At 45.3% G+C, this 72,089-nt stretch overlaps 1 protein-coding gene across 2 annotated transcripts; it reads right to left on the bottom strand.

Moving 5' to 3' along the window:
• Positions 1-18,452: 18,452 nt before the first annotated feature.
• Positions 18,453-71,119, bottom strand: LOC143767660 (uncharacterized). Of its 2 annotated transcripts, none has more exons than XM_077256123.1 (7): positions 70,948-71,119; positions 27,160-27,308; positions 26,851-27,030; positions 26,646-26,769; positions 26,465-26,562; positions 24,608-24,698; positions 18,453-20,894 (listed from the first exon to the last, which is right to left on the bottom strand). In XM_077256123.1, exons 2-7 carry the CDS (start codon positions 27,235-27,237, stop codon positions 19,351-19,353), a joined length of 2,115 nt encoding a protein of 704 aa, XP_077112238.1. In that variant the 5' UTR covers positions 27,238-27,308; positions 70,948-71,119; the 3' UTR covers positions 18,453-19,350. The 2 variants fall into 2 exon arrangements, with proteins under 2 accessions (XP_077112238.1, XP_077112237.1); XM_077256122.1 differs by having other exon boundaries at positions 18,453-20,897; positions 70,948-70,978.
• Between the last annotated feature and the right edge of the window lie 970 nt (positions 71,120-72,089).

Genomic DNA, 72,089 nt, shown 5'->3' with positions numbered 1-72,089 from the left:
GAGGGAGGCACCTAAGCCAAAGGCTCTGCCCGGAACCAGCTGACGGTACTGGAACCAGGATGGGGAGCAGAAGGTAAAAGAGCAAAAGACACTGCCGAGAACCAGCTGACGGTACTGGAACCCGGATGGGTAGCCGAAGGTCCAAGAGCCAATGGAACTACCGAGGACCAGCTGACGTTACTGGAACCCGGTTACTAAGCAGGAGGTACCCGTGCCTGAAAGCACTACCAAGGACCACCTGACGTTGGTGGAACTCGGATACCCAGAAGGAGGCACCTAAGCCAAAGGGTCTGCCCGGAACCAGCTGACGGTACTGGAACCAGGATGGGGAGCAGAAGGTACAAGAGCAAAAGACACTGCCGAGAACCAGCTGATGGTACTGGAACCCGGATGGGTAGCCGAAGGTCCAAGAGCCAATGGAACTACCGAGGACCAGCTGACGTTACTGGAACCCGGTTACTAAGCAGGAGGTACCCGTGCCTGAAAGCACTACCAAGGACCACCTGACGTTGGTGGAACTCGGATACCCAGAAGGAGGCACCTAAGCCAAAGGCTCTGCCCGGAACCAGCTGACGGTGCTGGAACCAGGACGGGGACCTATTCAAGCTTGTCTTCCTAGAGCCCCAACTAGCAGTGTTGGAGCAAAGGGTCAGCAGGAGGAGCAGGGGGAGCAGAGTGTAGGCCGAAGCCTGCACTGGCGGCAGCTTTGGGTCTGTTTTGTCTGCGTGGCTGTTGCAGGACACATTGCCGGCTACACAGCAGGGGAACAGCTGGCGGTGCTGAACCCCACTGACACATTGGCGAGGTGTTTGGCTCTGTGCAGCTAGCACATCCGGGCCCCGACTGGCGGTGTTGGAGCCCGGGCTCTGCGGGTGGAGCAGAGTGTAGGCCGAAGCCTAATTGAACCAATTTCAAAGGTAACCTTTAACCCCCCCTCAGGGGTTAAAAACAACAAGAGCCACAGCTTGGGCAGCAGTAATTCTGCACAAGTGTAAGGTTGCTCTTTTAATTTTGCTCCTTGCACACGCAGAAAGAAACACGTATAACATTTAGGCCCTTAAGCAGTCAAACTGTTTTGGAGGCGTGAGTTCCCTTCGTAATGAGACGCAGCACAGCTGTCAAAAATCCCACCTTGGTGCTGGGCGCAGCCTCCTGAGCGTCGTTATTTGCTGCACAGGAGTCTGCGCTGTCGTGTTATCCCTTGCGCTGTTAGCGCTGCCCATCTTCTGACATCATTTAATGTCGGCCGTTGCGGTTTGCGATGCCCATGAATCCCAGCCCCGCAGTGTCTTTACATAGTTAAAACACTGCAGGGCTGGGATTCATGGCCTGGCGCAGTACATATGTTCGCCTCTCACACTCGGGTCCTTACACCCGCTTCAGACTGTGCGGCGTCAGCTGATCCCTTATCGCATGCCACGGCCATGAAGCCGCACAGTCTGAAGAAGGCGGAAGGAGATGAGGGACAGGCGAACATATGCACTGCTCATGCCCATCAATCACACCCTCGCAGTCCAAATAAATAAGACACCGAGGGGCGTTGTGTGGGTCAGGGCGGCCGCAGAGGCGCAGGCAGCCAAACAATGATGCCAGAAGACGGGCAGCGCTACCAAGGGGGTTGCAGCGTGTCATTACAAAGGAAAGTCACACCTCCGGGACGGTTAAATGGTCACAGAGGACACATTTTAGACGTGTTGTTCAGTTCCACATGTGCGAGGAGAATAAGTTTCTGAGCCACCTTGCACACATGCAGCATTACTGCCGTACAAGGTGGCTGTAAAACATAGAAACGCCTGGGGGAGGGGGGACAGGTTCCCTTCAATTTCAGTTCTTGTGTCTGCGTGGCTGTTGCAGGACACGTTGCCGGCTACACAGCAAGGGAACAGCTGGCGGTGCTGAACCCCACTGACACATTGGCGAGGTGTTTTTCTCTGTGCAGCTAGCACATCTGGGCCCCAACTGGCGGTGTTAGAGCCCAGGGTCAGCAGGAGGAGGAGAGGGAGCAGAGTGTAGGCCGAAGCCTGCACTGGCGGCAGCTTTGGGTCTGTTGTGTCTGCGTGGCTGTTGCAGGACACGTTGCCGGCTACACAGCAGGGGAACAGCTGGCGGTGCTGAACCCCACTGACACATTGGCGAGGTGTTTGGCTCTGTGCAGCTAGCACATCTGGGCCCCAACTGGCGGTGTTAGAGCCCAGGGTCAGCAGGAGGAGCAGGGGGAGCGGAGTGTAGGCCGAAGCCTAATTGAACCAATTTCAAAGGTAACCTTTAACCCCCCTCAGGTGTTACAAACTAGAAGAGCCACAGCTTATGCAGCAGTACTGCTGCACAAGTCAAAGGTTGCTCTTTTAATTTTGCTCCTTGCACACGCTGAATGAAACACGTATAACATTTAGCCCTTTATACAGTCAAACTGTGTTGGAGGAGAGAGTTCCCCTCGTAATGAGACGCAGCACAGATGTCAAGAATCCCACCTCGGTGCTGGGTGCGGCCTCCTGAGCGTCGTTATTTGCTGCACAGGAGTCTGCGCTGTCGTGTTATCCCTTGGCCTTGCGCTGTTAGCGCTGCCCATCTTCTGACATCATTTAATGTCAGCCGTTGCGGTTTGCGATGCCCATGAATCCCAGCCCCGCAGTGTCTTTACATAGTTAAAACACTGCAGGGCTGGGATTCATGGCCTGGCGCAGTACATATGTTCGCCTCTCACACTCGGTTCCTTACACCCGCTTCAGACTGTGCGGCGTCAGCTGATCCCTTATCGCATGCCACGGCCATGAAGCCGCACAGTCTGAAGAAGGCGGAAGGAGATGAGGGACAGGCGAACATATGCACTGCTCATGCCCATCAATCACACCCTCGCAGTCCAAATAAATAAGACACCGAGGGGCGTTGTGTGGGTCAGGGCGGCCGCAGAGGCGCAGGCAGCCAAACAATGATGCCAGAAGACGGGCAGCGCTACCAAGGGGGTTGCAGCGTGTCATTACAAAGGAAAGTCACACCTCCGGGACGGTTAAATGGTCACAGAGGACACATTTTAGACGTGTTGTTCAGTTCCACATGTGCGAGGAGAATAAGTTTCTGAGCCACCTTGCACACATGCAGCATTACTGCCGTACAAGGTGGCTGTAAAACATAGAAACGCCTGGGGGAGGGGGGACAGGTTCCCTTCAATTTCAGTTCTTGTGTCTGCGTGGCTGTTGCAGGACAAGTTGCCGGCTACACAGCAGGGGAACAGCTGGCGGTGCTGAACCCCACTGACACATTGGCGAGGTGTTTGGCTCTGTGCAGCTAGCACATCTGGGCCCCAACTGGCGGTGTTAGAGCCCAGGGTCAGCAGGAGGAGGAGAGGGAGCAGAGTGTAGGCAGAAGCCTGCACTGGCGGCAGCTTTGGGTCTGTTGTGTCTGCGTGGCTGTTGCAGGACACGTTGCCGGCTACACAGCAGGGGAACAGCTGGCGGTGCTGAACCCCACTGACACATTGGCGAGGTGTTTGGCTCTGTGCAGCTAGCACATCCGGGCCCCAACTGGCGGTGTTAGAGCCCAGGGTCAGCAGGAGGAGCAGAGTGTAGGCCGAAGCCTGCACTGGAGCAAGTTGAAAGGGAACATTTAACCCCCCCCCAGGCGTTTGTAGCTGAAAGAGCCATCTTGTACAGCACTAATGCTGGAAAAGGTAAACTTAGCTCTTTTAATTATGGTCCTTGCACATGCTGAACCTAACACTTTTGAAATGTGTCCCCTCACACGGTTAAACCGTCCGGTCGGTGGAACTTTCCTTTGTCATGTGACGCAGCACAGCCGTCATTCTTACCCCCTTGGCGCCGTGCGCCTCCTCCTCAGCGTTGTTTGAATCTGTCCCAGAGTCTGCGCTGTTATGTTATCCCTTGGCCAGGCACACTTAGCGCTGCCCGTCTTCTGACATCATTTGGTGTCAGGCTGGCTGCGCCTGTGCGGCCGCGCTGGGCAAGATCCCGCCTCGCTGTGTCATCTAATGTAATCACTCTGCGGACCTGTGATCCATGGGCATGAGCAGTGCATATCCTCGCCTCTCACTCCCCTCCCTACGGCTTCTTCAGACTGTGCGGCGTCACGGCCGTGGCATGCTATTAGGGATCAGCTGACGGCGCACAGTCTGAAGAAGGCATAGGGAGAAGAGTGAGAGGCGGAGGTTAAGATATGCACTGCTCATGTCCATGGATCACAGGTCCGCAGTGGGATTAAATCAGAAGACACTATGAGGCGGGATCTCGCCCAGCGCGGCCGCACAGGCGCAGCCAGCCTGACACCAAATGATGTCAGAAGACGGGCAGCGCTAAGTGTGCCTGGCCAAGGGATAACATAACAGCGCAGACTCCGGGACAGATTCAAACAACGCTGAGGAGGAGGCGCACGGCGCCAAGGGGGTAAGAATGACGGCTGTGCTGCGTCACATGACAAAGGAAAGTTCCACCGACCGGACGGTTTAACCGTGTGAGGGGACACATTTCAAAAGTGTTAGGTTCAGCATGTGCAAGGAGCACCACGAAAAGAGGCACTTTTTCCCTTTGCATCATTACTGCTGCACAAGGTGGCTCCTTCAGTAACAAACGCCTGGGGGGGGGGGGGACAGGTTCCCTTACATTTAACTTGTTGTGCCTGCGTGGCGTTCGCAGGACACGTTGCCGTATACACAGCAGGGGAGCAGCAGGCATTACTGAACCCCACTAACACATTGGCGAGGTGTTTGGCTCTGTGCGGACAGCACTTCTGGACGGCAACTAGCGGTGTTGGAGCCCAGGGACAGGAGGAGGAGGAGGTGGAGGAGATAGGAGGGATTGCCACACACACAGCAGGGGAACAGCTGGCGGTGCTGAACCCCACTAACACATTGGCGAGGTGTTTGGCTCTGTGCGGACAGCACTTCTGGACAGCAACTAGCGGTGTTGGAGCCCAGCGACAGGAGGAGGAGGAGGTGGAGGAGATAGGAGGGATTGCCACACACACAGCTGGGGAACAGCTGACGTTACTGAACCCCAATAACAGAGGAGCGACTGTTGACTGTGCGTACAGCACTACCAGGCAACAACTAGCGGTGTTGGAGCCCAGGGTCAGGAGGAGGAGGAGGTGGAGGAGATAGGAGGGATTGCCACACACACAGCAGGGGAACAGCTGACATTACTGAACCCCAATAACAGAGGAGCGACGGTTGGGACTGTGCGGACAGCACTTCTGGACAGCAACTAGCGGTGTTGGAGCCCAGGGACAGGAGGAGGAGGAGGTGGAGGAGATAGGAGGGATTGCCACACACACAGCTGGGGAACAGCTGACGTTACTGAACCCCAATAACAGAGTAGCGACTGTTGACTGTGCGTACAGCACTACCAGGCAACAACTAGCGGTGTTGGAGCCCAGGGACGGGAGGAGGAGGAGGTGGAGGAGATAGGAGGGATTGCCACACACACAGCAGGGGAACAGCTGACGTTACTGAACCCCAATAACAGAGGAGCGACTGTTGACTGTGCGTACAGCACTACCAGGCAACAACTAGCGGTGTTGGAGCCCAGGGACAGGAGGAGGAGGAGGTGGAGGAGATAGGAGGGATTGCCACACACACAGCAGGGGAACAGCTGGCGGTGCTGAACCCCACTAACACATTGGCGAGGTGTTTGGCTCTGTGCGGACAGCACTTCTGGACAGCAACTAGCGGTGTTGGAGCCCAGGGACAGGAGGAGGAGGAGGTGGAGGAGATAGGAGGGATTGCCACACACACAGCTGGGGAACAGCTGACGTTACTGAACCCCAATAACAGAGGAGCGACTGTTGACTGTGCGTACAGCACTACCAGGCAACAACTAGCGGTGTTGGAGCCCAGGGACAGGAGGAGGAGGAGGTGGAGGAGATAGGAGGGATTGCCACACACACAGCTGGGGAACAGCTGACGTTACTGAACCCCAATAACAGAGGAGCGACTGTTGACTGTGCGTACAGCACTTCTGGACAGCAACTAGCGGTGTTGGAGCCCAGGGACAGGAGGAGGAGGAGGTGGAGGAGATAGGAGGGATTGCCACACACACAGCAGGGGAACAGCTGGCGGTGCTGAACCCCACTAACACATTGGCGAGGTGTTTGGCTCTGTGCGGACAGCACTTCTGGACAGCAACTAGTGGTGTTGGAGCCCAGGGACAGGAGGAGGAGGTGGTGGAGGAGATAGGAGGGATTGCCACACACACAGCTGGGGAACAGCTGACGTTACTGAACCCCAATAACAGAGGAGCGACTGTTGACTGTGCGTACAGCACTACCAGGCAACAACTAGCGGTGTTGGAGCCCAGGGACAGCAGGAGAAGCAGAGGAACACAATGTAGGCCGAAGCCTGATTGGAGAAAGTCGAAAGGGAACCTTTAACCCCCCCCCAAGGCGTTTGTAGCTGAAAGAGCCAGCTTGTGCAGCACAAAAGATGCAAAAGGAAAAGGTGGCTCTTTTCATTATGCTCCTTGCAAACACAGAACTAAACACTTATAAAATGTGTCCCCTGAAACCGTGAGACCGTCCCGGAGGTGGGACTTTCCTTCGTAATATGACGCAGCACAGCTGTCATTCCTACCCCCTCGGCGCCGTGCCCCGGCTCCTCAGCGTTGTTTGATTCCGTCCCGGAGCCTGCGCTGTTATGTTATCCCTTGGCCAGGCACACTTAGCGCTGCCCATCTTCTGACATCATTTGGTGTCAGGCTGGCTGCGCCTGTGCGGCTGCACTGGCCGAGAGCCCGCCTCGCAGTGTCGTCTAATGTAATCCCACCGCGGGCCTGGGATCCGTGGCCATGCGCAGTGCATATCCTCGCCTCTCACTCCCCTCCCTACGGCTTCTTCAGACTGTGCGGCGTCACGGCCGTGGCATGCTATTAGTGATCAGCTGACGGCGCACAGTCTGAAGAAGGCATAGGGAGATGAGTGAGAGGCGGAGGTTCAGATATGCACTGCGCATGTCCATGGATCTCAGGCCCGCAGTGGGATTAAATCAGAAGACACTGCGAGGCGGGCTCTCGGCCAGCGCGGCCGCACAGGCGCAGCCAGCATGACACCAAATGATGTCAGAAGAGGGGCAGTGCTAAGTGTGCCTGGCCAAGGGATAACATAACAGCACAGGCTTTGAGACAGAATCAAACAACGCTGAGGAGCCGGCGAACGGCGCCGGGGGGGGTAAGAATGACGGCTGTGCTGCGTCACATTACGAAGGAAAGTCCCACCTCCGGGACGGTTTTACGGTATCAGTGGACACATTTTATAAGTGTTAAGTTCTGCGTGTGCAAGGAGCTAAACAAAAATAGCTACCTTTTCCTGGTGCATCATTACTGCTGCACAAGGTGGCTCTTTCAGTAACAAACGCCTTGGGGGGGGGGGGGACAGGTCCCCTTACATTTCGGTTGTTGTGTCAGCGTGGCGGTCGCTGGACACATTGCCGGCTACACAGCTGGGGATCAGCTGACATTACTGAAACCCAATAACACTGGGTCGTATGTTTTGACTGTGCAGACGGCACTTATGAGCCTCAACTGGTGGTGTTGGAGCCCAGGAATTTAAGTTCAGGTGGTAGAAAGATGAACACAACAGGAGACCTGGATAACGTAGACAGTCAACTAATTATTTAATCAGGAAGAGGAGTGGCAAATTCCTGCGAGATCCAGGCCTTGTTCATTTTCAGGAAAGTAAGCCGGTCAACGTTATCGGAGGATAGTCGCATGCGACGGTCAGTTAGTACACCACCTGCAGCACTAAAGACGCGTTCCGATAATACACTAGCCGCAGGGCAAGCCAGCACCTTCAATGCATACTGGCTTAGCTCTGGCCATGTATCCAGCTTTGAGACCCAAAACTTGAAAGGGGAAGAGCCGTCTGGGAGTACAGCAAGAGGGCAAGACATGTAGTCTGTCACCATCTGACGGAACCGTTGCCTCCTGCTGACTGGAGCCGTCTGTGATGGTGTAGACTTTTGTGGCGGGCACAGAAAACTGTGCCACAGTTGGGCCATACTGGTCTTGCCTTGGGCAGAGGCACTGCTTCTGCTCCCTCTTTGTGCAGAGCCTCCACCACTGCCTGGACGCACTGAGCTGCTTTGTAATGCACTAGCAGCACTTCTCTCAGTTGGAATGGAGAAGATGATGGAATTCACCAGTGTGTCTTGGTACTCCCGCATTTTTCGCTCCCGGTTCAACGGTGTGATGAGGCTTTCTACGTTGTCCCGGTAGCAAGGATCGAGGAGGGTGAACACCCAATAATCAGACATGTTGAGAATGTGGGCGATGCGGCGGTCGTTTCTCAGGCACTGCAGCATATAATCCACCATGTGCTGCAGACTGCCAACTGCCCAAGAAACGCTGTCCCCTGCTGGAGGCGTGATCTCTGCCCGCTCGTCATCACCCCACCCTCACTGTACACACTGAGTACTGGACAATTGTGTAACTCCCTCCTCTGGACAGATGTCTTCCTCCTCCATTGACTCCTCCTCACAAACTGTCCCCTGCCTACGCGTTTGTGAGGAACCACGTGGCGCTGACTGTCCAGAAGATGATGGAAATGGTGAATCCTCATCCTCCACCTCTTCCACAACATCATCCCTTAGCGCTTGCAGTGATTTTTCAAGCAGGCAGATAAGGGGGACAGTCATGCTGACTAGTGCATCATCTGCACTCGCCATCCGCGTGGAATAATCGAAGGGACGCAAAACCTGGCAGACGTCATTCATAGTGGCCCACTCTGTGGTTGTGAAGTCTGAACGGCGCGGAGTGCGACTTCTTTGCGCCTGATGCAGCTGGTACTCCATTACAGCTTGCTGCTGCTCACACAACCGCTCCAACATATGTAACGTGGAATTCCACCTGGTAGGTAGGTCACATATGATGCGATGTTCCGGCAGGTGGTGTCGGCGCTGCAGAGCCGCAATGCGCGCTTTTGCCGTGCTGGAACGCCGCAACTGAGCATACTCTAGGCGGACCTTGCTCATCAGTGCATCAAGATCCGGATAGTCCCTCAAAAAACTCTGCACAACCAAATTGAGCACATGTGCCAGACATGGGATGTGAGTGAGGTTGCCGAGGCCCAGAGCTGCCACCAGATTTCGGCCATTATCACACACTACCATGCCTGGCTGGAGATTCGCTGGCACAAACCACACATCGCTCTCCTGCTTGATGGCATTCCAGAGCTCCTGCGCTGTGTGGCTTCGATTCCCCAAAGAAATTAATTTCAAGACGGCCTGTTGACGTTTGGCCACGGCTGTGCTCATGTCAGTCGTAACAGGTAAACGTTCATCACGGGTCCATGTGGAGGTGGACTGTGACGGCTCCTGCAGCGATGATTCTGAGGAACTGGTGTAAGAGGAGGAGTCAATGCGTACAGAATGGATTCCTGCAATCCTTGGAGTGGGCAGGACACGTCCTGCGCCACTCGCACGATCTGTACCCGGCTCAACGACATTAACCCAATGGGCAGTGAGGGAAAGGTATCGCCCCTGTCCATGTTGACTGGTCCACGCATCGGTGGTGAGGTGGACCTTGCTACTGACGGCGTTCAGTAGCGCGTGTTTTATGTGTCCCTCCACATGCTTGTGCAGGGCAGGGACGGCTTGCCTGCTGAAGTAAAAGTGGCTGGGCACATTGTACTGGGGGACTGCCAATGACATAAAGTCACGGAAGCTGTCAGTCTCCACCAGCCTGAATGACAGCATTTCCAGTGACAGAAGTTTGGCAATGCCTGCAGTCAGAGCCTGTGCTCGTGGGTGGTTGGACGAGAAAGGCCGCCTTTTCTCCCATGCCTGTACTACCGATGGCTGTAGACTGGGCTGGGAGTGTGTGGATGACTGGGAAAGTGGTGCTGCGGGTGGAATTACAGCGGGTCTCTGGACAACAGGGCCAGAGGTTCTTCCACGGCGATCCTGGGAGGAAGCCGAACCAGCTGCGTGTGAGCTGGAGGAAGAGGCAACACGAGCTGAAGAGGTGGTAGCTGCCGCTGTTGGTTGGCCTAGCTCTTCAGTGTGTTTTTCTAATTCCGCCGCGTGCCTGGTGCGCACATGTTTCCACATGTTGGAGGTATTGAGGTTGCTGACATTTCGACCTCTTTTGACTTTGTGATGACACACCTTGCATTTGACATAGCAAATGTCATCTGCAACTGTGTCAAAAAAGGACCAGGCACTGCAAGTCTTGGGAGCGCCCTTTTTGGCTTTTGGAAGAGACATGCTCCTAACGGGTGCCAAAGCGGAGGTTGCAGGATCCGCAGTCTTCCCCCTCCCTCTCCCTCTCCCTCTTTGGGCCGTACGGGGAATCTCTTCCTCAGAGCTGCTCCCACCACCTTCCTGTCCCTCACGCCAAGATGGGTCAAGGACCTCATCATCTACACTACCCTCTGCCCCCAACTGCTCCTCCTGGGTAGTCTCAGCAGCAGAGCACGCACCTGAAAGTGGCACCTGAGTGTCATCATTAGCGGATGCGGCCTGCGATGTGGTGACCGGAGGCACTGGCCCACCCGCCTCTTCAGAGGAAGAGAGAAAAAGCTGTTGGGCATCACTGCACCCTGCCTCTTCTTCCATTTCTCCAATGCTGCTTGGCTGGCCCCCTGTTTCCAAGCCAAGAGATTCAGAGAAAAGAAGTAGAGACGGCTCCTGTCCTGGGATCTCTGTCTGCCTGGGCAATTTGGCAGGTGGTGAAGAGACAGATGGCTGCTCTCCAGTGCTCTGTGTCTGAGAGGATGTGGCACTAATTGAAGTTGATGCATTAGCTGCCATCCATCCGACAACGGATTCAATTTGGTCTTCACGCAGCAGCGGTGTACGGCGCTCTACGACAAAGCTGCGCATGAAGGACTGTTCCCTGGTGAAAGTGGGTGCTGATGAGTCACCGGTGCCTGCAGCAGGCACAGAATCCCCACGTCCTCTCCCTGCTCCGCGCCCACGTGCCTTACTCACTGCCTTCTTCATCTTGGTTGACTGATAAAGATAAGCAGAAAAGTACTAACGGCTTTGTGTGCTTATTCCTGAACAACTCCTAACAGGTATAAGAAACACTAATTTTCTAAAGTGTGGCCTAGACTTTAATATGAGCTAATGTGGCCTACACAAATGTAAAGTGGTGTCACTGGTGTGTTTGGTGAACTTTATTATTTATTTATTTTTGGGGGGCTGAAATGACAACAGAGAGAGCTGCAGTCACACGGAGACCGTGCAGACAGCCGTAAACGGCGCTGCAAGGCCCATAAACCCTCCTCTACGTTATCCTATGTAGTGTTTTTCCACAAGTTAGCTGGAGACGGGTGGAAAGACACTAATAGGATTTTTTTGAAAAAATGTGCAGCAGCCTGCACTACTTAAAACAAAAGGAAAATTGATTTTACGGTATGACGCAGTGAAGAACCCTGAGCTGGATACAACCAGGCTATGGCTGCTCACAGACTACAGGGCGAGCTGCAGTCACACGGAGACCGTGCAGACAGCCGTAAAAGGCGCTGCAAGGCCCAAAAACCCTCCTCTACGTTATCCTATGTAGTGTTTTTACACAAGTTAGCTGGAGACGGGTGGAAAGACACTAATAGGAATTTTTGGAAAAAATGTGCAGCAGCCTGCACTACTTAAAACAAAAGGAAAATTGATTTTACGGTATGACGCAGTGAAGAACCCTGAGCTGGAGACAACCAGGCTATGGCTGCTCACAGACTACAGGGCGAGCTGCAGTCACACGGAGACCGTGCAGACAGCCGTAAACGGCGCTGCAAGGCCCAAAAACCCTCCTCTACGTTATCCTATGTAGTGTTTTTCCACAAGTTAGCTGGAGACGGGTGGAAAGACACTAATAGGAATTTTTTAAAAAAATGTGCAGCAGCCTGCACTACTTAAAAAAAAACAAAAAAAAAAAACAAAGAACAGTATGAGGCAATTAACCACCCTCCCTGAACTGAATACAACCAGCTATGGATGGCCTATGGCTGCACTCAGACTAGAGAGTGGGCTGCACTCACACACACACACACACACACACACACACACACAGACCTTGCAGATCGCTGTGAAAACAGCGCTACAAGGCAAAAGCAAGGTGATTAGTAGGTGAACACAGCGGTTGCTAAATTAGCCTTGGAAAAGAACAATTAAGCAAATCGCTATCTCTAAACTGGCCCTCAGTCAGCAAACAGCGTCCTGTCACTAACTGAATTCACAGCAGAGTGAGCGCAAAATGGCGCCAGCGACTTTTAAACTGCAGCATGACATCATTTCAGCAGCCAATCACAGCCTTGCCAGTAGTTTCATGCCCTCTATGCTAAACAGGATGTGCCCACACTTGGAATCATTCTCATTGGCTGATTTCAGTCAAATTTGTGCACTTTGAATCCTGGGAACTTCCGATTCCGGTATCCGATACGCGGGCAAGTATCGGATCTCGGTATCGGAATTCCGATACCGCTAAGTATCGTCCGATACCCGATACTTGCGGTATCGGAATGCTCAACACTAGCCACAATGAATCCAACAGAAAAGCAGGTGTGTACAACCTAAGTCATGATCTAAGACCACCAGGTCGAAACGCGTAGATCATCATTAGGTTCTATAGCCAGTGTGTACTGAGTGCTGGATACCATATATATGGATATATTTTTAATTTATTTTCATTAAAAGTTATTTTTTAACTTTACCACTCGCTAGACACACCTGATTTTCTGTTGCATACAATTTGTTGTGCAATTTCTCCTGAGCATGCAAATATGCCATATGTGGGGGAAAACCAATGTTTCAGCGCACGGCATTGCTCGGAATCGAAGAAGCACCATTTGATTTTTTTATGCTAAATTTGCTGGCATAATTAGCAAGGGCCATGTCGTGTTTAGAGAGCCAGCCCCTGATGTGCATAAGCAGTGGAAACCCCCCACAAGTGACACCATTTTGGAAACTAGACCCCTAAGGGAACTTATTTAGATATGCATTGAGCACTTTGATCCCCCAGGTGCTTCACAGAAGTTTATAACATTGAGCTGTGGGGAAAAAACAATAACACATCGTTCACACAAAAATGTTTTTTAGCCCCAAACAGGAGAAATTGCACCATACAATTTGTTGTGCAATTTCTCCTGGAGTATACCATTACCCAATATCTGGAGAAAAACTACTTTTGAGGCACAGTTCAAAGCTCAGAAAGGAAGAAGCGCCATATTAGAGTTCATATTTTGCTGGACTGGTTTGACTGTGCCATATCACAATAGAAGAGCCCCAGAGGTGTCAGACCAGCAGAACCCCCCATAATTGACCCCATTTTAGTGCGGATTGCACTAAATAAAAATATTAATAGAGTGCAATCGCAACCCGGGGTGCATCGTGCAGAGATGACAAACTGCTGCTAGTGAACAATGGCGGAAGTAAACAAGCGATCAGCTTAAATGCACTGTGTTAAAAGCCACACAGTGTGAACAGAAGTCAGAGTACCCAGCTCAGTTACTGTACAGAGTGGTACTACTAAAGTAAGCTACGTACTAAACCCTGTTAAACATGACAGGCGAAATAGCACGTGGGTTGAGCTTGCTCTGCAAGTAAATTGTGCTATCCGCACATGTGTAATAAAACAGATGCTGAATCAAGGAAGAGAACACACAAGACGCTAGGTACAAGACCCTGTTGCTTTCCCAGAGAAGTATAGCCTGAGTGTTGGACTTGCTCTGTAAATCAACTGTGCTAACCGCACACATGACTCCTTCAGATGCTAAGCCAAGGGGAAGTTACTCTTTCCTAACCCTTCCTGCCTATGTAAGAACTCTCAAAGGTTAGAGCGACACGTGCAAACAGAGCGGTTGAGTATCCATACACGTACACCAAAAATATATGATACTAGCGCGCCAGCGTGCTGCACTGGGACCCTTTTATACATTAAGTTCCACCCCAAACACTCATGCCCAGTTTGTTGAGACATCGCCCCCGCGGGCCAATCCGGAGCAGCCACATCACCAGAGCAGCTAACGTCCGACCACCAATGAGCAGACACCACGTCACGGACATGGTCAGTATGGTGATCTCTGGACTTACACTCCAGAGCACAAGGCTGCACCAGTGTATCACTGGTTACCATAGACTTGGCTGGAGAGCCAGCAGTAAGCAAGCGTATATCATGAGCCTGAGCAAGATGCTGGGACCGATGACTGTGCTGAGCAGCACTAGGAGCGGCCGGGCCAGAATGGGAGACTACAGCACCAGACAAACCTTGGGATCTATCCAGCTCCACAGGAGAATCCCAACGCCTAACACACCACTCAATGAGTTCATCTAGGGGTGCAGCGATTATATTGACACCACAGATGTGTCAAAGAATTTTATACCATTGGGCAGTGAAGAAAAAATAATTACATTTCGTAATGTAATTACATTTTCCCACCAAGATTGTGTGTTAACACCAGATTTTCCATTTTCATACTGGTAAATAGGTAAAACTTACACCAAAATGTGTCCCAGAATTTTTGCTCAATGTAAAAATACCCTATATATGGCTGTAGAGTACTGCTTAACCACACGGCGAGACTCACTATTTACCTCCTGAAGCGCAGATTTTCCTAGAATAGTTTGCAGACTCCATACAAAGAGACTCTAAGTGCTAGAAAAGCATAATCCCCCAACAAGTGACCCTATTTTGTAAATTATAGCCCTAAGGGAATGTATCTACAGGTGCAGTGACGATTTTGACTCCATGGGTGTTTTCCAAAAACAAGCAGCAGTGCATATTGATGAGTGAAAATTGCTAGTGTGTTATTGTAGTGCCCATACATTATAGTGCCTAGTATGTTGTGGTCACCAGTATGTTATGCCCAGCTCGTGCTTCTGGAGACAAGCATCTGTAAATTAGGCAGGCTCTCATCGCTACAGAAATGCAAAACATGTGCACGTTAAATGTGGATTAAGCACACTGGCTCAAAAGGGAAAGTGGGTCATTTGGAATTCGGGAGTGCAGAATTCACTGGATTTCTTTTGGAGGGTGAGGTACTACAGTGCTTTTCCATAGCCTTTGCACTACCAGTAATGTGGAACCCCCCAATATTTCCGTTAACAGATGACGGACCCGAGTGCGGACTTGCTTTTTTGTGGATTGAGTTGAAGCTTTAATTGGGAACATTTTACATAGCATTTAGGATCACATTTATGGGACGCTCTACGCTGAGCACCTACCAACTAAGTCTCTGAGAGACTTGACAGATGAAACCCCCGAGGAATCCATACACTATATTGAGGTAGGAGAGTTACTCTGGACTCTGGCTGGCCTTTGTTCAGCGGTGTCCTTCTTTTCAGAAGTGCAAAAAACTGTGGCCGACCAAGCTTTTCTGCTCACCTAAAAAGATGGACACTGCCAGATCACAGGTCCTAAGGCCACAGTGCCTCCATCTGCTTCATTATAGGGAATCTTCTGCCTGGGGTTCCATCTGTGTCACGTATTTCAGAGATTTACATGGAAACCCGGTGTAAGCACTTATTGTAGAGCGCAGGAAAAATGTGCACAGAGCCTTACTGTGATCTTTGGGAGGCAGAATGAACAAGGCAACAGCAGGTGAAGAATTAGTTTTATTTATTTTTTATGACATTTCTCGTGATTAGACAACTTTATTCTTCAAGTCAGTATGATTACAGAAACCAAGAAAAAAACCTTCACTAGAAGACCAAGAATGCTTATAAAATATAATAAAGTTTATTGAAGACAAACATACATAAATACAGGTCCTTCTCAAAAAATTAGCATATAGTGTTAAATTTCATTATTTACCATAATGTAATGATTACAATTAAACTTTCATATATTATAGATTCATTATCCACCAACTGAAATTTGTCAGGTCTTTTATTGTTTTAATACTGATGATTTTGGCCTACAACTCCTGATAACCCAAAAAACCTGTCTCAATAAATTAGCATATCAAGAAAAGGTTCTCTAAACGACCTATTACCCTAATCTTCTGAATCAACTAATTAACTCTAAACACATGCAAAAGATACCTGAGGCTTTTAAAAACTCCCTGCCTGGTTCATTACTCAAAACCCCCATCATGGGTAAGACTAGCGACCTGACAGATGTCAAGAAGGCCATCATTGACACCCTCAAGCAAGAGGGTAAGACCCAGAAAGAAATTTCTCAACAAATAGGCTGTTCCCAGAGTGCTGTATCAAGGCACCTCAATGGTAAGTCTGTTGGAAGGAAACAATGTGGCAGAAAACGCTGTACAACGAGAAGAGGTGACCGGACCCTGAGGAAGATTGTGGAGAAGGACCGATTCCAGACCTTGGGGAACCTGAGGAAGCAGTGGACTGAGTCTGGTGTGGAAACATCCAGAGCCACCGTGCACAGGCGTGTGCAGGAAATGGGCTACAGGTGCCGCATTCCCCAGGTAAAGCCACTTTTGAACCAGAAACAGCGGCAGAAGCGCCTGACCTGGGCTACAGAGAAGCAGCACTGGACTGTTGCTAAGTGGTCCCAAGTACTTTTTTCTGATGAAAGCAAATTTTGCATGTCATTTGGAAATCAAGGTGCCAGAGTCTGGAGGAAGACTGGGGAGAAGGAAATGCCAAAATGCCTGAAGTCCAGTGTCAAGTACCCAGTCAGTGATGGTGTGGGGTGCCATGTCAGCTGCTGGTGTTGGTCCACTGTGTTTCATCAAGGGCAGGGTCAATGCAGCTAGCTATCAGGAGATTTTGGAGCACTTCATGCTTCCTGGCACCTGCTCACAGTGCCAAAACCACTGGTAAATGGTTTACTGACCATGGTATTACTGTGCTCAATTGGCCTGCCAACTCTCCTGACCTGAACCCCATAGAGAATCTGTGGGATATTGTGAAGAGAAAGTTGAGAGACGCAAGACCCAACACTCTGGATGAGCTTAAGGCCGCTATTGAAGCATCCTGGGCCTCCATAACATCTCAGCAGTGTCACAGGCTGATTGCCTCCATGCCACGCCGCATTGAAGCAGTCATTTCTGCCAAAGGATTCCCGACCAAGTATTGAGTGCATAAATGAACATTATTATTTGATGGTTTTTTTGTTTGTTATTAAAAAACACTTTTATTTGATTGGACGGTTGAAATATGCTAATTTATTGAGACAGGTTTTTTGGGTTATCAGGAGCTGTAGGCCAAAATCATCAGTATTAAAACAATAAAAGACCTGACAAATTTCAGTTGGTGGATAATGAATCTATAATATATGAAAGTTTAATTGTAATCATTACATTATGGTAAATAATGAAATTTAACACTATATGCTAATTTTTTGAGAAGGACCTGTATAAAAACATGATAATGGCCACCAGTGCAGAAAAAGATGGTGGGACAACACGGGTCAGACTCAGTAATAGTGTATATAATATAATGTACATACTATTATTGCACAGCCCAGGGTGATATATTCATAATAAATAACTGTAAACAAAGTGCATAATGAAAGGTAATAAAGTGCAGCCGTGCAATAGTGCAAGTGCAATGTTAAACTTAATCTATACTAGTGCAATGTAATGCACAAATTATACTAGAAAGCACTACAACCTGGGCTGGAAGATCTAACACAGAAACAATTCAAAGTATATACACTTTAAACATAAATAAATGAACGGTATATAGGTATAGTTACCACAAGAGTAGACCCGGGGACCCACCACACCCCGGGTGTGGGTGTGGTGGGTCCCCGGGTCTACTCTTGTGGTAACTATACCTATATACCGTTCATTTATTTATGTTTAAAGTGTATATACTTTGAATTGTTTCTGTGTTAGATCTTCCAGCCCAGGTTGTAGTGCTTTCTAGTATAATTTGTGCATTACATTGCACTAGTATAGATTAAGTTTAACATTGCACTTGCACTATTGCACGGCTGCACTTTATTACCTTTCATTATGCACTTTGTTTACAGTTATTTATTATGAATATATCACCCTGGGCTGTGCAATAATAGTATGTACATTATATTATATACACTATTACTGAGTCTGACCCGTGTTGTCCCACCATCTTTTTCTGCACTGGTGGCCATTATCATGTTTTTATATTTATGTATGTTTGTCTTCAATAAACTTTATTATATTTTATAAGCATTCTTGGTCTTCTAGTGAAGGTTTTTTTCTTGGTTTCTATATATGGTATCCTTCATGACCCCGTAAGGGATATTACTCGGTGCTTTCAGTATGATTACAGCAATACCACATTTATATATTTTTTTATGTTTTGGAGCTCTTACACAATAGAAAAAAATTTGCATCACTTTATTCTGAGTGGCTTTTTTTTGCAGGACAAGATTATGTTTTCAGCAGTATCATTTTTATTTCCATTCATCTTTATAGCGTTTTATTGCACTTTTTGTTCGACGGTATGATGATAAAGCATAGTTTTTGCCTCGTTTTTTTTATGGTGTTCAATGAAGGGGTTAACTAGTTAACAGTTTTATAGGTCGGGTTATTCCAGACATGACAATACCAAATATCTGCACTTTTTTTTTTACATAAATGTATTTATTGGATTAATGTTTTTCATTTTTTTGTTCTTTATTTGGGTATTTAAAAAAAATGTTTATACAATTTTTAATAACTTTTTTTTACATTGTTCCACTATGGTACATCATCCTTACACTGACAGATCACTGATCTGATACTCTGCAATGCTTCTGCAGTGCAGTACATCAGAGTAGCGTCTGACAGGCAGGGAGGAGGCATGTCGGATCCTGCTCTTAGCAGGCGCTCATAGGCTACCTTCCCTGAAGGAAGCTGCAGCCATGTTGCGGCCCAGGGTCACCATTGAGACGATCGGCACAACGCAATCGCATCGCGTTGTGCTGATGGAAGAAGACAAGGAGCTCACTCCCACTGCGATGCTCCTCAACGTCGCTATCACAATATACAGCACATGCATGATGCAAGAGTTTAAAGGGGTTGGACAACCCCCTTCTCATTCCTCATGTTTGGTCCTGTAAAAATAACACTACTTAAGTAAACCTCCCATGCTGGTGTCGTTCCAGTGATGTCGGCACTTGCATTTCCGGGGTCTATGTGAGGGTGTTACATTATGTGAGCCCTGCACCCAATCAGCACTGGTGGCACTGTCCCCACCTTCAGACGAACTGAACAATAAGAGGAAGTAAGAGAGCAGCCGCAGACCTGGCTTCCTGTTGATGTTCAATACGTCCGAAGGCGGAGACAGTGATTGTGCACAGGGTTCATGAGATGTAGCAACCTCACACGAGCACAGGGAATGTGAGTACCGACACAGCTGGAAAGGCACTGGCAAGGAAAGGGAGTATAAGTGATTTTATTTTAACAAGGCCAAACTTGAGGAATGACAAAGGGTTGCCCTGTTAATGGACAATCCCTTTAAGAAAATATAATTTTTGGTTAAAACATTTCCAATATTCTGGACATGAAAAAATACTTCTCTCCTGTATGAGTTCTTTGGTGTATAACAGCATCTGATTTCTGGCTAAAACATTTCCCACAATCTGAACATGAAAAAGGCTTCTCTCCTGTGTGAATTCTCTGATGTCTGATAAAACTTGATTTCTGGTTAAAACATTTCCCACAATCTGAACATGAAAAAGGCTTCACCCCTGTGTGAATTCTCTGGTGTCTGATAAAATTTGATTTCTGATTAAAACATTTTCCACATTCTGAACATAAAAAAGGCTTCTCTCCTGTGTAGGTTCTTTGGTGATTATCAAGATACACTTTCCGGTTAAAACATTTTCCACTTTCTGAAAATGAAAAAGGTTTCTCTTCTGTATGACTTCTCTGATGTTTATTAAGAGTTGATTTCTGTGTAAAACATTTCCCACATTCTAAACATGAAAATGGCTTCTCCCCTGTGTGTGTTCTCTGGTGCTTCACCAAATCTGATTTCTGGTTAAAACATTTCCCACATTCTGAGCATGAAAAAGGCTTCTCTCCTGTGTGAATTCTCTGATGCTTAACAAAATCTGGTTTATGGCTAAAATATTTCCCACATTCTGAACATGAAAAAGGCTTCTCCCCTGTGTGAATTCTCTGGTGCACAACAAGATACGATTCTCGATTAAAGCATTTCCCACATTCTGAACATGAAAAAGGCTTCTCCCCTGTGTGGATTCTCTGGTGCCTATCAAGATGCGCTTTCACTGTAAAACATTTCCCACATTCTGAACATGAAAAAGGCTTCTCCCCTGTATGGGTTCTCTGATGCTTAACCAAATCTGGTTTCTGTGTAAAACATTTCTCACATTCTGAACATGAAAAAGGCTTCTCCCCTGTGTGGGTTCTCTGGTGCATAACAATATCTGATTTACGGCTAAAACACTTCCCACATTCTGAACATGAAAAAGGTTTCTCCCCTGTGTGGGTTCTCTGGTGCTTAACAAAATGTGATTTAAGGCTAAAACATTTCCCACATTCTGAACATGAAAAAGGCTTTTCCCCTGTATGGGTTCTTTGGTGCATAACAACATCTGATTTCTGGTTAAAACGTTTCCCACATTCGGAACATGAAAATGGCTTCTCCCCTGTGTGAATTCTATCATGCCTAACAAGATCTGATTTCTGGTTAAAACATTTCCCACACTTGGAACAAGAAAATCTATTCTCTGCTTTGTGAATTTTTTGATGCTTAAGAAAAGACTTTTCAAGGGGAAAACTATTTCCATTTTCTGAACATGAAAATAGCTTCTGTGCTTTTGGAGCAGTTTGTTTTTTAATACTTATTTTGTAACTTTGATTTTCCTTAGTAGTCAGTAATGAATCAGAAGATAGGACCTGTTTCAAAGGATCGGATGATAGATCTTTGCTGTGAAGGGATGATGGTATATCTGGAGTAATGGCATTCACTTCAAGTGTATTCTGTGGGATCTCAAGATCATCCAATTTAAAAATTGAAGCTGTCAGCTGTCCCTCTGATCTTCTGGTACAGTCATCTGCTAAGAATAAAACCAATTATTTTTTAATAAAATATCATTGAATTTTATATTTTGGAACATTTACTACTTTAACTGTCTGTAGAAATGGCAAATTATGTAAAAATATTGAATTATTGACAGTCTAATAGAAAACCTAATTAGGTGAACCATTAGAGCATGGTGTTCAACTGTTTGTTCATTCTGCCTCCCAAATAAGAAATAAAAAGCCACCAAATGTTATGTAGTAAAAAATAAGCTTCTACTCATCTCACAAAAAACAAGTTGCAACTCAGGTCCATCATCTGTCAATGGAAAAACAGAGGTATCCACATTATTAGTGGCTGAAAGGATCTTGAAAGGCAACATGGCTTCCATTAACCAATCTAGCACAATTCACTCTATCAAAGTCAAATCTCCCCCTCGCTTCTGAGACTTGCAATGTGACCAAACCACATTTAGCATCCATGTATTTGGTATTACTACAGAGTAAAGAACCCACTTAGTTTATAGTATGTGTGTGTCTCCTGGAGCACAATCTGGGCACTATGTGTTGGGTAATAAAATGGCAAATTTCTACTCTCCAACTTCCATTGTGTGCCAATTTCAGGAAAGTGTCCGTGGAGTCAAAAGAGTCACTCCTCCTATAGATTAATTCACTGAGGGTTGTAATTTCCAAAATGGTGTCATTTTATGGGGATTTCTAGTGCTCTGGTTTTCTGCCATTTTGTTATATTGGGGCTTCTGCAAATGAGGTGTCCCATCTCCTCTGACATCAGCTCCTGAGACATCTGCTTCCGTTACCAGGAGCCACCTTATTGATTTTGTAGGCAGCGCTGGTAATGGAGGAAACGTCATAACCAAAAACTCAAGCCACTAAGGTTAGGGAGCCTGGGACCTCTAGTACCATCCAGTCTGGCAGTATGTGTGCACGTGCTTTGCAGCTAGAGTAATACTAGAGTAATCTGCTCCTTGCTTCAGCCAATTGGAAAGCCCCACATCCTACCAAATCGTGAAGCATATTTCTGGAAGCTGCCAGATACAGCCTTGTTCTTCTCTGGTTCAGTCCTCTGTGCTCCATTCTCAGCTGGTGTATTTGCTTCCTGTTGTATCCCCGGCCTGTTTACTGACTACTCGTGTGTTCTGATTTCATATTTTTTCTGCCATCCTGGTTCTGACTCTGCTACCTAACTATTCTTCATCCCATCTTACACCACTGAACAGTAGGCAACACCGTGGCCCAAGCCTAGAGGTCTTTGTGTAAATCCATATGCATGTAGAGGGGTTAAAGGGTGATGAGCAAGATAAAACCTAGGATCTGGAAAATGAAGACGTCTGTTCGTGGTCGCCATATTTACTGGTGCCAGGTGATGCTGAACAGTGCCCCCAATACATTGTGTCTGCAAACTGTTCCCGCAAGATCTGCATTTAGATAGCTAAATAGCACTCATTATATTCTTAATCCTGCCACGTGCTCAGACAGTAGTGTACAACAGTATATATGGTATTGTCCAATTATTGGAAAATAATTTGTAAGGTCCATTTGTTTCCTTATCCTCTGTGAAGAATTCCAAAGTTATCACCACATAAGGTGAAAGAAAAATGGGCCCTGATTAGGAACACAAAACTGGCTGCGGGAAGTGCTGTTGTCTTCGGTCTGGGGAGATGGATTTTGAACTTTGGTATTTTTTGGGGTGTTCAAGATGCGGTTCTGAAACTTGTGGTTGATTGACTTAAATGAGGATGGGTCAGTCGGCCATGGGTTTCAGAGCCGCATCTTGAATATTTTAAAGAATATTGAAGTTCATGGTCGGTCGTTTTTGACCGAAGACAACAGCAGGGTTGTAAAGGGAACCTCAAATTGGCGGGATATTTAAATGAGTTTTCACCTGTTCGATGGGCGGCGTTTCCTCTTCATTTCTCCACCCCGTCCGTCCCTGTTGTCCGCAATATGTTAGTGAATTAGAGTACGTGTGCGCCATAGTTGGCACGTGCGCAATGCAATCTTCGGTGGTGCACGTGCAGTATGTTTTGCCCAACTGCGGGCAAAGCCGAAAAGCATTACTGTGCATGTGCCCGCGCACTATGTCCCAGAAATATTTTGCTGTGTTGCGGGATATAGTGCGCGGGCGCATGCGCAGTAATGCTTTGTGGCTTTGCCCGCAGTTGGGCAAAGCATACTGCGTGTGCGCCACCGAAGACTGCATTGCGCACACGCCAACTATGGCGCACACGTACTTTAATTCACTAACATATTGCGGATAACAGGGACTGACGGGGTGGAGAAATGAAGAGGAAATGCCGCCCATCGGACCGGTAAAAACTCATTTAAATATCCCGCCAATTTGAGGTGACAGGCTCCCTTTAATCAGAGGATTTTGGGCACTAAGTACTGTAGTCAAACTGAGTATAGACAAGAACACATCTACTGAAATGATCAAACTCAACAGTCTTCATGGGTAAAATATGAGTAAGTAGTGGTGAAACCTCTCTGGAGTAATTAAAGTATGGGGCTTGGTGGCTCTTCGCAATCTAAACTATCATAAGGGCCAATATTTTTGGTCAGATGAGTTTGAAGAGGAAAAATTAGACATTTAAAAATAACTTTTTTTAATACTAAAGAGCTCAGGTGTCTTAAATTTAGATCTCGGGCACTAGGAAGAGGTAATGGAGATATTATTTTAAAGACTTCCAGGGAGTTACAGAGTAACATAAGTGAGGCATACTGATCCCACCACAATTAAACTATCAAACAGAAATAACTTGTAAAGGAAGACATAGAATAAAAGAATATGTTACATCCTCAACAATTACGTATGTCTTGGGGGAGAACTCCAACATTAAAATGGAGTTGTATAAATTTATGGTGGACCATTGGAGCTATTATGAGTCCTGACCAGAAGAGTAGAGAAAGTTTTAGTGCTCCCCATTTCAGGAGAGATTGTGCAGTAATCTGAATTCCTTATGATCGAAAACATAATGAAATTTATGATGTGGAGTGAATCCATGAAACCAGGGCTCGAAGCCATGCCAACACATATCGTGCAGGAGTGAATGAATGTATATTACAGCCATCAGCCACGCACAGTTTAGAGATATATCATGGAACAAGTGTAATGTTTTTCATGTAGTTTATCACAATCCTGCTTGAAGTTAGTTGGTTTTGAAATAAATTGAAAAGTCAGGAAAAAGGAAAACTCTGTTGTTATTGTACAGAAATTCACACTTGGTCTTCACTGCACATTTAAGGTTGGCGATCATAAGTGAAGTTTGGCCAGAAAAACTGGACCTGGTTTTATAGGTACCATATGAGAACATTCATCAGCACAGAAGGGGAGAAGGTAGATTCATCCAATAAGATATCAGGGATCTAGGAAGTCAACAGCATCATTACCCTCCACTTTCTCTTATAGGCCCATCATAATGATTTTCTAACTTGTTAGCACATTCTAAGTTTGTAGTTGGGTTTGTAGTTTACAGATAAACACAGGTAACGGCCAGCGTCTTCTAATCCCAGGGGGCAGGTGGATCTTCCAGGTTGTAAATTACATACAAAAGGGCTTTCAATGACCAAAGTCATTTGAACAGTTTTGGGTGGAGGAGAATGTTGTGCTCTAGAGGCAAAATGGTGATCACATGATTGTGATACGGCTGGACTACACCACCGATAAAGCAGCCACAGCCGATGCCTGAGAAGAATCTGTGACTTCTTGTATTTAGTGATCACTACTCACCTGGGTAGTCATATGTAGGAATCTCCTCTTTACACCGCTCATCACCCCTCACATATGTCTCTGAAGTACTAATATGGGTCAGATCTTCACCCTGAAACAAATATTGTAAAAGTCACAGACAGATGGAGAAGTCACATCTATGATCAGCTCTAATCCTGTCATCTCCACCGTTCTCATTACACAAGTATAAAACATACAGTCATGGCTGAAAGTGTTGGCATCCTTGAAATTGTTTAGTATTTCTTTCTGAAAATTATTGCAATTCCACAGGTTTTGTTATACACATGTTCATTTATTTTGTGTGTATTGGAACAACACAAAAAAGAAAGAAAAATTTGACAGAATTTCACACAAAACCCCAAAAATGGGCAGGACAAAATTGTAGGCACCTTTCCGAAATTGCAGGTAAATAACTTTGTTTCAAGCATGTAATGCTCATTTAAACTTAACTGTGGCAAGTAACAGGTGTGGGCAATATGAAAATCACACCCGAAACCGGATAAAAAGGGGAGAAGTTGACTTAATCTTTGCATTGTGTGTCTTTGTGTGCCACATTAAGCATGGAGAACTGAAAAAGAAGAAGAGAACTGTGTGAGGACTTGAGAATCAAAATTGTTGAAAAATATCTACAATCTAAAAGTTACAAGTCCACCTGCATAGATTTTGATGTTTCTTTGTCCATGGTGTGCAACATAATCACTAAGTTAACAACCCAAGGAGCTGTAGCTAATCTCCTTGGATGTGGGCAGCAGAGAAAAATTGATGAAAAGTTGCAATGCACTATTGTCCGGATGGTGGATAAGCAGCCCCAATCAAGTTCCAAAAAAAATCAAGCTGTCCTGCAGGCTCAAGGTGCATCAGCGCAAACTATCTTTTGACATTTTAATGATATTAAACATTATGGCATGAGACACAGGAGGACCCCACTGCTGATACAGAGACATAAAAAAGCTAGACAGCAGTAATTAAGCAAAAATCCCTCTGGGAAAGTCTTGTGAACAAATGAGATCAAGGTAGAGCTTTTTGGCAAAGCACATAATTCTACTGTTTACTGAAAATGAAATGAGGCCTACAAAGAAAAGAACACAGTAGCTACAGTCAAATATGATCAAGGTTCAAAGATGTTTTGAGGGTCTCTGGCATTGGATTTTTTGAATGTGAGCAAGCCATCATGAAACGTGAAGATCACTAAATGATTTTGGATTGCAATGTAGTGCCCAGTGTGAGCTGGATTTGCATTCTAGGTCTTAGGTCTTACAGCACGACAATGACCCCAAACATACTTCAAGAAATCCTAAAAAATAGATGGAAACAAAGCCCTGGAGAATTCTGAAGTTGCCAGCAATAAGCCCGGGTCTAAATAGCATGGAACACCTGTGGGGAGATCTTAAAATTGCTCTTGGGAGAAGGCAACCTTCAAATATGAGAGAACTGTAGAAGGTTGCAATAGAAGAATGGTCCAAAACGCCAGTTGAGAGTTGTAAGAAGCTTGTTGATAGTTATAGGAAGCAATTTCAGTTATTTATTCCAAAGGCTGTACAAGCAAATATTAAGCTGATGGTGCAAATAGTTTTGCCCAGCCCATTTTGGGTTTTATTGGGAGAATTATGCAAAATTTGCCATTTTTTTGTGTTGTTACAATACACACAAAAGAAATAGAAGTGTATTTCAGAACATGTATAATTGCAATTATTTTTTTGGGAGAAATACTTCACTTTCTGCTTCACAATTTTAATGATGCCAACAGTTTCAGCCATGACTTTATAATACTAGTGGATAAAACAGGCCTGAGCACAAGACCTTCACAGCTATTTACATATCAAAGGAGACATCTCATGACACCTTTTCTCCATCTACCTGATGATCCTGAGGAACATTGGGATCTTCTTGTTTACAGTTCTCTGGAAGAAGAGGATGGGGACATCTCTCTGGTGAGGTCCTCTTACTGGATAGAGCTGGAGGAAACACATACAGGGACTGAATTCATTCTCTACATACAGATAATTATAGGCCATGTGTGTTTAGTCCTGTCTATTACCTGGTGATGTGAGAGGCTGGGGAACCTCCATCATTATGTCCTTGTACAGATCTTTGTGTCCTTCTAAATACTCCCACTCCTCCATGGAGAAATAGACAGCGACATCCTGACACCTTATAGGAACCTGACACATACAATGATATCATCATCTCCGATCCCTTCATAGCTTAACTGTATAATGTCCCAGCATTTCCAGCAATGTCACCTCTCCAATAAGCAGCTCAATCATCTTGTAGGCAAGTTCTAGGACCTTCTGGTAGTCGATATCCTCACGTATGAAGGGGTGAGGTGGCGGCCCCTTGATTGGGCTCAGGAGTCTTCCCCATCCCTCAGACACAGGGTCCTGACAGCGCTCACTAGAGGTCTTCTTCACCACTGTGTAATCCTGTTTATGGAGAGACACATTAATAAATCTCACTACAGACATTTCCAGGGTCCTCACCTCTCCAGTTCTGTCCATCTGTTATTCCCATAGATAAGAATGATGTAATGTGACGTCATCAGAATCTCTCACCTCTCCAGTAAGCCGGAAGAGGATCTCTAGGGCGAGATGTAATATCCTCTCTGCCATCTTGTCTCTGTGCATATCCATCTTTGATGGGTAAATCAGGAAAATTCTCTTCTATTGAAGATCTTCACTGAGAGGACCGATATTGTAGAGACCTGAATGATAAGAAAATGTAACATCATAAAAATCCTGTGTAATACAATTACTGGAGCTAATAAGGGAAACATATGAAGAAATTTATTATTTTACAGTATTTAGGTTTTGTCTTTACATCTACAAATAAAACCTATATATTTACGCCACAGACAACAAGCAGTTTCTCCCTCGGAGTCGGCAGCTTAATACGTTTCTCATAGACTGATCTTCCATAACGCTAATTCTCGACTCATTTACCGACACTGGAATCGGCATTAGCAATACTGCAGGAGATATTCATTACACGTGACAGGAGAAATAACTACTTCATGATGAGGACGACATCTTCATCTTCTACTACGGCTCTAGAAAGTTAACAGATTTGTCCAGAGTCCGTCACTGACTCCATCACCACCGGCCGTCTATATGAAGGTTTCCAGTCTTCCCCGCACTGTAATCTTCTATCACGTTAGATCTCATGTCTGATTCACACACAGAAGTTTGAGGCTTTTATAAAAGATTTTTTGTTTGCACAAACACTGTGGATAGAAATGGTCTGATCCCATGTACCGTGTTTTTTGGGGTTTATTTCTGGCCTTTGGTTTCCTATATTACAAGAAAAACACCAGAAAAAGCAGATATTAAAATGTTTTAAAAGAAACTTGGCTCCAACAATTCTTGTAAAAATAAATAAAAAAAACATAAAAAGCAGTAGACACTGTTAGGGTTGGTGGATTTCACTAGATTTAGGGTATGTGCACACGTCCGGATTTCTTGCAGAAATTTCCTGAAGAAAACCGGAAATTTTCTGCAAGAAATCCGCATTTTTTTTTTGCGTTTTTTTTCCGTTTTTTTCGTGTTTTTTTAGCATTCTGCAAGCGTAATTAGCTTGCAGAATGCTAAAGTTTTCCAAGCGATCTGTAGCATCGCTTGGAAAACTGACTGACAGGTTGGTCACACTTGTCAAACATACTGTTTGACAAGTGTGACCAACTTTTTACTATAGATGCAGCATCTATAGTAAAAGATAGAATGTTTAAAAATAATAAAAAAAATGGTTATACTCACCCAGACATCTCCTCAGCGGCGTCCGTTCCTCTTCCTATAGCTGCTGTGCGCGCAGGACCTTCCATGACGTCGCGGTCATGTGAGCGGTCACGTGAGCGGTCACATGACCGCTCACGACCAATCACAAGACAGTGACGTCATCACAGGTCCTTCACCGCACAGCAGCTATAGGAACCGAAGCGGCAGCATGCAGCGGTGAGGCGGGAAGACATCGAGGGTGAGTATAGGACTATTTTTTATTTTAATTCTTTTATTTTTGACCAATTATATGGTGCCCAGTCCGTGGAGGAGAGTCTCCTCTCCTCCACCCTGGGTACCAACCGCACATAATCTGATTACTTCCCGCATGGTGTGCACAGCCCCGTGCGGGAAGTAAGCAGATCAATGGACTCCTAGGTGTGCGGAATCCCCGCAATTCCGCATTTTTAATGAACATGTTGCTTTTTTTTTCCGCGATGCGATTTTTTCGCGGAAAAAATCGCAACATTTGCACAAAAAATGCGGAATACACTGTAAATAATAGGAGGCATATGTTAGTGTTTTTTTCGCGTTTTTATCACGTTTTTATAGCGAAAAAAACGCGAAAAATCCTGAACGTGTGCACATGGCCTTAATGAGGAAGTGCAATCACAACCCTGGGGTCCACCATGCAGAGAGAGATAAAACTGCAGCTAATCTGAACAATGAAGGTGAATGCAGTAAGCAATGGCTTCTTCACACCAAGTTAAAAGTCACTCAGTGAGCAGCACACTAAGTAGTGTCACTCGCACACAGTAACGAAGCTGATGCTCTGCAAAAGAGCCATGTCACTCGCACACAGCAACGAAAGATATAACGCTGGACACGATCCCTGTTAGCTTCACAGGGGATCGAAGCCCACCAACGGAGCGGGTAGCAACAGTGATCAGACAGTCAGTAAAGCACTCAAACAACTCCTGTATGGATGTGCCAGAATTCTAGTGGCTATAAGCCAGCCCTGAATCCATAGGAACAAATTCCTCTCCAGAGGTGCCAGAATTCTCATGGCTAGTGTGACACCCCAGGGTCCTGGTTACAGTGGCATTGCTTTCCTCACGGGGAGAGTGATGCCACACTTGGAAGCGAGGGAAGATCTTCTCTATCAGGTAACACAAGCATACAACAAGTTCACACTCTAGGCCAGAAGGGGGAGCGCTGATCCAGCTTATGGGTGGCTCCCCTATATATATTGTGGTCTGGAGGGAAAGTCGGCCAGTCTGAGAGTGAGTTCCTGTCAGAGAGAATGAGGAAAAGGAAGCAGAGGGGGCCGTGAAGCCACGAGAAACTGCTGCAGCTCCTGGAAAGAGAGAAGGGTAAAGCCGAACAGTTTGTAGTGAGCATGCAGGAGAGTGGAGCACAGGCGAGAAAGAACTGGGGAGAATAGCTGTGACTGAGCTCAGACACCGGTAGCCGGAAGACCGAGGTTGTGTCGGACTTCTTGAGGCACAGCAAAAACCATCAGGACAGCTGAACTACACGTGACCTCTCCGCCCTAACACTTGGAGACACAGTGGTGCATAGAGCCCGGGTCGTGATAGACACCCTGTAAAAAGGCTTGAGCCACCTGTTATACAGGTTAGTGTCCTACCCTTTATTATTATTTATTAACCCTTCAGGTGCTTCACAGGAATGAATGGAATGTGGAAGGAAAAAATAAACATTTACTTTTCTTTCACAAAAATTTTCCTTTAGACCTATTTTTTTTTAACTTTCGCAAGGGTAGCATGAGAAAATGGACCATATATTTTGTTGCACAATTTCTTCTGAGCATGCCGATACCCCATTTGTGGGGAAATCTACTTTTTGTGCTCATGGCAGTGCTCGGAAGGGAAGGAGCTTCATTTGATTTTTTTAATGTAAAAAAGCTGGAATAATAATTAGCGGATGCCATGTCATGTTTGGAGAGACCCTGATGTGCCTAAACAGTGGAAACCACCCCGCAGGTGACACCATTTTGGAAACTAGACCCCTCAGGGAACTTATCTAGATGTGTATTGAGCACCTTGAACCCACCTGTGAACAGGTGCTTCACAGAAGTTTATAGCATAAAGCCGTGGAAATAAAAAAAAAAAAAATCACATTTTTCCCAAATAAATCTTTTTTAGCTCCATATTTTGCATTTTCATAAGGTTAGCAGGAGAAATTGCTCAACACAGTTTGTTGTGCCAATTCTCCTGAGTACACTGATACCCCATGTGTGGGGGAAAACCACTGTTTGGGTGCACAGCAGGGCTTGGAAGGGAAGGAGCGCCATTTGACGTTTTGAATGCAAAATCTGATGGAATAATTAGCGGACACGATGTCACGTTTGGAGAGCCCATGATGTGCCTGAACAGTGGAAACCCCCGACAAGTGACACCATTTTTGAAACTAGACCCCTTAGGGAACTTATCTAGATGTGTATTCAGCACCTAGAACCCACAGGGTTCACAGAAGTTTATAGTGTAGAGCCGTAAAAATAATAATAATAAAAAAAACAAAACACACTTTTCCCAAATAAATCTTTTTTAGGTACAAATTTTGTATTTTTGCAAGGGCAAAAGGAGAAAATGGACCGTGAAGTTTGTTGTGCAGTTTCTCCTGAATTCATCTATACCCCATATGTGATCAAAAGCTACTTTTGAGGCACAGTGCAAAGCTCAGAAGGGAAGTAGCGCCATACTACAGTGCAGATATACCCCCATAAGGGACCCCATTTTGGAAATTATAACCCTTTGGGAATTTATCTATAGTTGTCGTGTCGATTTTGACTCCATGGGTGTTTTCCAACAAGCAGTAGTGGGTGTAGCCGAGTGAAAATTGAAAACTGCCATTGTAGTGTCCAGTACATTATGCCCAGTTCATGCTTCTGGAGACATGCACCTGTAAATTAGTTGGGCTGTCATCACTACAGAAATGCCAAACATTTGGGTGCTAAATGTTGTTTAGAAATTGAGAGTCCTCAGTGGTTGATATCTTTTAATGGCTAACTGAAAAGATGGTAACAAATTGCAAGCTTTCAAGACTAGGGTTGAGCGACCTTTACTTTTATAGGATCGGGTCGGGTTTCACGAAACCCGACTTTTTCAAAAGTCGGGTCGAGTGAAATCGGCCGATCCTATAAAAAAGTCGGGGTCGGCCGAAACTCCAATGGCTCGAATTTCCAATGGTTCCCAGGGTCTGAAAGAGCGGAAACTCTCCTTCAGGCCCTGGGATCCATATTTAAGTGTAAAATAAAGAATTAAAATAAAAAATATCGCTATACTTACACTCTGATGCGCCCTGGTACTAAGCGGGAACCTTCCTTTCTTAGAATCAGCCTTCCAGGACCTTGCGGTGACGTCGCGGCTTGTGATTGGTCGCGCGGCCGCCCATGTGACCGCTCGCGCGACCAATCACAAGCCGCGACATCACCGTGACGTCACCGAAGGTCCTGGAAGGGCTGATTCTTAGGAAGGAAGGCTGCCGGAAAGAAGCCAAGGGTGAGTATATTCCTATTAGGTATATACTCACCCTCGGACATGCCCTGCTTCTTTCCGGCAGCCTTCCTTCCTAAGAATCAGCCCTTCCAGGACCATCGGTGACGTCACGGTGACGTCGCGGCTTGTGATTGGTCGCGCGGCCGCCCATGTGACCGCTCGCGCGACCAATCACAAGCCGCGACGTCCCCGCGACGTCACCGCAAGGTCCTGGAAGGCTGATTCTAAGGAAGGAAGGTTCCCGCTTAGTACCAGGGCGCATCAGAGTGTAAGTATAGCGATATTTTTTATTTTAATTCTTTATTTTACACTTAAATCTGAATTCCGATACCAATTCCCGATATCTTAAACATATCGGGAATCGGTATCGGAATTCCGATTCCAGATTCAGAAGATCGCCGACTTCATGGCCGACCCCACACAGGGGTCGGGTCGGGTTTCATGAAACCCGACTTTGCCAAAAGTCGGCAACTTCTGAAAATTGCCGACCCGTTTCGCTCAACCCTATTCAAGACTACACAGGTCTCTTCATCAAGCATAGACTAAAGCAAATTCTGAAGAATCACATATTTATACACAACACAGCACAGAACTGTCATTATGGGAGAGTGATAAGTGATAAACAGTTGTGTCCATAAATATTGTAAAGTTCCTAGATTAGGAATGAATGTTTTGTTGTCCTCTGATTGGGGTCTGGTTCTGTTATGATGGCCCCACATGGTCTGTAGTGCAAATTCCTTAATTGATGTAAAAATACATAAATCCATGCGACACATTCATTCCTGCACTAAGTGTGTCAAAGGTCATCATCAGTTTATACTCCCAGATTCTCCTGTCTCTCTGAGATTTGAAGCTACCTTTCAATACAAGTAATTTCAGGTCCATGGTGCTATGATCAGGCATACAAAAATGTTTGCCCACAGGTAGATCCATTCTTTTTTCTTTTATTGTATGGTGGTGAGAATTTATCCTTATTCTCAGTTTTTGCCCTGTCGCCCCAACATACAGACCCCCAGTTGGACATTTAGTACAAATAATTAAGTACACCACATTAGATGTGATGCAGCTGAAGGTACCTGGGATCTTGTAGTCCTGACGTGAATTGGGGATCTTTAACTTGTCTGTGGTCATTATAAATGGACAGGTTTTAAATTTTTTCTGGTTGCAAGGAAAGGTTCCTGCAGCTGTTAGAGAGGACAGGGAGCTTCTGACAATGATGCTTCTAAGATTTGGGGGCTGCCTTAAACACAACAGTGGGGGGGCTGGAAAAATGGATTGTAAGTGGGCATCTTTTTGTAGTAAAGGTTGTAATTTCCGTGCAGCTCCCCTTAGCACCACCAGATTTGGATTGTAGGTAACTACTAGAGGTACCCGGTTATTTTCTTCTTTAGCTTTGTAATGTAGCAGGTGATTCCTTGATATTCTGGTGGCTCTTGTGATCTGGTTTTCAATTGTTCTTGGATGCTAGCCCTGATTCAAAAAGGTCTTTCTGAGGCGACCAAGGTGTTCATCCCTATCCATGGGGTTGGAACATATACGACTGTATCTGATGGCTTGGCTGTAGACAATAGAGTTTTTTTGTCACTTGACAGCAGCATTTAAGGGGTTTAAACAGCCGAGGTCAGTGCCAACACTGATTGTGGTTAATGCAGCATTTTGTCAGCTATATTGTACAGCCAACAGCTGCAGGGTTGCCACCTGTCTGGGGATGCTATTTTCTTACATCTTAGATCAGTAAAAAGGTGTATTGGTCATTAAGGAGTTAAAGGGAATCTGTGACCAGGTGTTCCCCGTTAAAAAAATAAATTGAAATGGTGTGCATGCAGCGTGTAAGTACACATTCACACTGGCCTGTCACGATTCACACCGTGACCGTCACCCCTACGTCACAGATCGGGGTGACTTTAGGCCAACAGACGGCTCTCACATGTGCAGGGGGGCTTATCCTAGTTATCCCTCCACTGCTACAATGTGATGAAAAAACACACACAAGGCTATTGACTTCTTAGTTTACAGCAGGGGCTTATTTTAGTTATCCCACTGCTTCAATATACCACGAACTGCAGGGATTTATGTATATCCCGCTTTACAGTTCCGCTTGAACTTGCAGCTCTCTGGCGCCCCCCTTACCCTCAGGTCAAGTTAGGTACTGCACCTAGGGTAATTAGTCGCCAGAAAGGCTGCCTGCTTTGTACTGGCTATTGGGCAAGCTGCAGCGAGGCGATATAACTACTCCCACTCAGGCAGGAACAATAATTATCAACGCCGCCGTCGCTACAACGACTCCCAAAGGCACAGAACAAAGGTATGCTGCCACCAGCTTCGATTAAACGGGTCTGAAGCTAACCCAAAACAATAATTCCCTTAAGAAGACTTAGGGTACGTTTTAGAACAGGAGAACGAAACTAGTATTTAGATATGTTACTCCGTAAAAAATTAAGGCAGTGTTTACAAAAAGGCATATAAAGATGTTACAATATGAGACAATTGAATGTATGTACAAAGTAATTATAAAAATAACAGGGGTTAAATGAGACATTAACACTTACATGTGTTCAGGACATTGAAGGCAACCATGCTAGTGGGCGGAGTTCCCATATGTCCCAGTTCATCAGGGCTAGCAGTCAGGGCTCCTCAGGTAAAACCAACTGCTGGGGGCCTGCCAGAGACTTATACACTGCAGCCCATGACAACCAAAAGGGCTGGCTTTCCCAGTCCGTCCTCTCCCTTCAAGCTTACCAAATTTAACTCTAATTCTTATAAATCTCGTATTTTCGTTCCCAAACATGTCAGAATCATAATACACCCAGCATTCTTCTTATTTTACGATTGGCTTTCTAATGATACTAAATTCGGGCGCGTTGTGACGCCCGGTTCCGGAGAAATCTGTACTCTGTCCCTGTTTGAACTAGAGGCTCATGCTTACAGTGTTTGACAGATCCGCCGATGGACGTTAGCAATATGTACTTATTATTTTCCTAGCCTAAATTGTTGGCCCAATATCTTACAATATTGGAACAAAGGACTTCATGGATTTTGAGAAATTCTATACCAGTTGTAGCTGATACTAGATGGGAGGAGGGATGAGTAAGTTGCCCAGAGCCTGGAATTTACAGCTAGCAATAAAACCTTTTCTACACGTCCACATCTCAGCAAACAAAAACACAGAGAGAAGGGGGGGTTTTAGCCCGCAGCATGGGTCTGACAGGCAAAGCTACAAAATCATATTACATGTCATACAATATCGTGACACCTCTGAAAAGAAAAAAAAAACAGACTGAAACATGATTGAATACCCTGCAGTAAATAAATAGCATAGTGCATGAAAATAATATAGGGTATTTAGTTAACACTTTTTTTTATGTAAAAAAAAAAGCCGAAGCCATCCCCACCACTTCACAGTGACCGTAATTTGGACAGTCCTAAGTCTAAAATTAAAAACACTATTTAGTCATGTGATATGCATGTGGATAAGGGATGAGAAGGATTGGGCCCACCTACTGGACACAGCAATGGAAAACCACATCAATATACACTGCTCAAAAAACTAAAGGGAACACTTAAACAACAGAATATAACTCCAAGTACGTTAAACGTCTGTGAAATCAAACTGTCCACTTAGGAAGCAACACTGTTTGACAATCAATTTCACATGCTTTTGTGCAAATGGAAAATATAACAGATGGAAATGATTGGCAATTATCAAGACACTCAATAAAGGAGTGGTTCTGCAGGTGGGGTGTTATTGACCTGGTGGTTAGGTGCACCTGGAATGACCTGATGGTTAAACTAGAAGACAGGACAAGCTCTGGGAAGTGGGAACTCTGCTGACCGCAAATCCTAATCCTATAACACACACACTAGAAATAGCTGTGGAGCGTACCTAACTCTCCCTAGACGCCTCTTCACAGCCTAAGAGCTGACTACCCCTAAAGATAGGAAAATAAGCCTTACCTTGCCTCAGAGAAATTCCCCAAAGGTAAAGGTAGCCCCCCACATATAATAACTGTGAGTTAAGAGGAAAGTCACAAACACAGGGATGAAACAGGTTTCAGCAAAGGAGGCCAGACTTACTAAATAGACTGAGGATAGGAAAGGGATCTATGCGGTCAGCACAAAAAACTACAAAAAGCCACGCAGAGTGTGCAAAAAGACCCCCGCACCGACTCACGGTGCGGAGGTGCCACTCTGCAACCCAGAGCTTCCAGCTAGCAAGGCAATATCATGTTAGCAAGCTGGACTAGAACTTAGCAAGTACTAAGAAATATATTCAGTACACAATGAACAACAAATGAACTAGCAGGGACTTAGCTTCTGCTGGAGTAGACAGGTCATCAGAAAGATCCGAGAGAGATCTGAACCAGTACTGATACATTGACAGCTGGCATGGAGTAACGATCTGAGTGGAGTTAAATAGAGAAGCCAGCCTAGCCGCAAACGAGGGCAGCTGAGGGAGAAACCTCAGAACCAGCAGTTCCACTCTCAGCCACCAGAGGGAGTCCACGGACAGAACTCGCCAAAGTACCATTCATGACCACAGGAGGGAGTTCGAGAACGGAATTCACAACAGTACCCCCCCCTTGAGGAGGGGTACCGAAACCTCACTAGAGCCCCCAGGCCGATCAGGACGAGCCAAATGAAAGGCACGAACCAACTCGGCCGCATGGACATCGGAGGCAAAAACCCAGGAATTATCCTCCTGACCATAGCCCTTCCATTTGACCAGGTACTGAAGTTTCCGTCTCGAAATACGAGAATCTAAAATCTTCTCCACCACATACTCCAACCCCCTCGACCAACACCGGAGCAGGAGGGTCAACGGAGGGAACCATAGGCGCCACATATCTCCGCAACAACGACCTATGGAACACATTATGGATGGCAAAAGAAGCTGGAAGGGCCAAACGAAACGACACAGGATTGAGAATTTCAGAAATCTTATAAGGACCAATGAAACGAGGCTTAAACTTAGGAGAAGGAACCTTCATAGGGACATGACGAGACGACAACCAAACCAAATCCCCAACACGAAGTCGGGGACCAACACAGCGACGGCGGTTGGCAAAACGTTGAGCCTTTTCCTGGGACAATGTCAAATTGTCCACTACATGAGTCCAAATTTGCTGCAACCTGTCCACCACAGAATCCACACCAGGACAGTCAGAAGGCTCAACCTGCCCTAAAGAAAAACGAGGATGAAAACCAGAATTACAAAAAAAAGGCGAAACCAAAGTAGCCGAACTGGCCCGATTATTAAGGGCGAACTCAGCCAATGGCAAGAAGGTCACCCAATCATCCTGATCAGCAGAAACAAAGCATCTCAGATAGGTCTCCAAAGTCTGATAAGTTCGTTTGGTTTGGCCATTTGTCTGAGGATGGAAAGCCGAAGAGAAAGAAAAATCAATGCCTATCTTAGCACAAAAGGACCGCCAAAACCTTGAAACAAACTGGGAACCTCTGTCCGACACGATGTTCTCCGGAATGCCATGCAAACGAACCACATGCTGGAAAAATAGTGGAACCAAATCAGAGGAGGAAGGTAATTTAGGCAAGGGTACCAAATGGACCATCTTAGAGAAGCGATCACAAACCACCCAGATGACCGACATCCTTTGAGAGACAGGGAGATCTGAAATAAAATCCATGGAAACATGCGTCCAAGGCCTTTTCGGGACTGGCAAGGGCAAAAGTAACCCACTGGCACGAGAACAGCAGGGCTTGGCCCGAGCACAAGTCCCACAGGACTGCACAAAAGAACGCACATCCCGTGACAAGGAAGGCCACCAAAAGGACCTAGCCACCAAATCTCTGGTACCAAAAATCCCAGGATGACCAGCCAACACCGAACAATGAACCTCAGAGATAACTCTACTAGTCCATCTATCAGGGACAAACAGTTTCTCCGCTGGACAACGGTCAGGTCTATCAGCCTGAAACTCCTGCAGTGCCCGCCGCAAATCAGGTGAGATGGCAGACAGAATTACCCCCTCTTTGAGAATACCAGCCGGCTCAGGAACTCCCGAGGAGTCAGGCACAAAACTCCTTGAAAGGGCATCGGCCTTCACATTCTTAGAACCCGGAAGGTATGAAACCACAAAATTGAAACGGGAGAAAAACAGCGACCATCGAGCCTGTCTAGGATTCAACCGCTTAGCAGACTTGAGATAAGTCAGATTCTTGTGATCCGTTAAGACCACTACGCGATGCTTGGCTCCATCAAGCCAATGTCGCCACTCCTTGAACGCCCACTTCATAGCCAACAACTCCCGATTGCCAACATCATAATTACGCTCAGAAGGCGAAAATTTTCTAGAAAAGAAAGCACATGGCTTCATCACAGAGCCATCAGAAGATCTTTGAGACAAAACAGCCCCTGCTCCAATCCCAACCTCGACCTGAAAAGGGAGCGAAACATCTGGCTGACACAACACAGGGGCCGAAGAGAAACGACGTTTCAACTCCCGAAAAGCCACAATGGCCGCAGAGGACCAATTCACCACATCAGCACCTTTCTTGGTCAAATCAGTCAACGGTTTAACAACACTAGAAAAATTAGCGATAAAGCGACGGTAAAAATTAGCAAAGCCCATGAATTTCTGAAGGCTCTTCACAGATGTAGGCTGAGTCCAATCATAAATGGCCTGAACTTTAACAGGATCCATCTCGATAGTAGAAGGGGAAAAAATGAAGCCCAAAAAGGAAACCTTCTGAACTCCGAAGAGACATTTAGACCCCTTCACAAACAAAGAATTAGCACGAAGAACCTGGAACACCATTCTGACCTGCTTCACATGAGACTCCCAATCATCCGAAAAGACCAAAATATCATCCAAATATACAATAATGAATCTATCCAAATACTTTCGGAAGATGTCATGCATAAAGGACTGAAACACAGATGGAGCATTAGAAAGCCCGAATGGCATCACCAGGTACTCAAAATGGCCCTCGGGTGTATTAAATGCTGTTTTCCATTCATCGCCCTGTTTAATACGCACAAGATTATACGCCCCTCGAAGATCTATCTTGGTGAACCAACTAGCCCCCTTAATCCGAGCAAACAAATCAGACAGTAGAGGCAAAGGGTACTGAAATTTGACCGTGATTTTACTGAGAAGGCGGTAATCTATACAAGGTCTCAAAGAACCATCCTTCTTGGCCACAAAAAAGAACCCTGCTCCCAACGGTGACGACGACGGGCGAATATGCCCTTTCTCCAAGGACTCCTTTATATAACTCTGCATAGCGGCTTGTTCCGGCACAGATAAATTGAAAAGCCGTCCCTTAGGAAATTTACTACCAGGAATCAAATTAATAGCACAATCACAATCCCTATGAGGAGGTAGGGCACTGGATTTGGGCTCATCAAATACATCTCGGTAATCTGACAAAAACTCAGGGACTTCAGAAGGAGTAGAAGGAGAAATTGACAACAACGGAACGTCACCATGTACCCCTTGACAACCCCAACTGGACACAGACATTGATTTCCAATCCAATACTGGATTATGGACCTGTAGCCATGGCAAACCCAACACGACCACATCATGCAAATTATGCAACACCAAAAAGCGAACATCTTCCTGATGTGCAGGAGCCATGCACATGGTCAACTGAGTCCAGTACTGAGGTTTATTCTTGGCCAAAGGCATAGCATCAATTCCCCTTAATGGAATAGGATACTGCAAGGGCTCCAAGAAAAAACCACAGCGCCTGGCAAACTCCAAGTCCATCAAATTCAGGGCAGCGCCTGAGTCCACAAATGCCATAACAGAGTAGGACGACAAAGAGCAAATGAGAGTAACGGACAAAAGAAATTTAGGCTGTACAGTACCAATGGTGACAGACCTAGCGAACCGCTTAGAGCGCTTAGGACAATCAGAGATAGCATGAGTGGAGTCACCACAGTAAAAACACAGCCCATTCTGACGTCTGTGTTCTTGCCGTTCAACTCTGGTCAAAGTCCTATCATATTGCATAGGCTCAGGCCTCTGCTCAGAGGACACCGCCAAATGGAGCACAACCTTGCGTTCACGCAAGCGCCGATCGATCTGAATGGCCAAGGACATTGATTCATTTAGACCAGCAGGCGTGGAAAACCCCACCATAACATCTTTAAGGGATTCAGAAAGACCTTTTCTGAAAATTGCTGCAAGGGCACACTCATTCCATTGAGTAAGCACAGACCATTTTCTAAACTTCTGGCAATATACCTCCGCTTCATCCTGACCTTGACACAAAGCCAGCAAGATTTTCTCTGCCTGATCCACAGAGTTAGGTTCGTCATAAAGCAATCCAAGCGCCAGACAAAACGCATCTACATTAAGCAATGCAGGATCTCCTGGCCCAAGGGAGAATGCCCAGTCTTGTGGGTCGCCACGTAACAAAGAAATAATGATTTTTACTTGCTGAATGGGGTCACCAGAGGAGCGGGGTTTCAAAGCAAGAAACAGTTTACAATTATTTTTGAAATTCAGAAATTTAGATCTATCTCCAAAAAAACAAATCAGGAATTGGAATTCTAGGCTCTAACATAGGATTCTGAACTACAAAATCTTGAATGCTTTGTACCCTCGCAGTGAGATGATCAACACAAGAGGACAGACCTTGAATGTCCATATCTACACCTGAGTCCTTAACCACCCAGAGGTTAAGGGGAAAAGAAAGACAAAACACACTGCAGAGAAAAAAAAAATGGTCTCAGAACTTCTCTTATCCCTCTATTGAGATGCATTAACACTTTGTGGGCCAGCTGTACTGTTATGGACCTGGTGGTTAGGTGCACCTGGAATGACCTGATGGTTAAACTAGAAGACAGGACAAGCTCTGGGAAGTGGGAACTCTGCTGACCGCAAATCCTAATCCTATAACACACACACTAGAAATAGCTGTGGAGCGTACCTAACTCTCCCTAGACGCCTCTTCACAGCCTAAGAGCTGACTACCCCTAAAGATAGGAAAATAAGCCTTACCTTGCCTCAGAGAAATTCCCCAAAGGTAAAGGTAGCCCCCCACATATAATAACTGTGAGTTAAGAGGAAAGTCACAAACACAGGGATGAAACAGGTTTCAGCAAAGGAGGCCAGACTTACTAAATAGACTGAGGATAGGAAAGGGATCTATGCGGTCAGCACAAAAAACTACAAAAAGCCACGCAGAGTGTGCAAAAAGACCCCCGCACCGACTCACGGTGCGGAGGTGCCACTCTGCAACCCAGAGCTTCCAGCTAGCAAGGCAATATCATGTTAGCAAGCTGGACTAGAACTTAGCAAGTACTAAGAAATATATTCAGTACACAATGAACAACAAATGAACTAGCAGGGACTTAGCTTCTGCTGGAGTAGACAGGTCATCAGAAAGATCCGAGAGAGATCTGAACCAGTACTGATACATTGACAGCTGGCATGGAGTAACGATCTGAGTGGAGTTAAATAGAGAAGCCAGCCTAGCCGCAAACTAGGGCAGCTGAGGGAGCAACCTCAGAACCAGCAGTTCCACTCACAGCCACCAGAGGGAGTCCACGGACAGAACTCGCCGAAGTACCATTCATGACCACAGGAGGGAGTTCGAGAATGGAATTCACAACAGTGGGGACCACAGACCACATCTCGGAACCAATGCTTTCTGGCTGATGTTTTGGTCACTTTTGAATGCTGGTTGTGCTTTTACATTCGTGGTAGCATGAGACATACTCTACAACCCACACAAGTGGCTCAGGTAGTGCAGCTCATCAAGGATGGCACATCAATGCGAGTGTGGCAAGAAGGTTTGCTGTGTCTGTCAGCGTAGTGTCCAGATGCTGGAGGCGCTACCAGGAGACAGGCCAGAACACCAGGAGACGTGGAGGGGTGTTATGATCTGGTGGCCTAGGAGCAGCATGGACGAGCTCTGGAGTAGGTGGTCTCTATACTGACCGCAGACCCTGAACTTAACACCGCAACTATAAGTAGCCGTGGGATGTTCCTGTCACTCCCTCGACACCTCGTCACAGCCGGAGGACTAATTACCCCTAAAGAAAGAAACAGGAAAACTATCTTGCCTCAGAGAAAATCCCCAAAGGAAAGACAGCCCCCCACAAATATTGACTGTGAGAGGAGAGGGAAATTACAAACGCAGGCTGAAAACAGAATTTAGCAAAGGAGGCCACGCTACCTAGAAAGAAAAGACAGGACAGAGTACTGTGCAGTCAGTATTAAAATACTACAAAAATCCACCACAGAGAATACAAAAATCTCCACACCTAACTAAAGGCATGGAGGGTAACTCTGCGACTCCAGAGCTTCCAGCTTGGCTGAATAAATCCTTAAACAGACAAAGCTGGACAAGAAAAAACATAGCAATTCACTGAACTATAAAGTCCACCGCATGTGGACTGCAAAAACAAAGCCAGGACTTATATTTGATGATTTGGACAATCCAGCAGGAGAAACCAAGCAGAGATGTGAATCCTACATAAAACAATTGACAACTGGCACTCACTAAAGGGTGAAGCCAGACTAAATAGCCCCGTCCAAAGTGGAAGCACCTGATGACTGCTGTGAAGGACAAACAGCAGCACTACCACTTATAACCACCGGAGGGAGCCCAAGAGCAGAACCCACAACAGAATTCACAACAGTACCCCCCCCCCCTTGAGGAGGGGTCACCGAACCCTCACCAGAGCCCCCAGGCCGATCCGGACGAGCCAAATGGAAGGCACGAACCAAATCATCAGCATGAACATCGGAGGCAACAACCCAAGAATTATCCTCCTGGCCATAACCCTTCCACTTGACAAGATACTGAAGCCTCCGTCTTGGAAAACGAGAATCCAAGATCTTCTCCACAACATGCTCCAACTCCCCATCAATCAACACCGGGGCAGGAGGATCAACAGAGGGAACCACGGGCACCACATATTTCCGCAACAAAGATCTATGAAAAACATTATGGATGGAAAAAGAGGCTGGAAGGGCCAAACGAAAAGACACTGGATTGATAATCTCAGAAATTCTATAAGGACCAATAAACCGAGGCTTGAACTTCGGGGAAGAAACCTTCATAGGAACATGACGAGAAGACAACCAGACCAAATCCCCAACCCGAAGCCGGGAACCCACACGCCGACGACGGTTGGCAAAACGCTGAGCCTCCTCCTGAGACAACACCAAATTGTCCACAACATGAGCCCAAATCTGCTGCAACCTGTCAACCACAGAGTCCACCCCAGGACAATCAGAAGACTCAACCTGCCCTGAAGAAAAACGAGGATGAAACCCAGAATTACAAAAGAATGGTGAAACCAAGGTAGCAGAACTAGCCTGATTATTCAGGGCAAACTCGGCCAATGGCAAGAAAGCCACCCAATCATCCTGATCGGCAGACACAAAGCATCTCAAATAAGTTTCCAAAGTCTGGTTAGTTCGCTCGGTTTGGCCGTTTGTCTGAAGATGAAATGCGGAAGAAAAAGATAAATTAATGCCCAGCTTAGCAGAAAAGGACCGCCAAAACCTAGAAACAAACTGGGAACCTCTATCGGACACAATATTCTCCGAAATGCCATGCAAATGAACCACATGCTGAAAAAACAACGGAACCAACTCAGAAGAGGAAGGCAATTTTGGCAAAGGTACCAAATGAACCATCTTAGAAAACCGGTCACAGACCACCCAGATAACAGACATCCTCTGGGAAACAGGAAGATCCGAAATAAAATCCATAGAAATATGCGTCCAAGGCCTCTCAGGGACCGGCAAAGGCAAAAGCAACCCACTGGCGCGGGAGCAGCAAGGTTTGGCCCGCGCACAAGTCCCACAGGACTGCACAAAAGAACGCACATCCCGTGACAAAGAAGGCCACCAAAAGGACCTACTAACCAAATCTCTGGTACCAAAAATCCCAGGATGGCCAGCCAACACAGAACAGTGAACCTCAGAAATCACTTTACTAGTCCATCTGTCAGGAACAAACACTTTCCCCGCTGGACAGCGATCAGGTTTATCAGCCTGAAACTCCTGAAGAACCCGTCGCAAATCAGGGGAGATGGCAGAAAGAATCACCCCCTCCTTCAGAATACCAACCGGCTCAAGAATCCCAGGGGAATCAGGCAAAAAACTCCTAGAGAGGGCATCAGCCTTAACATTCTTAGAACCCGGAAGATACGAGACAACAAAATCAAAACGGGAGAAAAACAGGGACCATCGGGCCTGTCTAGGATTCAGCCGTTTGGCAGACTCGAGGTAAATCAGATTCTTATGATCGGTCAAGACCACAATACGGTGCTTGGCCCCCTCAAGCCAATATCGCCACTCCTCAAATGCCCACTTCATAGCCAACAACTCCCGATTGCCGACATCATAATTGCGTTCCGCAGGCGAAAACTTTCGAGAAAAGAAGGCACACGGTTTCATCAAGGAACCATCAGAATTCCTCTGAGACAAAACGGCCCTTGCCCCAATCTCAGAAGCGTCAACCTCAACCTGAAAAGGAAGAGAAACATCCGGCTGACGCAACACAGGGGCAGAAGTAAATCAGCGCTTAAGCTCCTGAAAGGCAGAAACAGCCTCAGAGGACCAGTTAGCTACATCAGCGCCCTTCCTCGTCAGATCGGTCAGGGGTTTAACCACACTGGAGAAGTTGGCAATGAAACGGCGATAAAAATTAGCAAAGCCCCAAAATTTCTGAAGGCTCTTCACGGATGTGGGCTGGATCCAATCATGAATGGCCTGAACCTTAACCGGATCCATTTCTATAGATGATGGAGAAAAAATGAAGCCCAAAAAAGAAACCTTCTGTACTCCAAAGAGGCACTTAGACCCCTTCACAAACAAGGCATTATCACGAAGGACCTGAAATACCATCCTGACTTGTTTCACATGAGACTCCTAATCATCCGAAAAAATCAAAATATCATCCAAATATACAATCATGAATTTATCAAGATAATTCCGAAAAATATCATGCATGAAGGACTGAAACACAGATGGGGCATTAGAGAGTCCGAATGGCATCACAAGATATTCAAAATGGCCCTCGGGCGTATTAAACGCAGTTTTCCATTCGTCACCCTGCTTAATACGAACAAGATTATATGCCCCTCGAAGGTCAATCTTAGTAAACCAACTAGCCCCCTTAATCCTGGCAAACAAATCAGAAAGCAAAGGCAAAGGGTATTGGAATTTGACCGTGATCTTATTCAAGAGGCGATAATCAATACAGGGTCTCAAGGAGCCATCCTTCTTGGCAACAAAAAAAAACCTGCTCCCAATGGAGAAGAAGATGGCCGAATATGCCCCTTCTCCAAAGACTCCTTTACATAGCTCCGCATGGCGGCATGTTCAGGCACAGACAGGTTGAAAAGTCGGCCCTTAGGAAACTTATAGCCTGGAATCAAGTCAATAGCACAATCACAGTCCCTATGCGGTGGAAGGGAACTGGACTTGGGCTCATCGAAAACATCCTGGAAATCTGACAGAAACTCAGGAATTTCAGAAGAGGGGGAGGAGGAAATTGACATCAGAGGAACGTCATCATGAACCCCCTGAAAACCCCAACTAGTCACAGACATAGATTTCCAATCCAACACCGGATTATGTACCTGTAACCATGGAAACCCCAGCACAATAGCATCATGCAAATTATGCAACACCAGGAAACGACAATCTTCCTGATGGGCTGGCGCCATGCACATGGTTAACTGTGTCCAAAACTGAGGTTTATTTTTAGCCAATGGTGTAGCATCAATACCCCTCAAAGGGATAGGACTCCACAAAGGCTGTAAGGGAAAACCACAACGTCTGGCAAATTCTAAGTCCATCAAATTTAAAGCGGCGACTGAATCCACAAATGCCATGACAGAGAATGACGATAATGAGCAGATCAGGGGCACAGATAACAGAAATTTAGGTTGTACAGTACTGATGGTAACGGAATTAGCGATTCTCTTGGCACGCTTAGGGCAATCAGAAATAACATGAGCAGAATCGCCGCAGTAAAAGCACAACCTATTCTGACGTCTGAATCCTTGGCGTTCAGCTCTAGACACAACCCTCCTCACACTGCATTGGCTCAGGACTCCGCTCGGAAGACAATGCCATAGTGTGCACAACTCTGCGCTCACGCAAGCGCCGATCAATTTGAATGGCCAGAGACATAGAATCACTCAGACCTGCAGGCGTGGGGAAGCCCACCATAACATCTTTAACAGATTCAGAAAGACCCTTTCTGAAAATTGCCGCCAAAGCATCCTCATTCCACTTAGTAAGCACAGACCATTTCTAAATTTCTGGCAATATGATTCTGCCGCTTCTTGACCCTGACACAGGGCCAACAAGGTTTTCTCAGCATGATCCACAGAATTAGGTTCATCATACAATAACCCAAGCGCCTGAAAAAAGGTGTCAACATTAAGCAAGGCCGGATTCCCAGATTCCAGGGAAAATGCCCAATCCTGCGGGTCGCCACGCAACAGAGAAATGACAATTTTTACCTGCTGGATGGGATCACCAGAGGAACGGGGCTTCAGAGCAAAAAACAGTTTACAGTTTTTTTAAAGCTCAAAAATTTGGACCTGTCCCCAAAAAACAGATCGGGGGTAGGAATTCTAGGCTCTAAAACAGGAGTCTGCACGATATAATGAGAAATACCCTGTACTCTAGCAGCAAGTTGATCCACCCGAGAAGCAAGTCCCTGAACATCCATGTCAGCGCCTAACTCTTGAGCCACCCAGAGGTGAAGAGGGAAAAAAAAAACACAACAGAGTACAGAAAAAAAAATGGCTCAGCACTTTCTTCCCCTTCTTTTGAGATGCGGTTAACTCATTGTTGGCCAGTTGTACTGTTATGATCTGGTGGCCTAGGAGCAGCATGGACGAGCTCTGGAGTAGGTGGCCTCTATACTGACCGCAGACCCTGAACTTAACACCGCAACTATAAGTAGCCGTGGGATGTTCCTGTCACTCCCTCGACACCTCGTCACAGCCGGAGGACTAATTACCCCTAAAGAAAGAAACAGGAAAACTATCTTGCCTCAGAGAAAATCCCCAAAGGAAAGACAGCCCCCCACAAATATTGACTGTGAAAGGAGAGGGAAATTACAAACGCAGACTGAAAACAGAATTTAGCAAAGGAGGCCACGCTACCTAGAAAGAAAAGACAGGACAGAGTACTGTGCGGTCATTATTAAATACTACAAAAATCCACCACAGAGAATACAAAAATCTCCACACCTAACTAAAGGCATGGAGGGTAACTCTGCGACTCCAGCTTCCAGCTTGGCTGAATAAATCCTTACACAGACAAAGCTGGACAAGAAAAAACATAGCAATTCACTGAACTATAAAGTCCACCGCATGTGGACTGCAAAAACAAAGCCAGGACTTATCTTTGATGATTTGGACAATACAGCAGGAGAAACCAAGCAGAGATGTGAATCCTACATAAAACAATTGACAACTGGCACTCACTAAAGGGTGAAGCCAGACTAAATAGCCCCATCCAAAGTGGAAGCACCTGATGACTGCTGTGAAGGACAAACAGCAGCACTACTACTTATAACCACCGGAGGGAGCCCAAGAGCAGAACCTACAACAGAATTCACAACAGAGGGGGCCGTAGGAAGGCAACAACCCAGCAGCAGGACTGCTACCTCAGCCTTTGTGCAAGGAGGAACAGGAGGAGCACTGCCAGAGCCCCGCAAAATGACCTCCAGCAGGCCACAAATGTGCATGTATCTGCACAAACGGTTAGAAACCGACTCCATGAGGATGGTCTGAGTGCCTGACGACCACAGATGGGAGTTGTGCTAAAAGCCCAACACAGTGCAGGACGCTTCACATTTGCCACAGAGCACCAGGATTGGCAAATTCACTACCGGCGCCCTGTGCTCTTCACAGATGAAAGCAGGTTCACACTGAGCACATGTGACAGACGTGACAGAGTCTGGAGACACCATGGAGAGAGATCTGCCTGCAACATCCTTCAGCATGACCGGTTTGGCAGTGGGTCAGTAATGGTGTGGGGTGGCATTTCTTTGGAGGGCCGCACAGCCCTCCATGTGCTCGCCAGAGGTAGCCTGACTGCCATTAAGTACCGAGATGAGATTCTCAGACCCCTTGTGAGACCACATGCTGGTGCATTGGGCCCTGGGTTCCTTCTGATGCATGACGATGCCAGACTTCATGTGGCTGGAGTGTGTCAGCAGTTCCTGCAAGATGAAGGCATTGATGCTAAGGACTGGCCTGCCCGTCCAGTAGCCCTTAATCCTATCGAGCACATCTTTGACATCATGTCTTGCTCCATCCACCAATGTCACGTTGCACCACAGACTGGCCAGGAGTTGGCGGATCCTTTATTCCAGGTCTGAGAGGACATCCCTCAGGATAACATCCACCGCCTCATTAGGAGAATGCCCAGGCATTGTAGGGAGATCATGCACGCACGCGGAGGCCACACACATTACTGAGCATCATTTCCTTGTCTTGAGACATTTCCGCTGAAGTTGGATCAGCCTATAACTTCATTTTCCACTTTGATTTTGAGCATCATTCCAACTCCAGACCTCCGTGCTATATTAGTTGTGATTTACGTTGTTCTTTTTTAGCTTTTATTGTTCTCAACACATTCCACTATGTAATGAATAAAGATTTACAACTGGAATATTTCATTCAGTGATATCTAGGATGTGGGATTTTAGTGTTCCCTCTATATTTTTGAGCAGTGTATATTAAGGTTTTTAATATTAGTTAGGACTGTCCCAATTAGGTTCACCATGAAGTGGTGGGATTGCTTTGGCAATTTTTTTAATCAAAAAAACGTGTTAACTAAGTACCCTATATTTTCTTGCACTATAGCCGTTTACGTACTACAGGTTATTCAATCATTGTTTCTGTCCCCCCCCCCATATAAAGTACAACCACTACATCTATATGCACGTATATACAGCATTCTAGAATGCTGTGTATATATAGTAGGCCAACTGCCTGTATACCCTTATATACAGCATTTTATAAAGCACAACAACTATCTGTATGCCCTTAAGATAGTGGCATATTAGACTTGCCTAGCCCCATCCAATGGGCTTCGCTAGTCTTAATCTAGTGCCTTCTCTTCTATCACCATCCTTCTTTCTTTGAGTCGATGACGCGTCCTATGTCATCCACACGGTGTCTTCCATCGCGCTCCTTTGCAAGTGCACTTCTTTCTGCCCTTTGCAGTACTTTGCTTTGTGCTCGGCAGAGAAATGTTCCTGCACAGAAGCGTGATGAGGGAGGTTGTGTGGATGATGTAGAACACATCATCCAGGGGAAGGACTGCGCCGGATGAAGACCAGCGCCAAACATAACACCGAACCGCCCCGTAGGTGAGTATAAGAAGTTATTTACATTATGCACATTGGCTTAGGGACATACCGTATATACTTGAGTAGAAGCCGACCCGAGTATAAGCCGACCCCCCTAATTTTGCCACAAAAAACTGGGAAAACTTATTGATTCGAGTATAAGCCTAGGGTGGAAAATGCAGCAGCTACCGGTAAATGTCAAAAATAAAAATAGATACCAATAAAAGTAAAATTAATTGAGACAGCAGTAGGTGAAGTGTTTTTGAATATCCATATTGAATCAGGAGCCCCATATAATGCTCCATACAGTTCATGATGGCCCCATAAGATGCTCCATATTAAAATATGCCCCATATAATGCTGCACAAATGTTAATGGCCCCATGAGATGCTCCATAGAAACGTTTGCCCCGTACAATGCTGCATAAAGGTTGATGGCCCCATAAGATGCTCCATAGATTATGCCCCATGAGATGCTCCACTGATTATGCCCCATGACATGCTCCACACATTATGCCCCATGACATGCTCCACACATTATGCCCCATAAGATGTTCCACACATTATTCCCCATATGCTGTTGCTGCGATTAAAATAAAAAAATCACATACTCACGTCTCTTCGCTCAGGCCTCCGGCACTTGCGATAGTCACCTTCCACATTCCACCGCTGCTCTGTCTTCCATCCTCTGCACTGACTGTTCAGGCAGAGGGCGGCGTGCACACTATGTATTGCGCCCTCTGACCTGAACAGCCATAGCCAGAGGACGGAAGACAGAGGGGCGCCCTGCGGTGGAACGGGGAGAGGTGAGTATCGCGCAATGCTCACCTCCCCCCCTCATACTCACCTGCTCCCGGCGCGGTCCCTGGCAGCTTCTCACTGTCAGATGGTCTCCGGGAGCCAGCAGCGTCTTCCTATGTTCAGCGGTCATGTTCCGCTCATTAAAGTAATGAATATGCGTCCATATTCATTACTTTAATGAGCGGTACCACGTGACCGCTGAACACAGGAAGAGCTGCCCGGAGACCATGGGACATGCAGGGACAGCGCCAGGAGCAGGTGAGTATGTGAGAGCCGCCGCTCACCCTCCCCTGCCAACCCCTCCGCCGACAATGACTCGAGTATAAGCCGAGAGTGTCACATTCTGCCCAAAAAAGTGGGCTGAAAATTTCGGCTTATACTCGAGTATATACGGTGTGTACAGCACTCTAGAAGGGTGTGTATAAGGGCATATAGGTGCTGGTGGTACTATATATGGAGAAAACCTGGTGAAAGGTTCCCTTTAAGAAACCTATGGAACTAGGTTAAAATTAGCATTTTTGTGGATGGTGAAAAACTTGTAATTTAAATATTGATGGTGGCTGAACTGCAGGTGGTCTGTGTCGCTTCATAAGTTTAAGGCCGGGGTCACACTAGCGTAGAATACGGACGAGCGATATGTGAGAAAGCATCGCATGGCACTCGGACCAGTGTTAATCTATGGGGCAGATCACATCTGTGATTATTTTTTCATGCCGAATCAGCATACGAGAACAATCGCAGCATATATACCTGACAGGGGCCAGTACAGTCTATATCTACAATAATATATACCTGACAGAGGCCCATACATTCTGATATTATCAGTAATATATACCTGACAGGAGCCCATGCATTCTGATATCATCACTAATATATACCTGACAGGGGCCCATACATTCTGATATTATCAGTAATATATACCTGACAGGAGCCCATACATTCTGATATCATCACTAATATATACCTGACAGGGGCCCGTACATTCTGATATCATCACTAATATACACCTGACAGGGGCCCATACATTCTGATATCACTAATATACACCTGACGGGCCCATATATTCTGATATCATCAGTAATATATACCTGACAGGGGCCCATATATTCTGATATCATCAGTAATATACACCTGACAGGGGCCCATACATTCTGATATCATCACTACTGTAATATATACCTCACAGGGGCCCATACATTCTGATATTATCACTAATATACACCTGACAGGAGCCTACACATTCTGATACCGTCACTGATATATATACCTGACAGGGGCCCATACATTCTGATATCATCACTAACCCCTTCCTGACATCAGACGTACTATCCCGTCGAGGTGGGGTGGGCCCGTATGACCGCCGACGGGATAGTACGTCATCATCGATCAGCGGCGCTCACGGGGGGAGCGCGGCCGATCGCGGCCGGGTGTCAGCTGCATATCGCAGCTGACATCCGGCACTATGTGCCAGGAGCGGTCACGGACCGCCCCCGGCACATTAACCCCCGGCACACCGCGATCAAACATGATCGCAGTGTACCGGCGGTATAGGGAAGCATCGCGCAGGGAGGGGGCTCCCTGCGGGCTTCCCTGAGACCCCCGGAGCAACGCGATGTGATCGCGTTGCTCTGAGGGTCTCCTACCTCCCTCCTCGCCGCAGGTCCCGGATCCAAGATGGCCGCGGCATCCGGGTCCTGCAGGGAGGGAGGTGGCTTACCGAGTGTCTGCTCAGAGCAGACACTTCGTAAGCCTGCAGCCCTGCACAGCAGATCGTCGATCTGGCAGAGTGCTGTGCACACTGCCAGATCAATGATCTGTGATGTCCCCCCCTGGGACAAGGTAAAAAAGTAAAAAAAAAAATTTTCCACATGTGTAAAAAAAAAAAAAAAAAAATTCCTAAATAAATAATAATAAAAAAAAATATATTATTCCCATAAATACATTTCTTTATCTAAATAAAAAAAACAAAACAATAAAAGTACACATATTTAGTATCGCCGCGTCCGTAACGACCCAACCTATAAAACTGCCCCACTAGTTAACCCCTTCAGTAAACACCTTAAGAAAAAAAAAAAAAAAACGAGGCAAAAAACAACGCTTTATTACCATACCGCCGAACAAAAAGTGGAATAACACGCGATCAAAAAGACTGATATAAATAACCATGGCACCGCTGAAAACGTCATCTTGTCCCGCAAAAAACAAGCCGCCATACAGCATCATCAGCAAAAAAATAAAAAAGTTATAGTCCTGAGAATAAAGCGATACCAAAATAATTATTTTTTCTATATTTTAGTTTTTATCGTATAAAAGCGCCAAAACATAAAAAAATGATATAAATGAGATATCGCTGTAATCGTACTGACCCGACTAATAAAACTGCTTTATCAATTTTACCAAACGCGGAACGGTATAAACGCCTCTCCCAAAAGAAATTCATGAATAGCAGGTTTTTGGTCATTCTGCCTCACAAAAATCGGAATAAAAAGCGATCAAAAATGGTCACGTGTCCGAAAATGTTACCAATAAAAACGTCAACTCGTCCCGCAAAAAACAAGACCTCACATGACTCTGTGGAGCAAAATGTGGAAAAATTATAGGTCTCAAAATGTGGAGACGCAAAAACTTTTTTGCTATAAAAAGCGTCGCTGCTTTCACACTTGCGTTTTTGTCTGCAGCGTTTTTTGCACAAAAAAACGCATGCGTATTTTCCCTATATTTAACATTGAAAACGCATGCGGTTTTTTTGTACGCGTTTGGTCGAGTTTTCAAACGCATGCGGTTTTTTTCTGCATGCGTTCATTTTCAGAAATACAACCTGCAGTATTTTCTTGCGTTTTTAAGCACATGCGTTTGTTTGCGTTAAAAACGCATGCATTTTTATCGAAAAAAAACAGAAAACACACTGAAAAGCCACCCACCACCATCAAGGTGATAAAGGGATCCAAACCCTAACCCTAACTCTACCCCTAACCTCACCCCTAACCGTTTAATGAACATTTTCTGACAGTCATAGTGCCACGTATTTCAGTGCCACGTATTTCAGTGCCACGTATTTCAGTGCCACGTATTTCAGTGCCACGTATTTCAGTGCCACGTATCACGTATTTCAGTGCCACGTGTTTCAGTGCCACGTATTTCAGTGCCACGTATTTCAGTGCCACGTATTTCAGTGCCACGTGTTTCAGTGCCACGTATTTAAGTGCCACGTATCACATATTTCAGTGCCACGTATTTAAGTGCCACGTATTTAAGTGCCACGTATTTCAGTGCCACGTATTTCAGTGCCACGTATTTAAGTGCCACGTATTTAAGTGCCACGTATCACATATTTCAGTGCCACGTATTTAAGTGCCACGTATTTCAGTGCCACGTATTTCAGTGCCACGTATTTCAGTGCCACGTATTTCAGTGCCACGTATCACATATTTCAGTGCCACGTATTTCAGTGCCACGTATCACGTATTTCAGTGCCACGTGTTTCAGTGCCACGTATTTAAGTGCCACGTATCACGTATTTCAGTGCCACGTATTTCAGTGCCACGTATTTCAGTGCCACGTATTTCAGTGCCACGTATTTCAGTGCCACGTATTTCAGTGCCACGTATTTCAGTCACGTTTAGGGTTAGGGTTAGGGGTAGGGTTAGGGTTGGAGGTAAAGTTAGGGTTAGGGTTTGGATTACATTTACGTTTGGATTAGGGTTGGGATTAGAATTATGGGTGTGTCAGGGCTAGGGGTGTGGTTAGGGTTACCGTTGGGATTAGGGTTAGGGGTGTGTTTGGGTTAGGGTTTCAGGTAGAATTGGGAAGTTTCCACTGTCCAGGCACATCAGGGGCTCTCCAAGCGCGACATGGCATCCAATCTCAATTCCAGCCAATTCTGCGTTGAAAAAGTAAAACAGTGCTCCTTCCCTTCCGAGCTCTCCCGTGCGCCCAAAAAGGGGTTTACCCCAACATATGTGTTATCAGCGTACTCGGGACAAATTGAACAACAACTTCTGGGGTCCAAGTTCTCTTGTTATCCTTAGGAAAATAAAAATTTGGGGGGCTAAAAATCATTTTTGTGGGAAAAAAAAGATGTTTTATTTTCACGGCTCTGCGTTATAAACTGTAGTGAAACACTTGGGGGTTCAAAGTTCTCACAACACATCTAGATAAGTTCCTTGGGAGGTCTAGTTTCCAATATGGGGTCACTTGTGGGGGGTTTGTACTGTTTGGGTACATCAGGGGCTCTGCAAATGCAACGTGACGCCTGCAGACCAATCCATTTAAGGCTGCATTCCAAATGGCGCTCCTTCCCTTCCGAGCTCTGTCATGCACCCAAACAGTGGTTCCCCCCCACATATGGGGTATCAGCGTACTCAGGACAAATTGGACAACAACTTTTGGGGTCTAATTTATCCTGTTACCCTTGTGAAAATACAAAACTGGGGGCTAAAAAATCATTTTTGTGAAAAAAAAAAGAATTTTTATTTTCACGGCTTTGCGCTATAAACTTTAGTGAAACACTTGGGGGTTCAAAGTTCTCAAAACACATCTAGATAAGTTCCTTGGGAGGTCTAGTTTCCAATATGGGGTCACTTGTGGGGGGTTTGTACTGTTTGGGTACATCAGGGGCTCTGCAAATGCAACGTGACGGCTGCTGACCAATCCATTTAAGTCTGCATTCCAAATGGCGCTCCTTCCCTTCCGAGCTCTGTCATGCGCCCAAACAGTGGTTCCCCCCCACATATGGGGTATCAGCGTACTCAGGACAAATTGGAAAACACATTTTGGGGTCCAATTTATTCTGTTACCCTTGTAAAAATACAAAGCTGGGTGCTAAAAAATCATTTTTGAGAAAAAAAATAAAAATTATTTTCACGGCTCTGCGTTATAATCTGTAGTGAAACACTTGGGGGTTCAAAGCTCTCAAAACACATCTAGATAAGTTCCTTAGGGGGTCTACTTTCCAAAATGGTGTCACTTGTAGGGAGTTTCAATGTTTAGGCACATCAGGGGCTCTCCAAACGCAACATGGCGTCCCATCTCAATTCCAGTCAATTTTGCATTGAAAAGTCAAATGGCGCTCCTTCCCTTCCAAGCTCTGCCATGCGCCCAAACAATGGTTTACACCCACATATGGGGTATCAGCGTACTCAGGACAAATTGGCCAACATTTTTTGGGGTCTAATTTCTTCTCTTACCCTTGGGAAAATAAAAAATTGGGGGCGAAAAGATCATTTTTGTGAAAAAATATGATTTTTTATTTTTACGGCTCTGCATTATAAACTTCTGTGAAGCACTTGGTGGGTCAAAGTGCTCACCACACATCTAGATAAGTTCCTTTGGGGGTCTACTTTCCAAAATGGTGTCACTTGTAGGGAGTTTCAATGTTTAGGCACATCAGGGGCTCTCCAAACGCAACATGGCGTCCCATCTCAATTCCAGTCAATTTTGCATTGAAAAGTCAAATGGCGCTCCTTCCCTTCCAAGCTCTGCCATGCGCCCAAACAATGGTTTACACCCACATATGGGGTATCAGCGTACTCAGGACAAATTGGCCAACATTTTTTGGGGTCCAATTTCTTCTCTTACCCTTGGGAAAATAAAAAATTGGGGGCGAAAAGATCATTTTTGTGAAAAAATATGATTTTTTATTTTTACGGCTCTGCATTATAAACTTCTGTGAAGCACTTGGTGGGTCAAAGTGCTCACCACACATCTAGATAAGTTCCTTAGGGGGTCTACTTTCCAAAATGGTGTCACTTGTAGGGAGTTTCAATGTTTAGGCACATCAGGGGCTCTCCAAACGCAACATGGCGTCCCATCTCAATTCCAGTGAATTTTGCATTGAAAAGTCAAATGGCGCTCCTTTCCTTCCGAGCTCTGCCATACGCCCAAACAGTGGTTTACCCCCACATATGGGGTATCAGCGTACTCAGGACAAATTGTACAACAACTTTGGGGGTCCATTTTCTCCTGTTACCCTTGGTAAAATAAAACAAATTGGAGCTGAAATAAATTTTGTGTGAAAAAAAGTTAAATGTTCATTTTTATTTAAACATTCCAAAAATTCCTGTGAAACACCTGAAGGGTTAATAAACTTCTTGAATGTGGTTTTGAGTACCTTGAGGGGTGCAGTTTTTAGAATGGTGTCACACTTGGGTATTTTCTATCATATAGACCCCACAAAATGACTTCAAATGAGATGTGGTCCCTAAAAAAAAATGGTGTTGTAAAAATGAGAAATTGCTGGTCAACTTTTAACCCTTATAACTCCGTCACAAAAAAAAATTTTGGTTCCAAAATTGTACTGATGTAAAGTAGACATGTGGGAAATGTTACTTATTAAGTATTTTGCGTGACATATGTCTGTGATTTAAGGGCATAAAAATTCAAAGTTGGAAAATTGCAAAATTTTCAAAATTTTCGCCAAATTTCCATTTTTTTCACAAATAAACGCAAGTTATATCGAATAAATTTTACCACTAACATGAAGTACAATATGTCACGAGAAAACAATGTCAGAATCGCCAAGATCCGTCAAAGCGTTCCAGAGTTATAGCCTCATAAAGGGACAGTGGTCAGAATTGTAAAAATTGGCCCGGTCATTAACGTGCAAACCACCCTTGGGGGTGAAGGGGCTAATATATACCTGACAGGAGCCCATACATTCTGATATCATCACTAATATACATCTGACAGGAGCCCGTACAGTCTACAGTATATCTACAATAATATATACCTGACCGGAGTCCGTACAGTCTATATCTACAATAATATATATCTGACTAGAGCCCGTACAGTCCGTATCTACAACAATATATACCTGACAGGAGCCCGTACAGTCTATATCTACAATAATATATACCTGACAGGAGCCCGTACAGTCTATATCTACAATAATATATACCTGACAGAAGCCCGTACAGTCTGTATCTACAATAATATATACCTGACAGGAGCCCGTACAGTCTGTATCTACAATTATATATACCTGAAAGGAGCTCATACAGTCTGTATCTACAATTATATATACCTGACAGGAGCCCGTACAGTCTGTATCTACAATAATATATACCTGACAGGAGCCCGTACAGTCTATATCTACAATAATATATACCAGGAAGGAGCCCGTACAGTCTATATCTACAATAATATATACCTGACAGGAGCCCGTACAGTCTATATCTACAATAATATATACCTGACAGGAGCCCGTACAGTCTATATCTACAATAATATATACCTGACAGGAGCCCATACAGTCTGTATATACAATAATATATACCTGACAGGAGCCCGTACAGTCTATATCTACAATAATATATACCTGACAGGAGCTCATACAGTCTGTATCTACAACAATATATACCTGACAGGAGCCCGTACAGTCTATATCTACAATAATATATACCTGACAGGAGCCCGTACAGTCTATATCTACAATAATATATACCTGACAGGAGCCCGTACAGTCTATATCTACAATAATATATACCTGACAGGAGCCCATACAGTCTGTATATACAATAATATATACCTGACAGGAGCCCGTACAGTCTATATCTACAATACTATATACCTGACAGGAGCCCGTACAGTCTATATCTACAATAATATATACCTGACAGGAGCCCATACAGTCTGTATATACAATAATTTATACCTGACAGGAGCCTGTACAGTCTATATCTACAATAATTTATACCTGACAGGAGCCCGTACAGTCTGTATCTACAATAATATATACCTGACAGGAGCCCGTACAGTCTGTCTATAGTGTATATACAACCACAACCCACATATGGATAAAAGCAAGGTGAGACACCAGACAGGAAATGTGTATAAAAACGCCTTTATTAAATACAGTTGGCAAACAAACGTATATTTTAAAATACATATAAAAAGTACACAGACTGACCGAAATAATAAAAAATATGAATATTATATAAAAGCTATATGGCTGACCTCACCCATAATGCCCATAAGATAGGGGGTGTGACTCCCACCTCATATATAATTACAGAAAGCCATATATATATGTATATCTATAAAAAACCAATGCAAAGGGATAAAACCAACGTGAAAGAAAATATGTGTATATATAAACACCACTATTGGGATAGTGCTTCCAAAAATCACTGGTGTGAAGCCATATGGACAAAGAAGTGCAAAAATACAGAGGATATATAATAGAAAATAAAATCAATCCCTTGTGCAAACACTAATATCCACTTCACATTATAAGCTCATGTGCAAATATATAAAAAACCATGTGCACTGCACCCCAGAAAGTAAAAAGTAAACATAAAAAGATCTATATCCTCATGAAAAAAAGTGCAAAAGTGCAATATTGCCACCAAATGAAAACAGATTGCACGGTGTAATACTATATAAAGTTATATGGCATAACTGTATGGGGAACTATTACTGACCCAAACTAGAGCCAAAGAGCATTATTTAAGAGGTCACTGAGGATCGTATAGGGCAAAAGATTGCTGCCTCAGTCCGACCAATCACTTGTGCTAACAATGGGGGGACACACTATACCTCCAATAATGGCTTAAATCAGCGAGGTCAGCCCGGTCTTCATGTGAACGCGCCCCGACGCGCGTTTCGGATAGTAATCCTTCGTCCTCCCTGACGAAGGATTACTATCCGAAACGCGCGTCGGGGCGCGTTCACATGAAGACCGGGCTGACCTCGCTGATTTAAGCCATTATTGGAGGTATAGTGTGTCCCCCCATTGTTAGCACAAGTGATTGGTCGGACTGAGGCAGCAATCTTTTGCCCTATACGATCCTCAGTGACCTCTTAAATAATGCTCTTTGGCTCTAGTTTGGGTCAGTAATAGTTCCCCATACAGTTATGCCATATAACTTTATATAGTATTACACCGTGCAATCTGTTTTCATTTGGTGGCAATATTGCACTTTTGCACTTTTTTTCATGAGGATATAGATCTTTTTATGTTTACTTTTTACTTTCTGGGGTGCAGTGCACATGGTTTTTTATATATTTGCACATGAGCTTATAATGTGAAGTGGATATTAGTGTTTGCACAAGGGATTGATTTTATTTTCTATTATATATCCTCTGTATTTTTGCACTTCTTTGTCCATATGGCTTCACACCAGTGATTTTTGGAAGCACTATCCCAATAGTGGTGTTTATATATACACATATTTTCTTTCACGTTGGTTTTATCCCTTTGCATTGGTTTTTTATAGATATACATATATATATGGCTTTCTGTAATTATATATGAGGTGGGAGTCACACCCCCTATCTTATGGGCATTATGGGTGAGGTCAGCCATATAGCTTTTATATAATATTCATATTTTTTATTATTTCGGTCAGTCTGTGTACTTTTTATATGTATTTTAAAATATACGTTTGTTTGCCAACTGTATTTAATAAAGGCGTTTTTATACACATTTCCTGTCTGGTGTCTCACCTTGCTTTTATCCATATGTGGGTTGTGGTTGTATATACTCGGTAACCAGTGGGTCTCCACTAATTTTCCACAGCGCACTGGGTGTCCCTATAGGAAATGTATATTTGATATTATTATATATATATATAAATCAATACCATTGTGCTCTGTGGATTTGTTTAAGTCTGTCTATAGTATAGAGGCCCCCATTCCAGGAGTAAGCAGCACTGAACATGAGCTCCTGAACTTTCATCACTTTATACCTCCTAATGAGGAAACTTTAGGACACAACCTGGATAAATTCATCCCTGTGGATTACAGAAGTGAGCTGGACTGAGCCGGACTAAAGATCTTTATGAAAAAGGAGGAAAAATAAGTTTTAAAGGACAAAACAAGAGTCTCCAGCCGGCCATACACCAGGCAGCACCAGGTCTGGCATCCAGAGGACAGCACCCTCAGGTAGGACCATCCTCAGCCTCATCACACTCGTAGACTTGCTAGAACTTACAACTATCAGAAATTAGAATATATATTAGAATAGGATTAGAATTATAAAAATGGAAAATGTAAATTTGGATCAAAACAAACAGAACAAAGTAAATGCAGATAGCAGAGAGCCGGGGACACAAGCCAGCAGGGGATCTGAAGGGCAGAAGAGCATTCAAGCAAAGAAAGCCATAAAAACTGCCACAATTAGAGACAACCCAGAGACCCTCTATGCTGACTTTACATCTAGTGAGGAAGATAAAAGAAAAACCAATGTGTTATTCTTCACTGAACATATCCTGGCCTGGCAAACCGCCCTGTGCAAACACTATAAATATACAACCAAGTCCGATATCAATAATGGCCGACAGATCAGAGTCAGAAACCATGAAGATGACGAGTGCAGCTCACTTACCATCACTCTGTATAACAATGGCACCGTCCTGGTACAAGGGACTGAGGACAATCTGGAGCAATTTGAAGACAGATTCCCTGATATTAAACTCCAGGCCCAAACTCACAGAGTACAACAAACCCCAGCCAGCTCTGATGCCTGCAGCACTACGGAGACCTCCAGAGACACCACTGCCCCCAATGCTTCACACCCCTCACCCCAGACCCTCAGAGACTGTCTATCTCAACTAGAAAGAGACTTTGTACAGTTTAAGGAAGAACATCTGAGGAACACTGGTGACAGAAATGCTAATGACCCAGCAATTAAGGAGATAAACAAACTGAAATGTGAATACAGGTCGGCTCTGCAGGAAATAAGAGCCGCAATGTGTGAACTGCAGCAGGAAAATGCCAGACTGAGGCAGGAGATAGAAAAGCTGAAATCACCGACCCCTGGACATGTGAGCCAGGAGGGGGCCATGGATATGAGGAGTGCAGAGGACATGACCTCCACTGGCCCGGAGGCTGAGAGGCCTAATAACCTCAATATTGAAGAACCTGAGTCTAATAAAAGGGAGACAGAAATAAGACCCACAGAAGAGAGAAGAGAACCTGCTACCAGCACAATCTCCAGCACAGACCCCCATCAGCAGCCACATCACCCATCCACAACATCACAAAGTCCTGATACCGTCCTCATAATGGACTCAAATGGGAAATACCTGAATACACGGCGGCTATTCCCAGGAAAAAGGGTCAATAAAATCCACTGTGCAACTATTGAGCAGGTGACAGCGGTCATCAGTAATCCACGGTTTACCAACCCAAACCATATCATCATACACACCGGCACAAACAATCTGCCAGACCAGCACCAGCAGATCTCAGGACAACTGACCCAACTAGCAAGGACGGCACAACTAAAATTCCCTGAGAGCAAAATCATTCTGTCATCTCTGCTCCCAAGGAAGGATATATCCAGCCACACCATCCAGAACATCAACACGGACCTAACTGCAAGAATGAAATCTGTGCCAGGAGTGATTCTGGCACAACATCCCTCCATAAATCACCATCACCTGTATGACAGCAAACACCTGAATAAACTAGGGGTCAGCCTTCTGGCCAAAGAGCTGAAGGACATTGTACTGAACAGGGACCCTAGGCCTGAATCCAACACCAACCACAATCTCATGAAAAAACCCTCAACAATGCAAAGGCAGGAAGCCACAACTATATCTAAGGAACCTGGAAACAAACACCCTCACCCAAAATCTGACCATCAGAGGAAGAGACCACCATGGAGGAAACCACCGAACTTCTTGGTGCAGAGACTGACAGCCATGACTCAGTACACATGGAGAGAAACAGCTACGACAGTACAGTCAACAAAAGTGGCAAAAAGATCTTGAACCTATGTAGAAGTTTGGGACTTCATATTCTTAATGGTCGCACCAAGGGAGACTCCCTAGGAAGATACACATTAAACTCCCATGTAGGAAGGAGTGTAGTAGACTACGCCATTACAGATATGGACATGGAAAATATCGGCGGCTTCATAGTCACCCCACAAACGCACCTGTCAGATCACAGCCAACTTCTTCTGTACATAAAATCTACAGAAAAACCATCGGCACAAAAGCCTCAGCAGAGCGGCCTCTTCAACCTGCCTCCATCCTATAAATGGTCCAAGACGTCAGCAATAAAATATCAAGAGGCTCCCAGCAGACACAGAATACAGCGGATGCTCCACCACTTCTACAACTACGAGTACAAGCCTAACCCAGAAGGAGTGAACCAAGCTACAAAAGACCTCAACGATATATTCTACACCATAGCCGAACTGTCCGACCTGAAAAAAGTCAACTATAAAAGGCCAAAAGAAAAACAGACCAATGGTTGGTTTGACAGAGAATGTAAAACCATACGGAAGACCCTGAGAACAGCCTCAAACAAAAAACACAGAGACCCCAACCATCCGGGTCTGAGGGATGCCTACGACACCATACAAAGGCAATACAAAACCATCCTCAAGAGGAAGAAACAAAGTTACATCTCCACCAAACTTAACCAACTGGAAGACGCCCTCCAGGACAACTCTTTCTGGGAACTATGGAACCACATGGGCACAAAAAACAAGAAGAACATCATCCATATCCAAAATGGCAATATCTGGCTTCAGTACTTCAGAGACCTCTACACAAAGACATCCCGAAGGAAGAACTAAACCAAGAACAGAAAAACATAACAGAAAAACTAAAAGCTATGGAGGAAAAAGTCAAACATTTCCAAAACCCACTGGATACACCAATCACACTTCAGGAAGTTACAGAGAGAATATCTTCCATAAGGTGTAGAAAAGCCAGTGGCCCAGATGGAATCCCACCAGAAATGCTGAAGTACAGCCCACCAGAAATACATGCAGCAATGGTCAAATTGTTCAATATTGTGCTGAGTGCTGGCTACTTTCCTCGTACCTGGAATCAAGGCCTCATCACACCCATCCACAAGAGTGGGGACAGGTACGACCCTGCCAACTACAGAGGCATATGTGTCAGCAGCAACCTGGGGAAACTGTTCAATAGCATCCTGAACAAAAGGATCCTTAATTTCCTCACCGAGCAGAACGTCCTCAGCAAAAGCCAAGCAGGGTTCATGCCAAACCATCGCACTACCGACCACATCTACACCCTGCACAGCCTCATTCAGAGCCACGTCCACAACACTAAGCACGGGAAGATATACGCTTGTTTTGTGGATTTCAGAAAGGCTTTTGACTCAGTGTGGCACCCAGGCCTGTTACTGAAACTGCTGGAGAGTGGAATAGGAGGAAAGACCTACGATGTCATCAAAAGCTCCTACACGAGAACCGCTGCAGTGTGAGTGTGAACGGTAGAAGAACGGCTGATTTCCAGCAGAGCCGCGGAGTCAGACAGGGCTGCACCCTAAGCCCAACGCTCTTCAATATCTACATCAATGAGCTAGCCACCACTCTGGAATCTTCCACGGCACCAGGTCTCACACTCCATAATGCCCAGGTGAAATTCCTGCTGTATGCAGATGACCTATTGCTGCTGTCACCAACTGAGAAAGGTCTTCAAGACAACCTGAAAATCCTGGAGAAATTCAGCTCCACGTGGGCTCTACCGGTCAATGCAAAGAAAACCAACATCATGGTCTTCCAGAAGAGAAAGCCAAGACCGAACCAGCACCTTCCATTCATGCTAAACAACTGCGCTCTTACAGAAATGGACAAATATACCTACCTGGGCCTGGAAATTCACCAGTCAGGGAGCTTCAAACAAGCCATAGAGATACTGAAAGACAAGGCCTGCAAAACCTTCTATGCCATCCGAAGGAAGCTCTATCATCTGAAGCCACCAGTGAGGGTCTGGCTAAAAATCTTCGATGCCATAATCACCCCAATCCTCCTATACGGCAGTGAAGTCTGGGGCCCTCACACATACCCAGACTGGTCAAAGTGGGATTCCAGTCCAACAGAAATATTCCACCTGGAATTCTGTAAACACCTTCTTCAGGTCCATCGGAGCACCACCAACAATGCCTGCCGAGCTGAGCTGGGCAGATTCCCACTGCACCTAGCTGTCCTGAAGAGGGTGCTGTCCTTTCAGGCTCACCTGCAGAGTAGCAACCCAAGCTCCCATCACCATAAAGCCATGCTACATATAGGTGGTCCCCACAAACCAGGACCCCCGGAACAGCTCACTCAAACCCAACCTGCCCGAACCGTCAACCAAAACAACTCGACAAAAGCCACAATCAGGAAGATGGTAGAGGAGGGGCAGGAGAGGTACGTCAGTGTCTGGAGGAACGAAATCAGCAGCTCACAGAAACTGACCGTGTACCAGAGTCTACAGAGAGACTACAGACTGGCAGATCCTGAGCCGGTATAGACTCAGCGCCCACAATCTGGCCATCGAGGTCGGCCGGCACAGACAGAGCTACAAGCCCAGAGAAGACAGACTGTGCCTACACTGTGACCTGGAGACCCTGGAGGATGAGACCCACTTCCTGCTACACTGCCCCAAATACTCAGCAGTGAGGGACATTCACTTCAGGAGACTCTCACATCTCTTCCCGGATTTCAGCTCCATGAAGGAGGAAGAGAAAACATATATCCTGCTGGGGGAAGAAGAGAGAGCGGTGGAGATAGCAGCCCAGTATGTGAGCGAATGTCATAGACTGCGAGAAAGACAACCATGATATGCCATGGACTTCCTTACCCCCATCCTGCACCCCATCCACCCATCCATCGTTCCCACAGTCCCTATCCATCGTCCCCGCAGTCCTCACCCATTATCCCCACAGTCCCTGCTCCCTATTCCCTATTGTACTTGTGCTTTGGCAAAACTGATGTTTATTTGGTCCTGCCAATAAAGCTTCTTTGATTTGATTTGATTTGATTTGATTTGATTTGATTTGTCTGTATCTACAATAATATATACCTGACAGGAGCCCGTACAGTCTATATCTACAATACTATATACCTGACAGGAGCCTGTACAGTCTATATCTACAATAATATATACCTGACAGGAGCCCGTACAGTCTGTATCTACAATAATATATACCTGACAGGAGCCTGTACAGTCTGTATCTACAATAATATATACCTGACAGGAGCCCGTACAGTCTATATCTACAATAATATATACCTGACAGGAGTCCGTACAGTCTGTATCTACAATAATATATACCTGACAGGAGCCCATACAGCCTATATCTACAATACTATATACCTGACAGGAGCCCGTACAGTCTGTATCTGCAATAATATATACCTGACAGGAGCCCGTACAGTCTGTATCTACAATAATATATACCTGACAGGAGCCCGTACAGTCTATATCTACAATAATATATACCTGGAAGGAGCCCGTACAGTCTATATCTACAATACTATATACCTGACAGGAGCCCGTACAGTCTACAGTATATCTACAATAATATATACCTGACAGGAGCCCGTACAGTCTACAGTATATCTACAATAATATACACCTGACAGGAGCCCGTACAGTCTGTATCTACAATAATATATACCTGACAGGAGCCTGTACCGTCTGTATCTACAATAATATACACCTGACAGGAGCCCGTACAGTGTGTATCTACAATAATATATACCTGACAGGAGCCTGTACAGTCTACATCTACAATAATATATACCTGACAGGAGCCTGTACCGTCTGTATCTACAATAATATATACCTGACAGGAGCCCGTACAGTCTGTATCTACAATAATATATACCTGACAGGAGCCCGTACAGTCTATATCTACAATAATATATACCTGACAGGAGCCCGTACAGTGTGTATCTACAATAATATATACCTGACAGGAGCCTGTACAGTCTACATCTACAATAATATATACCTGACAGGAGCCCGTACAGTCTATATCTACAATAATATATACCTGACAGGAGCCCGTACAGTCTGTATCTACAATAATATATACCTGACAGGAGCCCGTACAGTCTATATCTACAATAATATATACCTGACAGGAGCCCGTACAGTCTGTATCTACAATATTATATACCTGACAGGGGCCCGTACAGTCTATATCTACAATAATATATACCTGACAGGGGCCCGTACAGTCTATATCTACAATAATATATACCTGACAGGAGCCTGTACAGTCTGTATCTACAATAATATATACCTGACAGGAGCCTGTACCGTCTGTATCTACAATAATATATACCTGACAGGAGTCCGTACAGTCTATATCTACAATAATATATACCTGACAGGAGCCCGTACAGTCTGTATCTACAATAATATATACCTGACAGGAGCCCGTACAGTCTATATCTACAATAATATATACCTGACAGGAGCCCGTACAGTCTATATCTACAATAATATATACCTGACAGGAGCCTGTACAGTCTGTATCTACAATAATATATACCTGACAGGAGCCTGTACCGTCTGTATCTACAATAATATATACCTGACAGGAGTCCGTACAGTCTATATCTACAGTAATATATACCTGACAGGAGCCCATACAGTCTGTATCTACAATAATATATACCTGACAGGGGCCCGTACAGTCTGTATCTACAATAATATATACCTGACAGGAGCCCATACAGTCTGTATCTACAATAATATATACCTGACAGGAGCCTGTACAGTCTGTATCTACAATAATATATACCTGACAGGAGCCCGTACAGTCTGTATCTACAATAATATATACCTGACAGGAGCCTGTACAGTCTGTATCTACAATAATATATACCTGACAGGAGCCCGTACAGTCTATATCTACAATAATATATACCTGACAGGAGCCCATACAGTCTGTATCTACAATAATATATACCTGACAGGAGCCCATACAGTCTGTATCTACAATAATATATACCTGACAGGAGCCCGTACAGTCTGTATCTACAATAATATACACTCACTGGCCACTTTATTAGGTACACCTGTCCAACTTCTTGTTAACACTTAATTTCTAATCAGCCAATCACATGGCGGCAACTCAGTGCATTTAGGCATGTAGACATGGTCAAGACAATCTCCTGCAGTTCAAACCGAGCATCAGTATGGGGAAGAAAGGTGATTTGAGTGCCTTTGAACGTGGCATGGTTGTTGGTGCCAGAAGGGCTGGTCTGAGTATTTCAGAAACTGCTGATCTACTGGGATTTTCACGCACAACCATCTCTAGGGTTTACAGAGAATGGTCCGAAAAAGAAAAAAAATCCAGTGAGCGGCAGTTCTGTGGGCGGAAATGCCTTGTTGATGCCAGAGGTCAGAGGAGAATGGGCAGACTGGTTCGAGCTGATAGAAAGGCAACAGTGACTCAAATCGCCACCCGTTACAACCAAGGTAGGCCTAAGAGCATCTCTGAACGCACAGTGCGTCGAACTTTGAGGCAGATGGGCTACAGCAGCAGAAGACCACACCGGGTACCACTCCTTTCAGCTAAGAACAGGAAACTGAGGCTACAATTTGTACAAGCTCATCGAAATTGGACAGTAGAAGATTGGAAAAACGTTGCTTGGTCTGATGAGTCTCGATTTCTGCTGCGACATTCGGATGGTAGGGTCAGAATTTGGCGTAAACAACATGAAAGCATGGATCCATCCTGCCTTGTATGGAGCATCTTTGGGATGTGCAGCCGACAAATCTGCGGCAACTGTGTGATGCCATCATGTCAATATGGACCAAAATCTCTGAGGAATGCTTCCAGCACCTTGTTGAATCTATGCCACGAAGAATTGAGGCAGTTCTGAAGGCAAAAGGGGGTCCAACCCGTTACTAGCATGGTGTACCTAATAAAGTGGCCGGTGAGTGTATACCTGACAGGGGCCCGTACAGTCTGTATCTACAATAATATATACCTGGAAGGAGCCCATACAGTCTGTATCTACAATAATATATACCTGACAGGAGCCCGTACAGTCTGTATCTACAATAATATACACCTGACAGGAGCCCGTACAGTCTGTATCTACAATAATATATACCTGACAGGAGCCCGTACAGTCTGTATCTACAATAATATATACCTGACAGGAGCCCGTACAGTCTATATCTACAATACTATATACCTGACAGGAGCCCGTACAGTCTATATCTACAATAATATATACCTGACAGGAGCCCGTACAGTCTGTATCTACAATAATATATACCTGACAGGAGCCCGTACAGTCTGTATCTACAATAATATATACCTGACAGGAGCCCGTACAGTCTATATCTACAATAATATATACCTGACAGGAGTCCGTACAGTCTGTATCTACAATAATATATACCTGACAGGAGCCCATACAGCCTATATCTACAATACTATATACCTGACAGGAGCCCGTACAGTCTGTATCTGCAATAATATATACCTGACAGGAGCCCGTACAGTCTGTATCTACAATAATATATACCTGACAGGGGCCCGTACAGTCTATATCTACAATAATATATACCTGACAGGAGTCTGTACAGTCTATATCTACAATAATATATACCTGACAGGAGCCCGTACAGTCTATATCTACAATAATATATACCTGACAGGAGTCTGTACAGTCTGTATCTACAATAATATATACCTGACAGGAGCCTGTACAGTCTATATCTACAATAATATATACCTGACAGGAGCCCGTACAATCTATATCTACAATAATATATACCTGACAGGAGCTCGTACAGTCTATATCTACAATAATATATACCTGACAGGAGTCTGTACAGTCTGTATCTACAATAATATATACCTGACAGGAGCCCGTACAGTCTGTATCTACAATAATATATACCTGACAGGAGCCTGTACAGTCTGTATCTACAATAATATATACCTGACAGGAGCCCGTACAGTCTGTATCTACAATAATATATACCTGACAGGGGCCCGTACAGTCTATATCTACAATAATATATGCCTGACAGGAGCCCGTACAATCTATATCTACAATAATATATACCTGACAGGAGCCCGTACAGTCTGTATCTACAATAATATATACCTGACAGGAGCCCGTACAGTCTGTATCTACAATAATATATACCTGACAGGAGCCCGTACAGTCTATATCTACAATAATATATACCTGACAGGAGCCCGTACAGTCTATATCTACAATAATATATACCTGACAGGAGTCTGTACAGTCTGTATCTACAATAATATATACCTGACAGGAGCCCGTACAGTCTATATCTACAATAATATATACCTGACAGGAGCCTGTACAGTCTGTATCTACAATAATATATACCTGAAAGGAGCCCGTACAGTCTATATCTACAATAATATATACCTGACAGGAGCCCGTACAGTCTGTATCTACAATACTATATACCTGACAGGAGCCCGTACAGTCTATATCTACAATAATATATACCTGACAGGAGCCCGTACAGTCTATATCTACAATACTATATACCTGACAGGGGCCCGTACAGTCTATATCTACAATAATATATACCTGACAGGAGCCCGTACAGTCTATATCTACAATACTATATACCTGACAGGAGCCCGTACAGTCTATATCTACAATAATATATACCTGACAGGAGCCCGTACAGTCTGTATCTACAATAATATATACCTGACAGGAGCCCGTACAGTCTGTATCTACAATAATATATACCTGACAGGAGCCCGTACAGTCTATATCTACAATAATATATACCTGACAGGAGCCCGTACAGTCTGTATCTACAATAATATATACCTGACAGGAGCCCGTACAGTCTATATCTACAATAATATATACCTGACAGGAGCCTGTACAGTCTATACCTACAGTAATATATACCTGACAGGAGCCCGTACAGTCTATATCTACAATAATATATACCTGACAGGAGCCTGTACAGTCTGTATCTACAATAATATATACCTGACAGGAGCCTGCACAGTCTATATCTACAATAATATATACCTGACAGGAGCCCGTACAGTCTATATCTACAATAATATATACCTGACAGGAGCCCGTACAGTCTATATCTACAATAATATATACCTGACAGGAGCCCGTACAGTCTGTATCTACAATAATATATACCTGACAGGAGCCCGTACAGTCTGTATCTACAATAATATATACCTGACAGGAGCCCGTACAGTCTATATCTACAATAATATATACCTGACAGGAGCCCATACAGTCTGTATATACAATAATATATACCTGACAGGAGCCCGTACAGTGTGTATCTACAATAATATATACCTGACAGGAGCCCGTACAGTCTGTATCTACAATAATATATACCTGACAGGAGCCCGTACAGTCTATATCTACAATAATATATACCTGACAGGAGCCTGTACAGTCTGTATCTACAATAATATATACCTGACAGGAGCCCGTACAGTCTGTATCTACAATAATATATACCTGACAGGAGCCCGTACAGTCTATATCTACAATAATATATACCTGACAGGAGCCCATACAGTCTGTATATACAATAATATATACCTGACAGGAGCCCGTACAGTGTGTATCTACAATAATATATACCTGACAGGAGCCCGTACAGTCTGTATCTACAATAATATATACCTGACAGGAGCCCGTACAGTCTATATCTACAATAATATATACCTGACAGGAGCCTGTACAGTCTGTATCTACAATAATATATACCTGACAGGAGCCCGTACAGTCTATATCTACAATAATATATACCTGACAGGAGCTCATACAGTCTAGTGTCTTCACCAGTGAGCCGGCTAGACTGTATGGGCTGCAGTCAGGACCTGGCAGGAGCCCATATATTCTGCTGGCTTTAATAATTTATACCTTGAAGGAGCACATACATTCTAGTGTCATGTATGGGCTGCAGTCAGGGCCAGGCAGCAGCCCATAAAGTCTGCTATCTTCAGGAATATATACCTAGAAGGAGCCCATACACTCTAGCATCTTCAGTAGTGAGCCAGCTAGACTGTATGGGCTGCAGTCAGGACCTGGAAGGAGCCCATACACTCTAGGCTCAACCGAGAACAATCCGTTCCCTCACTTCCTGTCTCCCATAGTTGGGTCCTATGTATCTATTACAGGAAACAGAACAAAAACGCAATGATTCCTATAAAATGACAACAAAGACCCCAAAAGAGTCTTAGTGCTGAAGGGGCTAATGTCCCACCCCCCCCAGTATTGGGGAATCTCCAGCACCTACCTCCACCTGCAGAGCCGCACTCCACATATATGGCTGCTTTGTGCATACAGGACCTGTGATGAGGTCACAGGAGGGGAGGAGTCAGGGGTCACATGATCAGGGGCCTCAGTGAATTAGTGATGGGCAGTCCGGCTCTTTTTGGTGATCCGGCTCTTTCAGCTCCTGAATCGGCTCTTTTTGGATCCTAAATGGATATCTATTCATGCGTATAAAGCTCCGCCCACCTACCGCATAAACTCCGCCCACTTTCTTTTAGCCAATTAAATTGAAGCGTGGGCGGGGTTTTGCGCAGGTGGGCAGAGTTATGCCTCCCGAAGTCCGGGATTTTACGCCCAGTGAGAGCCATTCAGGGATTTTAGTGGCTCTCACTGGTGTGCCGGCTCCCATCGTTCACATCAGGGAGCCGGCTCTTTGTGTCGGATCGTTCACGAACCACACATCACTACAGTGAATGATATCTGTAGCGAAGACGCTACATGGAAACTTCTCCTCAGTCAGTGACATTCCCGCTATTATTTCCCCTCACTACTGGCACAATTACCCCGCGCCGCCTTTTCTACACAGTGTTATGTGTGGAATGTAACGTGGGATTTCTCTGGAGACAAATAGACCCCACACATGAGGGAATTACATACCTCCCAACTTTTGAAGACGGGAAAGAGGGACAAAGTTTGCGGCGCGCAAATTTTAGGCCATGCCTCTGACCACACCCATTCATAATTAGTCACACCCATATCCACGTCCCAACCACACCCATTTAGCACTGCTGATCACTGTTTCATATACAATTATAAACAAAAAAATATGGCCACACAGTGCTCCATACTGTATAATGACCGCACATGATGCTCCATACTGTATAATGACCGCACATGATGCTCCATACTGTATAATGACCGCACATGATGCTCCATACCGTATAATGGCCACACGTGATGCTCCATACTGTATAATGACCGCACATGATGCTCCATACTGTATAATGACTGCACATGATGCTCCATACTGTATAATGACCGCACATGATGCTCCATACTGTATATTGGCTGTACATGATGCTCCATACTGTATACTGGCTGCACATGATACTCCATACTGTATAATGACCGCACATGATGCTCCATACTGTATAATGACTGCAC

This window comes from Ranitomeya variabilis, chromosome 4 (genome assembly GCF_051348905.1).
Source record: "Ranitomeya variabilis isolate aRanVar5 chromosome 4, aRanVar5.hap1, whole genome shotgun sequence".
Lineage (NCBI taxonomy): Eukaryota > Metazoa > Chordata > Amphibia > Anura > Dendrobatidae > Ranitomeya > Ranitomeya variabilis.
The sequence above is the reverse complement of the archived record's forward strand: the minus strand, read 5'-3'. Positions and strand labels throughout refer to the sequence as shown.

Bases quoted from the DNA above. Each gene is read 5' to 3' on its own strand.
- LOC143767660 (XM_077256122.1), bottom strand. From the start codon at position 27,237: ATGGATATGCACAGAGACAAGATGGCAGAGAGGATATTACATCTCGCC. The intron at 26,770-26,850 runs GTGACATTGCTG...TGTATGTGTCAG, and splicing joins TTGAGCTGCTTATTGGAGAG to GTTCCTATAAGGTGTCAGGA. The intron at 26,563-26,645 runs GTAATAGACAGG...TGTTTCCTCCAG, and splicing joins CCAGCCTCTCACATCACCAG to CTCTATCCAGTAAGAGGACC.